Source organism: Hippocampus zosterae, chromosome 6 (genome assembly GCF_025434085.1).
Source record: "Hippocampus zosterae strain Florida chromosome 6, ASM2543408v3, whole genome shotgun sequence".
Classification (NCBI taxonomy): domain Eukaryota; kingdom Metazoa; phylum Chordata; class Actinopteri; order Syngnathiformes; family Syngnathidae; genus Hippocampus; species Hippocampus zosterae.
The window spans coordinates 25,534,631-25,606,719 of NC_067456.1; positions in this window are offsets into that span (position 1 = coordinate 25,534,631).

Genomic DNA, 72,089 nt, shown 5'->3' on the forward strand with positions numbered 1-72,089 from the left:
TACAAATTACAGAAGTGTGGCAGATGCGGATAATTCAGGAGCAAGTGGGGGCCCTAACATGTTTGACTCTGATCAAACAAACAAACGGTGAAAACATCAGAAGAGTATTTCCACCACACCTCCAACAAGCCTGCTTTGAAAGATGAGCAGAGTTTACTTGAAACAGAGATCCACCTGACCTCTTTAGATCTGAGTCTCAACATAAAAGAACAACTATGACTTGATTTGCTCTGATAAAAATTGAGTTTGATGATCGCGTCAGCCGATTACCAATCTCATGAGGGTTGCACGTGCCTGCACGCTTCTGTAGAAGAGTTTAACTGTCGCGCTGAGTGGCATAAACTGAACTAGAATGTGTATTAAGAGGCTTCTCAAGTAACAAGGGTTTTATGGTTGAATAGATATGAATTCTCACAGACACACAAAGACCTGACAGAACAGTGGAATCATAGGGGCTGGAGCTGGAAAAGTTTGGTGAGGGATGATTATGTTGAACGCAAACCTGACGTCCAAAAACATGATCCTTGCGTCCTTTGTCCCTGTGTCGTAGAGGTGCCCCAGAATGTAGTAGAGCCCCATGTTGACTGCATCCTCCGCTAACCCAATTGCCCAGTAGGCAAACCGCAGGGGGTCCGGTGATGTTCTTTAGGGGGTCCAGCACAAGGCATTCAAAGGACTTCATGATCACAGACGTTACAGTGGCAGGTCTATAGTCATTCAGTTACTGGTTTGTTGGGGACTGGAATGATGGTGGACAGAGCAGGATGGACCTTCACACAGCTCCGGGGATCTGTTGAAGATCTGTGTGAAGACTGGTCAGCGCAGACTTTTACGCAGGATGGAGACACTTTGTTGGGCCCCACCGCCTTCTTGATCTTCTGCTGCTTGAAGAGCCATCTTGCATTCTGTTCCTGGATCTGCAGGGCAGGGAATGAGGTCTGGAGTGTGTATAAGGCAGTTTCTGGTGGGGCTGGGCAGGTGTGGGAGGTGGAGGGGTCCTTTTCGAATATGCAGAAAAACATTTTTAGATCATCACCTTATTGTTCACTTCTTGGGGGGATGCTCTCCTTTAGTTTGTAGCTGGTTTCAGGCCATTCAGCTGCCGGGGGAGCCCTACAGTGCCACTTGTTGGTCCCTAAAGCGAATCATGACAGTACCCCTCCCTCAAGGGACGGATCCGAGACGTCCCAAAGTTGTCCAAAAGCTTGCCTGGCCGGGGAACAGGAACTAAAAGCGACGGCAATCCTTGCCTCGCCGCAAAACGGGAACAAACGCGATGGCGACCTTCGCCTCGCCGAAATGCAGGAACGATAAGCGACGGTGACCTTCACCTCGCCAGGGAACAGGAACAAAAGCAACAATCCTTTTGGCTGGGCGTGGCCTGACGTGGACGGAGCTCGACGTAACGGGGGATAAGGAACAGCCGGACGTGAACAAGGGCTCGGCCCGACGTGGGCGTGGGCGTGGACGTGGCACGGCTCGTCGTCGACGTGAATGTGACTCAACTCCAACGACACGTGACGAGCCTCGGCTCAACGTAGACGCGGACGGGGCTCGGCCCACCGTAGACGCGGCTTGACGAGACAAAACAGGACAGCCGCATCACCAGCGCTGCCTGAAAGAGGAAAGGGGTGTCGGCCGTAGACGCGCTCCGCCAGGCACATTGTGAAACAGGGACAAATCCGTTGTACCTGCGGGGTTCAGGTGGTCATGTGTGTTGCTGTTTGCTCTTGTTTTCTGTCATGTTTAGTTCATTGTTATGTTTTGATTGTCATGGTTTTTGTTTGATACTTTGGACTTTATGTGTGTTTTGGATTTAGTTTTCTTTGTTTTAAATACAATTCTTCAAATACACCCTGCAAATCCCTCCTGCCTGCTTTAGGGTCCACCACCACCTCGCAACGTGACCGGTTCGTAGAACACTGATAGATTTCATATATCCATTATTTTTTAAATGGTTGCAATGTTAACCTTAGTATTACAAAGTACTGTGATTTTAATGACTAATAAGTACATGCACCTATGTAAAATGAGAGAGAAAGCAATTGAGGGATTGCACAGACTATCTCAGATCACTTACAGCAATATATGTTACACGGCGTAAACCACAAAAATAGCATATTGTTGAGTTTCGTTTTATATTCTGCTATATCAATGGATTAGTGTTCCAAAGCCAAAAATCCACTTAATAGCTTTTATGATACAAAAAAAGAATAGGTGGACGGTAAAGCAGGTTATATAGTTTCAATATTGATTACCCTCAGTATTCTAAAATTACTTTCGGAGCTTTTAGGTTGTACTGTATACGGACAGCTAGATTATCACACAATGTGGTTATCTTCTGTTGCCATAGTCTTTAAGGTCTTACACCATTGTATAGAATTTGCACTCAAGCAAATGAAAAACAAATGCATTGTTGATTTTTGATTCCGATCACCATTTTCTAGTTTTCACAGTTCCCTCAAGGTCAGAATAGGCTTGTTTACAATACAGGGAGGAACCAAGTCTAAGATTTAACAAATGCTCTGGTTTAAAAAGAAACGCCAACATTTTAACACAAGGGCAAACTCAGAGTCAGCGTGAACAGCATATTCAACATTCTGGGACCTCCTTTCGTAAGCAGAGAGGCCTGCACGCTCACGTAAAAACGAGTTTATCTTGTTGGCAGCGCAAGTCTCGTTTTAGGATAATTTGGTCACAGAAATTAGACTGCGGTCAGTGGAAAAATGGGCACACCTTAATTTGTTGGTCTGAGAAAATTACTTGCTTTGCCTTTTGTTACGGGGAATGTTACAAATGTTCCCCTTAGGCGTCGCACGTGAGCAATTTCACACTTTTCTCACTCTCTCAGTGCACAGGGCGACATCGGCATGAACTACACTCACACATTACATTCCATTCTTGCTCTTTTGTTATTTAGACTGACTTGGTCTGCTTGTCTTCTTTACATTTGTGGGTGAACTGCTGCTTGTCCCATCCTATCCCATCTTACTTTCGTGAGAGGCCTGGTATGCCCTGTCCTGGTCACCAGTCAATCACAGAGCATTGTCCACTCAATCTGACACACTCGTACCACACCCAAGAAGGCATTCTCAAGAACTCAAGTATACACAACTATTTTGTTCGCCCTTCTTGTATGCGACATTAAAAAACTAGAATGTATTAGCATTTTGAAGTTTGTCTGGCTAACAAAAGTATAGCATAGTATAGGGGTGGGCAAACTTTTTGCCTCGGGGGCCGCATTGACTTTTAAAATTTGACAGAAGGGCCAGGTCAGCCTGTGTTCTGCAACTTCAAGTCAATGCGCCACCTGGCGGTGAAATGCCTGTCATTACAACTCCAAAATGAAATGAATGCAATCATTCACATCGAACCTCAATTGTCGACCAACCTTCGGGGGGCCGGATTAAAAAGCCCAATGGGCCGGACCTGGCCCGCGGGCCGTAGTTTGCCCACCTCTGGGATAGTATCGGGCAATTGCTGTGTCATTTTTACAGTCATAAATGTCGGCTTGCAACAGGATCTATCAGTATTTGCACAACATTTTTGATTGAGTTGCAATTTAATATGTGGTTCATGCAAAATGAATCACATTAATTGTGTGTCCCTAGGTGTGAGTGTGAGCGTGGATGGTTGTTCGTCTATGTGTGCCCTGCGATTGGCTGGCAACCGATTCAGGGTGTCCCCCGCCTACTGCCCGGAGACGGCTGGGATGGGCTCCAGCACCCCCCGCGACCCTAGTGAGGATCAAGCGGTACGGAAGATGAATGAATGAATGAATGAATATGTCAACCATTCATGGGTATAAAATATTCAACTGTACATTAGCTTACAGTGCATTATTGTGAGGGAGAATCGTATCTGATGAGACATCAAAGTGCTCCATTTGGATTCAATGATTCCTTCTATGCATATTTCAACGCACCTTTGAGTGAATTCTCCCTTTCTGCTTGATCGACAGCAGGTACTGTCACAGAAATAGCGAGCTGCCAGCATCAACATATCCACAAGCTGAGACACAATGAGCAGAATACTGCCTGAATACTCAAGAGGAAGAAGCAGAGACTTAGGTGGGTGGGTGGGTGGGTGGGGGTGTCCTTGAATATCCATTGAAACCCATTTCTGACATATTCCATGGCCTTGATGTCTGTACAGCATAAGCAGTGCTCTCTGGGCTTTGTTTACGGATCATGGCTTGTCTACTATGAAGCCCAGCACCAACCCTGAAGAGACGTGGGTCTAAGATGTTTTATCTCTTGTCAAGGCCTGCTTCAATTAAATTAATGGAATCCATTCAGCTCCCCTCTTTGCCTTTCCCTTTCAGGCCTGCCCACTGAGGATAATACATTAAAAAATCTTCGAATCTTAAGATGGCACATCATGGTATTAGTGCCAGTCAGCTTTTTTTCTTTTATATATTTAGTTATACTGCAGTTTTTAAAACAAATAGCTGTGGGTGTAACATTATGAGGCTAGATTTAATGAAATTCTAATGTACAAGTAAATTGGGCATAGGTTTTTGAACCAAAAAAAAAACATATCTATGTGTGTGTACATATATACATATATATATATATATAGTACATAGTGTATATATATATATATATATTCTAGTTTATATATATATATATATATATATATATATATATATATATATATATATAAGGGCGGCCCGGTAGTCCAGTGGTTAGCACGTCGGCTTCACAGTGCAGAGGTACCGGGTTCGATTCCAGCTCCGGCCTCCCTGTGTGGAGTTTGCATGTTCTCCCCGGGCCTGCGTGGGTCTTCTCCGGGTGCTCCGGTTTCCTCCCACATTCCAAAAATATGCATAGCAGGCTGATTGAACACTCTAAAATTGTCCCTCGGTGTGAGCGTGGATGGTTGTTCGTCTCTGTGTGCCCTGCGATTGGCTGGCAACCGATTCAGGGTGTCCCCCGCCTACTGCCCGAAGACAGCTGGGATAGGCTCCAGCACCCCCCGCGACCCTAGTGAGGATCAAGCGGTTAGGAAGATGAATGAATGAATGAATGAATGAATATATATATATATATATATATATATATATATATATATATATATATATGGCGACCCGGTAGTCCAGTGGTTAGCACGTCGACTTCACAGTGCGGAGGTACCGGGTTCAATTCCAGCTCTGGCCTCCCTGTGTGGAGTTTGCATGTTCTCCCCGGGCCTGCGTGGGTTTTCTCCAGGTTCTCCTGTTTCCTCCCACGTTCCAAAAACATGCATGGCAGGCTAATTGAACACATGAAATTGTCCCTAGGTGTGAGTGTGAGCGCGCTTGGTTGTTCGTCTCTGTGTGCCCTGCGATTGGCTGGCAACCGGTTCAGGGTGTCCACCGCCTATTGCCCGTAGACGGCTGGGATAGGCTCCAGCACCCCCCGCGACCCTAGTGAGGATTAAGCGGTTCGGAAAATGGATGGATGGATATATATATATATTAGAGCTGTCAGTTTAGTACCTTTTTATTGGCATTAATTTAAATGAATTATAACGGGATATAAAATTTTCTCACGAGATTAACGCCGCACAACTCACAAGCGGATGTTACGTTGCGCTATAAATACACCAGAAACGAAAAAACAAGCATGCTGCAGAGGTCCACGCCCATGTCTGTTTTGCCAGCCACGGCAGCGCGAGACACCGAAAACGGAGACTTAAAGAGTTTATGAATGGAAAGTTTACTTTTAAAAAGTTGCCATATTGCTCCACTGACAAGACCAAAGTTACCTGTTCTTCTCTCTCTCTCTGTATCATACAGGTATACGATGTATGCCACTGACGCGATTGTAACTAGTTTGGAACTATTTTGTGTGGAAGGTTACAGTGCTCTGTGTCCATATAAATAGAGCAAGTGGAGCTTCTCTGTGTTGTCTGCCAGTGGCAGTGCGCTGCATTGGTAGCGACCTAGCGAAAATAAAACGTCTCCAGTGTTGTCATCGAACCAAGTGTAGTCATCCGAAATGAGGTCTACACAAAACCGGAGAGAGATTTCCGCGCATGAAGGACCAACACAATCAACATAGCCTGTGTTAGGGGGAGTGAAACCCCTCTCTTTCAGAATGGTTTGCCCCAGCAACACGGGGGAAGTGAGTGCGCTTGTTTGTACGGCCGGCAGTTTTGAATACAGCGGCACATAACGAACACTGGTGTCCGGTGTCTCGTTATTCTTCACCAAACATACAGAAACAGTGTTCAAAGCAAACTTGAGAAAAACGAAGTATGCAACCATGGTTTAAATTCACTATAGGCTGAGTACTAGTTTACCTTAGAAGTGCACTTTATAATGTATATTGCTCTGTTTTGATTTAATTAAAAAAAATCTGTAAAAGCAGCTGTTGTGTGACAAAATATTTTTTTCACTGTTGTTGATGGACAGTAATATTTTGTGAGAAATTATGTGTGAATAAATGCTCCAAGTGAAAAATGTTCATGTAAAATTGATAATCGAAATTGTTATTTCAGTAAATATTTCATTTGTCACATAGAAAACTGATTCATGATTCCATGTTGATGAGAGCATTAAAATGTGGAAACATAGGACAAAAATGTAAAAGGAAATTCAGAAACAATATAAATAAATAAATAAATAAATGTGGGCCGGCCCTGTAGTCCAGTGGTTAGCGCGTCGGCTTCACAGTGCAGAGGTACCGGGTTCGATTCCAGCTCCGGCCTCCCTGTGTGGAGTTTGCATGTTCTCCCCAAGCCTGTGTGGGTTTTCTCCGGGTATTCTGGTTTCCTCCCACATTCCAAAAACATGCATGGCAGGCTGAGTGGGCGCTCTAAAGTGTCCCTCGGGGTGAGTGTGGGCGTGGATGGTTGTTCGTCTATGTGTGCCCTGCGATTGGCTGGCAACTGATTCAGGGTGTCCCCTGCCTAATGCCCGAAGACGGCTGGGATAGGCTCCAGGACCCCCCGCAACCCTAGTGAGGATCAAACGGTTCGGAAAATGGATGGATAAAAAAGCACATAACACCATCCAGTGTGGGTCCTTGGGCAAGTCACGCTAATGCCTACCTCATACAATGATGAGAGACAATGACATTCAGAGGCTCAGACGTCGCCCGGCCAAACAAGGTCTGCGTCAGGTGCTGGGGAACCAGAGCACCTTGATGAAAAATGGGCTACTGGAACAAAGCGGAGATGGACGAGATGCGATAACATGGCTCTGTTGGAATGCTACTACTCAAGCAACCCTAGTCAGAGGGGTTACATGCAGAGAATGTGGGCTGAATGGTTACTTCGAAACCCACAGTCACGGTTGACCACGAAACAACTATTAACTCAGTGTTGCAACATCCAACGGCAACTGCTGTCACAACTTGAGATTGACGAGGTACAACGCAGGTTCCATGGTGAAGGGCCCCAGGCTGCCAGATTACAGGAGGAGGTCATACCAGAGATAGGGAGGCAAGCCCCAATGAATGCAGATGATGAGATTGGGTGGCCAGCCCCAATGAATGAAATGCTGAGCGAGGCAGCAACTGACCTGAAAGCTAAGATCATGGCGAGAATGAAAGCCGGGCAACCTAGAAACCGATTACAACGGCTATGTGAAGTACCACCTGAAAGTATCATGGAAATGCGAATGCAGCACTGAGGGCGATCCCTACCGTAACGATCACGGAAACCAATGAGCGGATATACGCAGCATCAATGATCCTAGAGACTCTTGGCTTTCAGAGCAACCATGGAAGCCATGATATACGTTACCCACCATGGAAAAGACAGTTGGAGGCTAAGATCAAGGCGGCCCGGAAAGATGTGAGTCAATTGACTGAGGCCCAGAGAGGTGTGATGAAAAGGCCAATACCCGTGAGGTACATCCAGATGACCATACCTGAAGCACTCGAAACTGCCAAACAAAGGCTCCAAGCCTTGTCCAGCCGCCTAATTGTTGCTAATATAAGTGGACACATGGATCAATACATGAACGAAGCACAGAAGGGCATTGGTAGAGATACCAGAGGAGCCAAACAACAGCTCCTGGTTGACAGAACAGTCGCACAAGACTGCAGGTCCCGACGTACCAACCTGTGCACAGCCTGGATTGATTACAAGAAAGCCTATGACTCGCTGCCACATACATGGATCACTGAATGCTTGTAGTTGTATAAGGTGAACAGGACCCTAAGAGCCTTCATTGCAAACTCGATGAGGATGTGGAAAACCACACTTGAAGCCAATGGCAAGCCACTTACCAAAGTGTCCATCAAATGTGGCATATATCAAGGTGATGCACTCTCCCCACTGCTGTTCTGCATAGGACTGAACCCCCTCAGCCAAGTAATCACCAAGACAGGCTATGGATATCGCCTCAGAAATGAAGCTACAATCAGTACCCTCTTCTACATGGATGACATAAAGCTGTATGCTAAGAGCGAAAGGGACATAGACTCCCTGATCCACACAACCAGGATCGGTTGCAGCGACATCGGAATGCCATTCGGGCTTGAGAAATGTAGTCGGATGGTGACTAAGAGTGGAAAGGTAGTCCGCACTTAAGGGTTTCACTTCCTGAAGGAACAATAGCAGACATTGAGGACAGCTACACGTAGCTCGGTATACCACAAGTCAATGGCAACCTCGAACTGGCAACAAGGAGAGCGGGTACGGCCAAATACCTCCAGCGAGAGGTATTTGCAGGAATAATAAGGTGGCCAAAGGAAGAGATTCAGACCACAGAGGTTAAGACCCGAAAGCTCCTAACACACATGGAGGGTTCCATCCCAAATCCAGCACCCTGAGACTGTACTTAAGCCGAAAGGAAGGAGGCTGGGGACTAGTGATTGTGAGAGCCACTGTCCAGGATGAAACATCCAACTCCATGAATACATCAAGGAGAAGGCTCCAACGGATGTCGTACTCAGAGAATGTCTCAGACAATGGGGAACAGAAGATGAGGCGCTGGAAGAGGGACCATCATGGGAGGACAAGCCCCTACACGGGATGTACCACCGGACCATAACTGAAGTGGCCTATCTCAGGAAGTCCTATCAGTGGCTAGAGAGGGATGTCCTGAAGGACAGCACAGAGGCACTCATCCTGGCTGCTCAGAAGCAGGCCATGAGCACCAGAGCCATTGAGGCCCAGATATACCACACCAGACAAGACCCAAAGTGTAGGTTGTGCAAAGAGGCACCTGAGACGATCCAACACATAACTACAGGGTGTAAGATGCTGGTAGATAAAGCCTACATTGAACACCAAACATTGCTGTCAGCCCGCCTGCTGACCTCCTGCCCAGACCTGCCTCCCTGAACAAGATTGGTTCTTCACATACACGTACATTCTTAACTATGTCACAAAGGTTGGCATGGTGGTTGACTGGTTAGCATGTCTGCCGCACAGTGCAGAGGTTATGAGTCCGTATTGGGGTCCAGCTTCCTGTGTGGAGTTTGCATGTTCTCCCCGGGGCTGCGTGGGTTTTCTCCGGGTGCTCCGGTTTCCTCCCAAATTTGAAAAACAAGCATGGCAGGTTAATAGAACACTCTAAATCAGGGTTCACAGAACTACGGCCCGCGGGCCGGGTCCGGCCCGCCTCCACATTTGGTCCGGCCCCCCTGAACAATACCAGAGTCTTTTGATTTATTTTTCATCTATGTATATTTGTATTTTATCATAAAATAAAATAGTCCTTAGTTATGAACTATTTTCATGAGTAACTATTAGCTAGTAACAATTTCATAAACACATATAATGTGACATTTGTTCCATCCTTCTGTGGTCTGTACTGTTATGTTATTTTCATGGCGAAAAGGTGAGGTAAGAAAAAAAAATATTCGGAATACAGGGAATTTAACCCAAATTGGAGAAACAATGTTTTTTTTCAATGCAAAGATTGTCTGTCTCATCTGTCGGTGGCGGTATTCAAGGAATACAATCTGCGGAGAAACTATGAATCCTGTCACGACAACAAGTACGATTTTTTGCATGGGCAAATGAGAGCAGACAAACTGTTAACACTAAAAAGAGGAACATTTGCTCAGCAAAACACATTTGTACGCCAAGCTCAGCTGAACCAGCCATCTGTTCGTGCTAGCTTTCGGTTTGCTCAACTGATAGCAAGCAGCGGTAAGGAGAGTTTGTCAAGAAATGCATGAATGCTGTCACGGAGGTGGTGTGTCCCGAGAAGAAAGACGTCTTTAATACCGCGAGTGTATCAAAAAAAGTTAATTGATTTTGTGTGGGTTTCTGTGAAACAATACATTTTTACGTCTAGGTACTCTTGCAGTAACACTTTTGCTGTTACAAACTGACCCCGGCCCCCCATCAGAGAAGCGAAAAGTTATATGGCCCTCACAGGAAAAGGTTTGGGCACCACTGCTCTAAATTGTCCCTAAGTGTGAGTGTGAGCACGGATGGTTGTTCATCTCTGTGTGGCCTGTGATTGGCCTGGCAACCAGTTCAGGGTGTACACTGCCCAGTGATAGCACCGATAGGCTCCGGCACATCCACGGCCCCAGTGAGCATAAGCGGTTCGGATAATGAATTGATGGATGGACAGTATGTCACACAGCCACTTCACAGCTTTTAGTCAGTAGACAAGTTTTATTTTTTAAGTACAATAGGAGTTCTGTTCAAAGCTTTATATAAACAATTCCACACACTGGAATCAACTCATGTACCACACTGGAATGGGCTCACACACACACACACACTCACACCCACACACACAGACACACACACACACACACACGCACACACACGCACACACACACACACACGCACACACACGCACACACACACACACACACACACACACACACACGCTCGCACGCAAGCACTCACGCAGGTGCCCATGAGTGCCCTCGCACAGATATGCACGCACACCACGATGAGCAACAGTCGGAACGGGCCGAGAATGAATGAAAGCTCAAGATACAAACAAACAAATATTTTTTTCCCCACGCATTTCCCCCTCCCACCCTTTGGGACCGGTTCGCTGGCTCCCGGTTGATTCTGCTTGACGTATTGGGCACCCCTGCCTTAAAATCAGAGGTGCACAAAAAGGCACAAACATTTTTGAGTGCACAAAATTGCACTCATATGAAATGCTCTGATCCAAACAATTGATTTTTTAAAATATTCTTGAAATAAACATTTCAATTTCATTAATTTCTTCTTTTATTTATTTGACAGACACAGACAGATGGACGGACAAACACACAGATAGACAGATATATCGATTTATTTGCATTTTATTAATTAGTTCAATTGAATTACAACATACACTGTACAGGTTATCAAAAGTACATTTCAGTAGGGTGTATGAGGGGCGGGGGGAAGCAGTCATGTGTTTCAGAGCCTCAGCATTTTAATACTAAGCGTAAGAGCTAATCCTGAATTATGTCCCCAATGGCCCCTCATCAAAATGACGACATGTCACTGAGCAACCGAATTTAAATGCTGAAATACACTAAGCCATGCACACCAAACTCTACGCCCCACCCCCTCCCCCATAAACATCAGGCCTAGCAGTAAATTCAATTTTGTAGAGGGCTTAAGTGCTTTTTTCCCCGAAAGGCTCATAATAGCCCGCCCTCTACAAATCTTTATCAAAGCAGCTCTGGCTATACGTCTCATCATTGGCAGGCATATGTAACAGCCTTAGACATACAAAATAGAGTATTGGAGACAAAACCAACAGGAAGTCCACCATTATTAATTTATTTTCAGAGTGTGTTTCATTTTTCACATTTTAAAGGGGAGGTCAAGTCAATAATGTGCAATAATAATATGCCCCCACTTGTCTAAATATGATGTTCTGATTAACATTGTGTTTGTGGAATACAGTATGAATTAAACAGAAAAATCCACCCATTATGGCTGGAAATCGTGGGAGAAATATCTGAGTTGGAAAGATTCACATACATATTAAGGCTCCAAGTAGGGAAGTTTAAAACGAGATTTTTTCGCAAATATGTTTGTACGTCATTTGTTGTTTCCTATGTTAAAGGGCCGTCACAGCCATCCATGGATGTTGTTGTGGAAACTAAACACGGGTAGAAATGTACAAAGCCCTCTGTATTCATATGTTTAGATTTGTATGGTCCTATGTGTGGTTAAAACAATAAAGATGCAAGTTACAAAAACCAAAAAAAATCCACCCATTTTTAGCCATCTCAGGGAGGTGCCATTTTGCCTTGTACTGCCACTTGCTGTCAACTGAAAATGACAACACAGTGCATAAGGGCTTGGTTCGTGAAAGAACAGCCCCACCTCGGCCCCAAAAAGCACTCGAGGGCGTGTGTGGGTGGGGGGGGGGGCTGACGTGTGACTCCGACAGCCACTGGAATAGTCAATTGTATTCAACTTTAGTGTCACGTTTTTCATGAACATTTTTGTATTGTACACTTCACAAGGATGAGAAAAATGTAACTAGAAATTCATTTTACAAAAAAAATGCTGCAACGAAAAGGCTATGAATGTGAGGCATTTCTAATGCCTGAATAATCAATCGCTGACATATGTTTAATTTACAATATGTTAAATTGCTCCATGTACAGCACTTTGTATGCAGCGATGGCTGTTTGAAAGTGCTTTATAAATACTGTTGACTTGACTTGACTTGACAGTATATTGAATGCAAAATAGATCATCCATTGAAACACAACACATGAGGACTTAAGGCGGTAGTACATCAAGCAAAATTTTTGAGCCAGACAAAAGGCTAAAATTACTAATTGGTTTACTGATCAGTGGCACTTTGTTCGATTGATTTGCAATTAATTCTGGTTTGTGGTGCATAAAAGGCAGAGGCTGGCGCCAACCTTGAAGCTTGTGATACCTTATACTCACTTAGTGGGTGAAGGGGAAGAATATCAATACGTTGTTGTTAGTCTTGCACAGCACTTGCACTGATACTGTCTTAATTTGTTGCTGCATGGCAGCAATCATACATTTTCAGTTTTGATGACATATTGGAGAACTTATTCTTCTCACTGCAGGTGGATAGTATTTAACTTTGATCTGCCTCTGACATTAGTAGTAGCTCTACAATATTCACAGATGACTTTTTTTATACCCAATTGGGATGCATTATGCAGAGTTGAGAAGTGAGTATCAACAGTTCACCAATCATACAAAATAAGTGGTGTACAACCAGTCACTGTTGGTCGCTAATGTTATCCAGATGTGCCCAGATTATTTGGATTATAAAAGTATAGTATGTCTCTCAGAACCACAGACACTATTTTTTTTCTGTGTAAATGTCAAGAAAGAAAAAAGTCAGTTGCGTCACCCATTAACAAAATATTTTCTCATCACAAAAAAAAAAGAACTCAACAAACGTCATGTGGAGAATTTTTTATGTTAAATGTTTCAAACAATGGGTCGGTATGGTGGTCCGGTGGTTTGCGCATCAACCTCACAGTGCAGAGGGTTCGATCCCAGCTCCGGCCTTCCTGTGTGGAGTTTGCATGTTCTCCCCGTGCCTGTGTGGGTTTTCTCCGGGTATTCTGGTTTCCTCCCACATTACAAAAACATGCATAGTAGCGTGACTGAATGCTCTAAATTGTTCCTAGATGTGAGTTTGAGGGTGGATGGTTGTTTGTCTCCGCGTGCCCTGCAGATGGCTGGCAACCGGTTCAGGGTGTCCCCCCACTACTGCCCGAAGACAGCTGGGATAGGCTCCAGCACCCCCGCGACCCTTGTGAGGGTAAAGCGGATCAGAACATGGATGGATGGATGGATATATTGAATTGAATTGAATACAACTTTATTGTCAAATGTGTTGCACGTATGTGTAACATAAAGCACAGATGAAATTTCTTCCCTCTATATATATAGGTCACTACTTTCATTTCTGGTGAAACATAGTCTTTCAGTTAAATATTATTTTTTTCCAAATCAAAACTTTCTTCTGATGCATCGGACTACTCAACAGCTTTGCTGACTCCATGTCCTTGGTTTGCAAGGAGCACGCTTTCTCGGCCTTGTCGGGAATCATTGACAAGGAGAAAACCACAAGGCAACAACTACAGATTTGACGAATTCCCATTCATCCGCCAACTTGTGTTTCCCTCTGATCCTGACCCGTCTCACAAATGTGTGATCCCAACAAAACAAAGTTTGTTGTGCTCAGCTAAGTTAGATGCATTTTCCATGACTACTTTGTAATTCCTCCAGGCAGACTTCAGGGGTGTTCACACGGCACAATGAGTGGCCAACTCTTCTGTGGAGAAATTAGGAATTATTGCGAGGCCATGATAATATTCACGTTGAACCCCATGTGACAGGACATCAACATGGCCTTCAAGGGACTCCACAAGACCAACAGGTGGGTTGGAGGCCACCAGACCACCTTGATACCCCTGAACTTCGTGTCTTTGAGAGATATTTTGAAATACTTCAGAAATATTTTTCTCTGAGGCTCCGGATAAATCAAGTGATTTGGGACAAACTGCAAAATTCTCTTTCACCATCTTTTTGGAACATTGCCTCAGTCATGAGCCCTCCAAAAGCAATGACAATCCTCTGGCCTTCATGATCTTGATATAACGCCGCCCGAGCACCATAGAGCTAGTATCAATCTGCAGAATATGCGGACGTTAAGGGTCTGTAAAAGCCAAGACGGGGGCCGTTGTGAGTTTATTGATCTAATCAAATGCTTCTTTGCATCAACAATTTCAACTGTCTCCAAATTACTCCTTTGGATGGGCCTTGGTTTGTGTTCTGGTTGACAGTTGACAGAGTGCAGTTAGATAATGTGGGGCAGCTGTGGTGAAGGATGTTTCCTGAAATTCACGATCATCTCTACATTTTTGAGTGTGTACAGCTTCAGGTTTTGTTGGCTGCACCAGAGTGCCAGCTGCTCCACTTCGAGAAGAAGAATCTGTGCTTGGTGGTTGCGCCTTCTCGGCGGCACACGCGTACCAGCACTGATTTTTTATTTGGGAGGAATGCTGGCGCCATTTGACTGTCGTTGCTGGACATCCCCGTGGTGCTTATGTCTTGCGCTTACAATAGGCAGCATTTTCACAGCCCCGCTTTGTTCAGCTGAAAGGTTGGTGCAGATGGACAGTCTGCAGCTGGATGGATACATGGCTTGAGGCACCGACGATGAGAAGAAAGGAACGTCAGCGCAGACTGTCGATGGGTATGTGGAACTGGGAGTCGCGGCTTGGAATTGAAGCGGATTTACATGGGACAGGAGAAGAGAGCCAATTTCTTTTTTTCGTGAATGGATGCTACAGCTTCTTGTCGCTTTCAAGCTTAGCTTGCAGCAGATGTGTGCACATTTCAGCATGACGTCTTTGATCCATTGGTGAAAAGGACACTTTGATTTGGTTCTCTTTCATCTATAACTGCTTCAGACAACAAAGTGTATGCAGGAAAGTGGTTAAGATTGCACAATTGTCTTTGTCTAATGTGTTGTCTTGTATTATTTTGTCATTTTATGTTAACTTTTCTTTTGATGGCGCCACGGACACCCGCAGTGCTTCCTCTTGTTTTATGTTGTCTTGAAAGGGGAGAAATTTCATCTTTGCTGTATGTTGCATATGTAGCGTGTACTTGACTACTTGACTTAACTTCTTGTCAGTACACAGACTCATTGCTGTCTTTGATGAGGCCAATGACTGTGATGTCATCTGCAAACTTTGAGTTTGATGGCTAGCTGCGTTGAAGTGCAGTCGTTCGTGTAGAAAACAAATGTCTGGAGCTGCAAAAATATAAAAGCTCATATTTAGACATGCTGTATTACTTTCCCATGCCCGCAGTGTAGCTTGGCGTCCTTGTAACAATCATCACTTAAAATTAAAATACTCCCTGCTGGAGGCGCACAAACATTGGAATGCGCTAAGCTGAGAATCGGTTTAGGAGAAACGAAAGTTATGATATCACATCTTGTGTCTCGTTACCGCCCTTCTGATGATATAAAGAATGATGTGAATCTCTTCCTGCTTTGCGCTCGTGACATGCAGCCATTGTCTGTAATTCACTGATGCCTAGAATGTTTTGTTATTAAAAGCTTTGAAGAAATTTGAAAATCATCAATTCCAGCTTGTATTTGAAGAACCAACATTCTCCTCATCCGAAATTCAACGAACACGCGGGGGGAAAGGAGGTCGCTTCTCCCCCACAACAGTATGTAGGAGACAGGACTGTCTCAGAATTGTTTGTTATTCATTCCTTTGTTGTGTGTTCACAAATGCCCCCATTGAATTTATTTTGTGATTTCCTTGCTTGATTTTCTGTTTTGGTGCATTAGTTTCGCTTTTCTTCGTATCATTGTAGTAATCATTAATTTCCATTTTTCGGAGGCTGTCTTTGAACACCTCTTGAGTCGAACGAGAAGAGAGAGACCACGGAGTCGGACACAGATGTGTCTGTTTGTCGAGACTGTTAAAAGCATAACTAAAGTGTAGGTTTTAAAAAAACAAGTCAAGTCAAGTCAAGTCAAATAAGTCAACAGTATTTATAGTGCTGTACATGTAGCAATTTAACATGCACAATAAACAGTAAGACAAATCGGTAATAAAGGCGGTAGAAAGCACCAAACAGTAAAACCAAGAACAAATCTAAGTCATGCTGAGTCGAATGCCAAAGAATACAAGTGTGTTTTGAGGAGGGCTTTGAAGATGGGCAGCGAGGAGGCTTGCCGAATGTTCAGTGGGAGGTCATTCCAGAGAGAAGGACCAGCAACAGAAAAGGCTCGATCCCCTCTGAGCCTCAGTTTAGTTCTTGATACTTCTAATAATGTCTGGTCTACAGACCTGAGGCGCCAGGCAGGTGTGTTGGGGCAGATGAGCTCAGAGAGGTAAGGTGGCGCGAGATTATTCAGAGATTTGAAAACAATGTTAAGAATGTTTGTGTCATGTTTTTACTCCTACAGAAACCATATTTAAAACAACAAAAATTATTTCCTTACCACATCTTTTTCCATTTTCAAACTTGTTTTTACAAAGCTCCAGGGAGCCACTAGATAATAATAATTATAATAATGCATTTTATTTAAAAGCGCCTTTCATGCCACCCAAGGACACTGTACAGACAATAAGAAAATACAATGTAAAAATTGGTAAGCGAGATCTATGATGTGCTGCTGGGAAGATGTTTTTGTGATGATGCGAGCAGAGGCGTTTTGAACCAGCTGGATTTTATGGAGGGACTTTTGTGGTAGGCCGAAGAGGGAGAGCATTGCAGTAATCAAGGCGGGATGTGACAAGACTGTGGACAAGAATAGCAGTGGTGCGCGGGTGAGGGAAAGGCGAAGTCTGGTAATATTGCGGAGGTGGGAATAAGCTGTGCGGGTGATGGTGTTTATATGTGAGTGGAAGGTGAGGATGCTATCCAGGATGACACGCAGACTCATGACCTGGGGGAAGGGGGATACTAAGGAGTTGTCGATGTTGAGGGAGAAATTGTTTACTTTAGATAAAGTGGATTTGGTGCCAAGAAGGAGGATTTCTGTTTTATCAGCATTTAATTTAAGAAAGTTTGTTGTGAACCATGTTTTGAGTTCGGAGAGGCAAGAGGTGAGGGACTGGGTGGGAGTATGGAGTTTGGTTGGCAGGAGAGGTAGAGCTGGGTGTCATCAGCAAAGCAGTGAAAGTGGATATTAAATTTGCGGCGGATATGGCCAAGAGGTGGGAGGTAGATGATGAAGAGAAGGGGACCTAGGACAGATCCCTGTGGTACACCTGTGGTGACTGGGGAGGGCTTTGAGGTGAAGGATTTGAGCTGGACAAACTGAGTGCGGCCGGTGAGGTCGGAGTGGAACCAACCGAGGGGAGTGTGGGAGAGACCAATGGAGGAGAGTCTATTGAGGAGGATAGGGTGAGAGATTGTGTCAAAGGCGGCGCTCAAGTCTTAAGAGGATGAGGATGGAGACTAAACCGGAATCAGATTTTGTTCATGACAGAGAAGAGAGTTCTTGAATTTACTTTGTTGGAGAGGATGAGGCCGGAGTAGTAACTGGATTTGGTTTGTGCAATTTGGTCCTTGTATTGTTGGTCAGGCTCAATTCATAATCACTATTCTTAGGTGTCAGAGGGGCATGACAATAACTCCTCACCTTTTGCCTGTGCTGCTTCTCCCCTTGCTCACCACTCACTTTCATAGGCTCCTGCCGTATTTTCATTCTAAAAACAAACGATGGAATTGGTTGGCTGGTGTCTCAATGCAATCGACAAAATTTTCTCGACAAGAAGAGCAGGCAGTGGGGAGCCCGCTTGCCCCTCAGGGACATTTGCTGCCGCGTACACCTTAGATCCCTGGAATAAGTGGAGAATGGTGTGCCTGTCAATACTGTCTGTTGAGGATGTGGAAGACATCTACATTATCGGCCTTCTGATAACAGGTCTGCTGCTGTTTGGTGTTCGCAGTTTCCTGATCTATCGTAAAGTTCAACCGACGGGAGCGGCTTTATTGGAAGTGAAGAAGCTGCCTGTCTTTATTGACGGCTTAGCGCGGATGTCCAACACTCAGACCCAAGCGGTATCTGAGCTCAACCGCTGGATGCGGTTTTGGAGTGTCTTTGCAAGATGGAGAACAACTAGGAGGAGTTGGGATCCGCGCTCACAAAAGAAATCGCGGATTCGGCTGATCGGCACCATTGAAGAGACACAGACCACGGACTCAAGGCTGTCTGAAATTGTTGGCAGCCGTTCCCAAAACATCTGCTATCTCGACCTTTCCCCTGGAAGAACGTACGCATGGAAGCTCATGCCCTACCATCACCCCCTCCTTCTCGGCCATCACTGATAAGCCAGGACTGTCTCCATGAGAAGACCTGGACGTTGCAGCTGCGGCCTGACACGCGCACACAATCAGACAATCACACGGGCATATGTACCCCTGTCATCAACGCCTTCATTGTTCTTGGTTTTTCCCCGCGACGAGAACTGATCTGCTGAGTGCTGAAATGGACTGGCAGCTCGCCGGTCGGGCCGCGTCGCGAAACATCCATCCGCCCCCTGATACCAAGTCATGTCTTGTGACTTGTAACTGTCATATGCTTTTTTACGTGCTGAGTCTTTTTTTTCCTCGACTTAAATTATCCTCATAAGAGGATAGTTCAAGCATGTTTTTTCCCCTCTCCTTCCCTAGTGTTTTACTTTCTCAACTAAGATCTCAGGGCGCTGTACATGCGGTAAGTACCGACAGGCCCTTTGCACTGTATCCCATGTTCGTCATTATTTTTCATGCTTCATGTGCAGAGCGTGCCTGTTAAGTGAATTTTTTGTTGCACGAACGTGTAATGACAATAAAGGCCAATCCAATTACAGTGAAACTCCTCTAAAATGAAATCATGTTTGCAGCAGGGGGTTTCTCTTGTAGCAAATTTGATCTCAGATATAAGCACACAACACACTGACACACACAAATATATGTGTACACGCACACACAAACATATGTGCACTCTATTTTTATTCCAATAGTGCATAAGTATGAGCACACACTTATTTGACACTTCATATTGTCAGTGTAGAAAGAAAATTTAAGGGAATTTTGTCATTTCTTTCAAGGGAAAGAAATTGCAAAATTTACGATCAGCATTCACTTTCACTGACATCAATTTCTTGGATAATGTCTTATATGGCTTATATGGCTGCTTGACATCCAATGGTCCGTTTTGTAGCCATTTTAGCAATGCAACGACTATCCTCGTCTGAATCTAACAATAACAAATACTTCCTGGCATGCAATGAACTTTTAAGCCAGCTATGGGACGCTTCGTAGTCCTCGATGGCCAACGTTAGCTCTCGATGGCTAAAAACCTTACGCTAACTGGAGTGCTTCTCTCTCCTTAGTGCTCTAGTTCGCGTAAGGTTTTTAGCCTTCAAGAGCTAACTTTGGCCATCGAGGACTACGTAGCATCTCGTGGGTTTTTTTAGCATGATAACAAGTAAATCATTCATGGAAATGTTCGTTTATTTGAATGTCCGTCGAGCCATAGGCAATTTACTCTGAGCAGCTAATCTGATGCTACGGATCTAGCTTCAGTATCTACACACATAGACAGTGAGGTCCCTCTTGGCCAATCGGAGGCCTGGATGATGTTCGGTAAGCCAATGGCAGATCAGCTATGAGTATGTTGAGTCCAGGAAACTCACAGCTGTGACCGAGATAAACATTGTTCACTATGTAAACCAGTGTGGTGGTTGCTGTTGCCGTTTCCAAAGAAACCAGTTGAGGTCGCTGTTGGATAAGACTTCGTTGTAGTGAATGTCTTTGCGAGGCTGGAGCAGAGAAAATGATTTCGTATCACGCAACAAGGGGGGTTTCATCGTATGGGGGCAGGAGCGTGGGAATTGTGTTAATGCAAGATTTTTTTCACATAAGGGGGTATTTTCACCCATGTAGGTTTCGTTCAAGAGGAGTTTCACTGTAACAGCATGTTTATTTTTGTTTCTGTTCTTCAATTGAAGTCCTAACATTGCAAAAGTGTTTGTACAAAACTATACAAAACATATTTATGAAACTGTATCACACAGACAGTAATAACTATAATGCATTCGATTAATTGATGACAATGACTCAGAGAGTTTGATTCACACTTTTAGCATATTTATGATTGAAGTACATGACACCACCACACATCCACCACACATATCTGCAGAGTGTTTTTCAACTGCGTCAAACCTTAGACCTGGTTTATGCAGGTGTAAAGTTTTGTCTATTTCCAGCCACCAAATTTTCAGTGCACACGCTGAGCCTGAGGTACAAAATTGGCAGATTCTGGACAGTTTTTATTTGACTGTGAAAAATAAAATGAAAGGGACAAGTGCAATACAAAGTGTGCAATACAGAATGTGTGCTGACACCCCTGTAAGCGCAATATTCTATGAAGAGTTTAATTTACTGTTTGTATTTATTTAACAGAAGGATTGTTTCTCGTGTGTTTTTGAAATTTATTCTGTTTTTAGTTTGTGCTATTTCACATTTCACATTTTGTTCTGTGTCTTTATCTGCAACGTTTTTATTGAATGACAATAAATTTGAGTCTGAGTCTCAGTATGATTAGTTGTCTTGCAAGTGTAAACTATTAGGCAACGGGCTAAATAAAGCTTCCGTTTTTCAGTTCAATGGCCACATTTGTTTGATAAAATTCTAAAGAACATATTTTTCTCACATTCACAAATGTCTGACATTAGTGAGTACCATTCAGATAAATTTGACACTAGGGCATGTTCAGAAATACACTCCAAATAGTACATGCGAACAATTTGGAAACCACCCAAATACACACATGAGAGGGACAGCAGATCCACAAGTGCACAAAATACACAAAACACACAAAACACAATTTCCTAAATGGAAAAAATGTTTTTGTCCATCCATCCATCCATCCATTAACGAATCCACTTATCCTCACGAGGGTCGCAGGGGTTCTGGCACAGATCACAGCTGTCTTCGGACAGTAGGCACAGTATACCCTTAACTGGTTGCCAACCAATTGCAGGGCATACATACAACCATTCGTCACAGTCACATCTAGGGATAATTTAGAGCAGGGGTGGCCAACCAGTCAGAGACAAAGAGACAATTTTTTTGACTGAGTTACTGCAAAGAGTCACATAATACACTTCCTCGCGCACACGCGTGCACACACACACACACACACACACACACACTTTTTGGGCCAAAGATCGACTTTTGAAGCGACCAACTCACGAACGACCCGATCGCGCACGTGTGAGCATACACACACATGGACTCACACGCGCACACACACACACATACACACACGCGCGCTACGCACTCACGCGGGTGCCCACTAGTGCACTCGCGCATATATGCACGCACACCACAATGAGCAACAATCGGAACGGGCCGAAAATGAATGAAAGACAAACAAATAAACAAACAAACTAATAATAATAATAATACATTTCATTTATAAGTGCATTTCAAAACACTCAAGGACACTTTACAATAAAACCACAGATAAAATTATAAATAATAAAAGGAGAGATGATTTAAAATGAACATTCATTCATTCATTCATCTTCCGAGCCGCTTGATCCTCACTAGGGTCGCGGGGGGTGCTGGAGCCTATCCCAGCTGTCTCCGGGCAGTAGGCGGGAACATGCGATTTTAAATAGCATTTTTAATAGTTGACCGGCAACATCGCCGTCGCGAGAAGCACGAGCCGACCCAGCCAGGCTCGCCAACACGCCGAGTTCTGCGGATTGGCCGCCGTTTCTGCCGTTGTCTCTGCGTGGCCGGCGGGAGGACAACCAAAAGGAGGTGATGCCCCTGGAGCCATCGAGGTGGAATCCCCAATGAGGTCCGTGGGGGAAGGACTGAAGCGACGCCCGGGAAGCGGTGCAGCGCAGGCGGGGAGCCTGACCACCGGAAGTGTAGCCCAATAAGCCCCGCCACCGAGCACAGCAGCAGTTCCCCCACGGGCAGACGGAGAAGCGACAGGACGGTCCACAGCAGCGTAGCCCAGACACAGGCCCCGTCGACACCCACCAAGGGGCGCAGAGGGGTGGAGAAGGCTATGTCCGACAGCCGAACAGGCAGGACGCCGCGACAGCGCAACCGAGGACAACTGTGCAACGACCGACGGTCCAAAAGCAGAACGAATCGTGACAGGAGTGCAGGGACTCCCCTATGATGAGAGCAAACCGCAGAAACGACAGCAAACTGCCAGCAAAAAAAAAAAAAAAAAGCTCAAAAAAAGAATAATTGCGGGTGAGCAGCGGCAGCCAGACGCGGCAGCCAGACGCGCCAGCGTTCACTCAACCCAAGTGTGTGTTACCCATGTTAGATGCCATGTCAGACTTATTTTTTTTCCCAAATCTTTTTTTCCCCCACGCATTTCCTCCTCCCACCCCTTGCGGTTGACTTGGGACCAGTTCGCTGGCTCCCGGTCGATTCTGATCGACGTATTGGGCATCGCTGTCTTAAAATCAGAGGTAATTTGCTGACTAGCTTAGCACTTAGCGCTGTTGTTTGCGCATGAGCGGTGATGCAGTCATCTGATTGGTTGTTGTCAATCAAGTAACGGGATTGATGATAGGCTGACGGAGTACGTTCAGTGAAGTCAATCATGCTACCTGGCATGTTTTTGAAATGTGGGAGGAAACCGGGGATCCTGGAGATAACCCACGCAGGCACGGGGAACACATGCAAACTCTCAACAGGGAGGGCAAGTCCGGATTCATACCTATAACCATGGCAGTTTTATTTTATGTACCGTATTTTCACGACTGTAAGGCGCCATTAAAAGTCTTAAATTTTCTCCAAAATGGACAGGACGCCTTATGATGCGGAGCGTCTTGTGTATGCGCTGAGTTCCAAAACCTGACTGACAGCCGACACCCTGTTTATATAGAGAACTAGCTGCTTCGCCGCCCTCCGGGCGGCTCATCAGCTAGTTCCTGCGGAAGGCTGGTAAGGTGGGCCTTCGGCCCACAAAAGTGTTGTTGCTTGGTTCAACTTTTTGTTCATCTTCATTGCTTATCGCGAAAATAAAGAGATGTTTAGCTCTACTAAATAGAAAGAAGTCGGCCAATCAGTGAAGGGTGGGCATGTATATATACCTGTACATATATGGAGAGAGAGAGAAAAGGCAGACATGAGTGGGGACAGGCATGCAGCAAAGAAGTCCGCCAATGAGTGAAGGGTAGGCATGTAAGTGGACGCTAAAGGGACGCCCCTAGCAGGTACCAACACCTGTATAGAGTGTGGCTATGTGCATTATTGCAAAACAACTTCGGTTTTGGTTTCTAAGAACCCCCGAAAATAAATTCTAGAAAGAGACACGCCTACAAAGCTCAGTTCAAACTTCAAGCCATCGGTTATGCTTTTGGCATGCGTGCCCATCTTACAGCAGCGGTGAAAAATGAGACTGCGCCCAACAATACGGTGCGCCGAATGGTCGTGAAAATACGGTAGTCTTATCGCATGCTGCTGTAAAATCTGCCACTCCTAGTTGCAACCACCATATTTTTAACCCTCTCACTGGTAGTCGGTTCTCTGATGCCATTAATAACCTTGGCGTACTCTCATCTAACACAGAGGAACTCACCTCTTGGTTCAACTGATCATGCCGTGCCATTCTGGATTCGGTGGCGCCTTCTAAAACTGTGCTCCCAAAACCTAAACCTGAGCCTTGGTTTAACGACAAAACTCGCACAGCTCGGCAGGGGTTTCGCAAAGCTGAACGCAAGTGGAAAAAAGGACAAATTGCAGGTCTCTTATCAAATCTGTAAAGACTGCTGCCGTAACTACCAGATCACAGGAATAGAGACCAAAAGAGAATATCTGTCAGACCTTATTCAAGCTAACCGTCACAACCCATGCGTTCTATTTAAAACCATCGATTCTGTACTCAAACCCCCTGTGCCTACTTGCTTGGATTCCTCACCTGAGATGTGCAACAGATTCCTTCAGTTTGCATCACTTGGTAAGCATTGGCGGTAGCGCTCTTGATTGGTGCTCTCTGTCCTGTGGTGTTCCACAAGGCTCAATTCTGGGGCCTCTGCTCCCATTGGGTTCCATCTTAAGGAAACATGGTATTTCCTTCCACCGTTATGCAGATAACTGTCAGATCTATGTCCCACTGAGCAAAAAAGACACATTCTCTTTTAGGCCACTTTTATCCTGCCTGGATGAAATCAAAACCTGGATGGCACAAAATTTCTTGAATTTCAATGAAAAGAAGACAGAGCTGATGCTGTTTGGTCCCAGTGGCCGTGTACATCGCAGCCTGTAGACTTGGGCCCCCGTCTCCTTAAGTCAACAGTCTCAAACCTGGGTCTTAAACTGGACAGTGGATTTAAAGTAGACTGGCAAATTGGTGCCATTGTTAAATCTAGCTTCTTTCATCTTAGACAGCTGGCTAAAGTAAAACCTCTCCTTTCTCATGAGCACTTGAGACAGTAATTCATGCCTTCGTCACATCCCCGCTTGATTACTGCAATGCACTTTGCTTTGGAGTCAGCCAATCCTCCATTAAGCGTCTCCAGCTGGTCCAGAATTTGCTGCTCGCCTCTTGATTGGTACTCGAAAGATGGAGCACATAACTCTTACTCTGGCATCGCTTCACTAGCTCCCTATACATTTCAGAGTTCTTTTCAAGATCCTATTATTGGAGGACCAGTTACAGGCCAGCAATGTCACTGGTGTCTGGAGGGGCCTGAAAACCATCTCAGGCCATGACACCCCAAAGACAGTGGTCGAGAAGGACAAGGACTGGGCAGATGGACTGAACCATTTTTTCAACCGTTTCGACCAGTCGTCTGTCCCTTCCCCCAACCACAAACTGCAACCTCTCTCACTGAGGACTTCTTCTCCTCCCCCTCCTCTTTCGACCAGCTCTCATCAACCCAGTATGTCCGTCACAACAGAGCAGGTAAGGAACCAAATGAGGAAGATGAATGGGAGGAAGGCAGCAGGTCCGGACAAGATCAGTTCCCGGCTCCTCAGGACCTGCTCTGACCAGCTGTGTAACATTGTCCAGCACATCTTCAACCTGAGCCTGAAGCTGGGCAGAGCTCCACAGCTGTGGAAAACTTCGTGCCTGGTCCCAGTGCCCAAGACCCCCCACCCTAAGGAGCTGAACAGCTACAGACCGGTGGCGCTGACGTCTCACCTGATGAAGACGCTGGAGAGACTCATCCTCGCCCACCTTCGACCGCTGGTGAGCCCGTCACTGGACCCGCTGCAGTTTGCCTATCAGCCTGGCATCGGCGTGGAAGACGCCATTATCTACCTCCTCCACTCAGTGCTGTCACACTTGGAGAAGGCTGGGAGCACTGTGAGAATCATGTTCTTTGATTTCTCCAGTGCCTTCAACACCATCCAGCCCAATTTGCTGGGAGGCAAACTGCAGAACGCCGGAGTGGACCACCATCTCACAGCATGGATCATAGATTACCTCACAAATCGGCCGCAGTACATGAGATTGCAGAGCTGTGAGTCGGACCGGCTTCTGTGCAGCACTGGAGCGCCGCAGAGGACTGTTCTGGCTCCATTCCTGATCATCCTCTACACCTCGGACTTCAGACATGACACTCCAAACTGCCACCTTCAGAAGTTCTCCGATGACTCTGCGATTGTTGGCCTCATTACAGAAGGGGATGATCGGGAGTACAGGGGACTGACAAAGGACTTTGTGGACTGGTTGCCAGCAGAATCTCCTCCAGATCAACCCGAGGAAAACTAAGGAGTTGGTTGTGGATTTATGCAGGAAAAAGTCCTCACCAGCACCGATGAACATCCAGGGTATGGACATAGAGAGGGTGACCTCCTACAAGTACCTTGGTGTTCTTCTCAACGACAAACTGGACTGGTCCACAAACACGGACACCCTGATTAGGAAAGGACAGAGCCGACTCTTCCTACTCAGGAAACTGAGGTCTTTTGGGGTTCAGGGGTCACTCCTTAAGACGTTCTATAACTCGGTGGTGGCCTCGGCCATCTATTATGGCATTGTCTGCTGGTCAGGCAGCATCTCGGCCCGGGACAGAAAGAGACTGGAGCGACTGGTCAGGAAGGCCAGTTCTGTCCTGGGTTGCTCCCTTGACACTCTGGAGGAGGTGGGCAACAGAAGGATGCTAACTAAGCTAAAAGCTATGATGGCCAGTCCCTCCCACCCCCTCCAGCCCGCCCTGACAGCACTTGGTAGCTCCTTCAGCCAGAGACGGTGACGCCCGCGCTGCAAGAAGGAGAGATACCGACGCTCGTTCCTACCGACTGCTGACAGGCTGATGAATAAAAAATAACAATAATAATAATAATAATAATTAAATTATGTGAAGGTAAATTGTAAATAGTACTGCGATTTATCCATTTGTGTTCATATTGTATTTAATTGAAAGATTGTTGTTGTTGTTTTTTTCTTCTTTCTACATACATTCTTGCTGCTGGAGGCTGTAAATTTCCCCATTGTGGGACAAATAAAGGATATCTTATCTTATCTTATTATTTGTGTTCAAATCTTTAAATGACCTCGCGCCACCTTAACTCTCTGAGCTCATCCGCCCCTACGCACCTGCCCAGCGCTTCAGGTCTGCGGAACAGACATTATTAGAAGTACCAAGAACTAAACAGAGGCTCAGAGGGGATTAAGCCTTTTCCATTGCTGGTCCCTCTCTCTGGAATGACCTCCCACTGAACATTCGGCAAGCCCCCTCGCTGACCATCTTTAAAACTCACTTCAAAAGTCACTTGTATTCTTTGGCATTTGACTCAGCATGACTCAGATTTGATCTTAGTTTTACCATTTGGTGCTTTCTACCATCATTATTACTGATTTATTGTTTTACTGTTGCTCCATGTACAGCACTTTGTATGCAGCGATGGCTGTTTGAAAGTGTTCTATAAATACAGTTGACTTGAGTTCTAGATATTGTATACTTACAACCTAAAAAAAATATAGTTAGAGAGAGAGAGAGAGAGAGAGAGAGAGAGAGAGAGAGAGAGAGAGAGAGAGAGAGAGAGATTCAGGGAATAAGAGAAGTGGAGAAACTGTTGACCACAAATGCTTCCTGAATCCAGACTGTAAAGCCTTTTAGCACGACCTGCATCGTGATCTTGTTACAAAACATGCCACCACAACGTCAAGAGAAAGACTGCAGCCTCCCCTGGGGTGCCGCTCCTCTGACTCCAGAATGGCTGAGCGCAAAGTCTGTCTCAGACCTCCCTGCGTCTGATCAAACACCACTCCCTGCGCAGCATGGGCTGTTGTTCCAAAATAACAAGCATAACACTCTATTCTGTTATAATATTTTAAAGAAAGAAATGTTTGATACAACTGTTATGTTACACCTCATTAAAGATGGATATAATACGTAATTTGTGTTTACACTGTATATATGCAGTACACTTAAATGTAAAGAAGAGGCAATTTTCATTATTATTATGATTATTCCCATGATTATTATTGTTTATTTATTTATTTTTAATTATTGGTTCGCACGTCGACTTCACAGTACAGAGGTCAGTGGCCGTGCATTTCAACCTTAGGCCTTCAGTGACGTCACATACATTAACACAATCCAGTATAGGCTCGTCAAGCAGCACTTAATTTCAGGAGCATTTAGAACCATGAAGTATGCATTCACAATTAAGAGCAGGAAACTAAATTTATAGATATTGTCAAAAATAAAAAGATGATTTGAAAACACTCAATAAAACGCCACCCAAATTACTCTGTGTGATCTTAAACAAGTCTGTCCAATAAATTGTGCAATGTCGCAGTTTCATATAAGACACCAACTAAACAATAACAAAACAAACTATTCTTTGAAAATAAAGTCAACAGATCATTTGCATTTTGACACTTGGTCTATACAACAGCAAATAACTGACGATGTTGAGCAGCTGAGATTGAACGAACTTTAGTGTACGAAGGTGACTATAGTGCGCCATTATAAATTGCAGGTGAGCAGTTTTATTTGATACATTTTTGTATCTTTGACATTTTATTTCGTACCATTAATTTAATACTAACAAAATAAAATGACAAGAAGAAATGTAAAATAAAATTCATTTACTCACCAATGTAGTGCCTGTTCACTGAGCTGCACGTCTACGCGAGTGTCCCAAACCTTTTTAAACGGACTGTAGTTTGTAAGTGCCCAGCGGTGCTCTGATGTTTGCTTTCTGCCTTGGTAAAACAACTTAAATGGGTAAATCCAGTGTGGCTCCAAACACCAAATCAGTCCGTTTCAAGCAATCGGCATTCCCAGCAGTACAAGTTGCAGCGTTTCTCAGAGGCTGTGCGCCACGGGTACCGTTCATAATTACTCGTCTGAAAATGACGGACAAACCCTTTTCCTTGCTGGGACAGGCTAGCTAGCGCAGGAGTTGGGCGACCTCTTCGCACAATGTCCAGCTTTTCGTGGAAGGTCCATCTTAAAAATTGTTTGGAAAGTAGTTCTGCAACCAGATCAAGGTCTTCTTCTTCGGCCATCTACGGTTAAAATGCAGTGATAGCTCCCTTTAGCAGGCGCTAATCCAATCACCGAACGCGCACGTCCAGTCTCGTTGTAAGGCATTCTAGCTGGCCCCTGGTGCGCAGACATCAAGGTCATAGTATCCGCATAACTGAATCGTGGCAACTCTTACCTGGGGGTGGTCAAAGTCGGGTTTTTGTTGTCTAGTGTGGCTTTATCTGCCTTGCAAACTGTTCGTTCACCTGCCTGCTAAAAACATCTCATTCGTAGTGACTGTTCCGATGGAGTGGTACAGTCTTTGGGTGAAAGCAGATGACAGGTGATGCTGCAAAACTATGATTAGAGAAGCCCTTTCTAATTTGACCACAAAAAAACAAAACTTATTTCAATCCTCTGTAAACCTGCTGTCCTCCTTGTATAAAATTTTGACATAAAGTAGATGTACTCAAGTCAATGTTAAAATTCTTTCGACATTGCTAAACACATTCCATCAATAGATTGGTCGAAAGAGATTTGTCTTTTTTCAAAGTACACCTACGATCACAAAATATTGTTGTACATGTATTTGTTATCCTTTGTTAAATAGTAGTAGGCATAGGTTAACAACTGCAATTTAAGGAGCATAAACAGTAGACAAAATGTCCCACATCATCACAAAGTGCTGTCCAGCAACTGAAAAACATTTTTGTAAGCATACAATTTTCATAAAACGACGTGATCTGATCTGCGGAGCGCACAGGGACTGTGCAGCTGGTCGGACAGGCGCATCGATTCGGCCCAAATTTTTGATCATTAAGTCTTCATAAAATGTGAACTCCATCACGATGAGAGTCCAGGATGGCCCATGCCGTGTACACCGGGTCACCATCGACGACCCGCGGAGGAGGGGGTGGAGTGGGAGAAGGAGCCAAGGGACTGGTTGTCACCGGTTAGAGCGGGGAGACGTGGAACACTGGGTTAACCTTCATGGTGGCCGGCAACCGGAGCTTGACCGTGACGGTCTCCAACGGCGACGGCAACTTGGACAGAGGAACAAAATGGGCAGCCTTAGAGAATCGGTCCACGATTGTGAGAACGACGGACCGCCCATGGGATGGAGGAAAGCCCGTGACAAAGTCCAGGGCGATGTGGGACCAAGGTCGAGGAGGGATGGGTAATGGTTGGAGCAATCCCGCCGGCGGCCGATGTGAGGTCTTGCCCCAGGCGCAGGAGGAGCAGGCATTGATGTAGTCCACCAAATCCTTCCGAAGCTCCGGCCATCAAAACCACTGGGTGATGAGATTCACAGTCCAGTTCACCCCAGGATGGCAAGCCACCTTGGACCCGTGCCCCCACTGCAACACCTCCGAACGCAGTGGTGGGGGCACAAACAGGTTCCCCGCGGGACATTCAGCCGGGACTTGGACACCATCCAGAGCTTCCTGTATCCTCTGCACAATCTCCCATCTCAACGCCCCCACGATGCACTGGGCTGGGAGAATGGTCTCCGGCGTCCGGTCCCTTTCCGCGGGGTCGTGGAGACGGGAAAGGGCATCGGACTTGGTGTTCTTGGACCCCGGAGAGTATGTGAGGATGAAATTAAATCGGGTCAATAGTAGGGCCCACCGGGCCTGACGGGAGTTTAGTCTTTTGGCGGAGCGGAGATATTCCAGGTTTTTATGGTCCGTGTATACAGTGAATGGCTCCTTAGCCCCCTCAAGCCAGTGGCACCATTCCTGAAAGGCTGCGACCACAGCCAGCAGTTCGCGATTGCCCACGTCATAGTTCGACTCGGCTGCACTGAGTCGACGAGAGAAAAAGGCGCAGGGGTGAAGCTTCTGGTCGACCGGGGAACGCTGGGACAGCACCGCCCCCACTCCCGAATCTGAGGCGTCCACTTCTACAACGAAAGGGAGGTCAGGGTTAGGATGTTGCAGCACGGGCGGATTAGTGAATGCCGCTTTTAAACTTGCGAATGCTGAGTCCGCATCTGAGTCCCATCTGAAGGGGACTTTGATGGATGTCAGTCGGGTCAATGGGAGTGCCTTTTGGCTATAGCTGCGAATGAATCGCTGATAGAAATTTGCAAACCCCAAGAAGCGCTGTAACTCCTTCCGGTTAGCCGGTGTTGGCCAATTCGTCACTGCCTTCGTCTTGTTGGGGTCGGATCTCAGCTTGCCCTGCTCAATAATAAATCCCAGGAAAGAGATGACAGGTACATGAAACTCACATTTCTCTGCCTTGACGAAGAGCCTATTTTCCAACAAACGCTGTAAAACCAGTCTGACGTGTTGCTTATGCTCTTGTAACGACCGGGCGATAATTAAAATATCGTCAAGATAGACGAAACAGAAGATGTTAAGCATGTCCCTTAACACGTCGTTGATCAGGCTTTGGAATACGGCGGGAGCATTAGTCAGCCCGAAGGGCATGACTAAATATTCGAAATTACCTAATGGGGTCTTAAAAGTAGTCTTCCATTCGTCTCCTTCCCGAATGCGGACCAAATGGTAAGCACTGCGTAAATCTAACTTTGAAAAAATAGTGGCTGATTGCAAAGGAGCGAAGGTGGAGTCCAACAACGGCAGCGGATACTTATTTTTTATGGTGATGTCATTTAGCCCACGATAATCCACACACGGTCACAGCGAATTGTCTTTCTTCCCCACAAAGAAGAATCCCGCACCTAACGGTGATCGCGACGGTCTAATTAGACCTGTAGTGAGCGAGCTATTTATGTACTCCGTTAATGCCTCTCGTTCTGGTTGAGACACCTGATATAGCCGTGAATTCGGCAACGGAGCGCCCACTTGCAGGTCTATGGCGCAGTCGTATGGACGGTGCGGGGGCAACGAGCGTGCGCGATCCTTACTAAATACCTGTCGTAAGTCATGATAGCAATTTGGCACTCCGTCAAGGCAGATTGTTTCAGGGGAGTCGTCACCGGCACGTTCACGCTCCTACGGCTGATTGCAAACAATGCTCGTTACAGTACTGGCTCCAACTCTATTGCCGGGTGCTCCCAAGAAATAACGGTGTTGTGAGTCTTGAGCCAGGGCATCCCGAGAATAACCGGAGCGGCTCGTGACCGCATTAAATAAAACCGTCGATGCTCGACATGGTTTCCGGATACTTGGAGTTTTAGTGGTTCTGTTCTTTGTGTTACAACCGCCAGGAGGCGCCCATCGAGATCATGAACCCGCTTCTTCTCGGCCAACTCCTCGATAAAACAACCTAAGTCAGAGAGGAGGTCGGTATCAATCAAACAATTTATCAGCCCCCGAGTCTATCAGGGCCCTAACCCGTCGCGACCGGGACGCCCCATAGTTCTCCTCTTCGAGTTCCAGTCTCTTGGGGTGCCCCTGGCCGGGAGTCGACTCGCCGAGGCTCGGGAGGCTCTGCGTGGGGTCGTGACTCACAGTACTCGGTGAACGAAGATGGCTGAGGTTCCGGACGGCTGGGAGCAGCATGAGGTCCTTGTAGGCCGCTGTCAGACCGAGCCCGATCGTTGAACCGGCGCCTTCTCCCCTCCGATCCAGAGCTTTCGCCACCCAGCTGCATCGGCTCCTCCTCGGTGGCAACATTCCGGGATCGGGGGTGATCTCCGGACCAAATGGTAAGCACTGCATAAATCTAACTTTGAAAAAATAGTGGCTGATTGCAAAGGAGCAAAGGCGGAGTCCAACAACGGCAGCGGATACTTATTTTTTATGTGATGGCCCTGCTGCCCGAAGCGTCCCACGGTATTCCCCGCGGTACGTGGCATGCCGGAACGGCCCGGTAGTCCACTGGTTAGCTCTTCGACTTCACAGTGCAGAGGTACCAGGTTCAATTCCGGCTCCGGCCTCCCTGTGTGAAGTTTGCATGTTCTTCCTGGGCCTGCGTGGGTTTTCTCCGGGTATTCCGGTTTCCTCCCACATTCCAAAAACATGCATGGCAGGCTGATTGAACACTTTAAATTGTCCCTAGGTATGAGTGTGGACGTGCGTGGTTGTTCGTTTCTGTGTGCCCTGCGATTGGCTGGCAACCAATTCAATTGTCCAACAAATTGTCAAACAAACCAATTGTCCCCCGCCGACTGCCCGAAGTCAGCTGGGATAGGCTACAGCACCCCCTGCGACCCTAGTGAGGATAGAGCGGTTCGAAAGAATGAATGAATTTGTGGGCGCCTTTCTAAGAACTCAAGGACACCTTACAACAAGCAGTTAAAATCACAAATCCATTGTTAAAAACAGCATCAAATAAAATAAGATAAAATAAAACAAAATAAAGATAAAGTATTTATAGGCCAGATGTGTTTTGAGGCTGGATTTGAAACGTGTTAATGAGTCTGTATTACGAAGGTCAGCGGAGAGTGTGTTCCAGAGCTGGGGAGCAAAGCGACTGAAGGCTCTGTTTCCCATAGTGATGAGGTGGGCGGTGGTGGGGGGGGGGGGGCAGTGAGGAGGAGAGAGGAGGAAGAACGAAGAGAGCGGACTGGTGTAGGAATATGGATAAGGTCAGATAGGTATGGAGGGGCAAGGCTATGGATGGCTTTGAATGTAAGGAGCAGGATTTTATATCGAATGTAGTGTACAATGTGGAGCCAGTGGAGATGTTGGAGGACAAGTGTAATATGGTTTATGGATGGTGTGAGCATGATAATGCGAGCAGCTGAAGCTTATGGCGGGTTTTTTGAGGGAGACCGAGCAGAAGGGAGTTACAATAATCAAGTCGGATGTAACTAGGGTGTAAACAAGTATAGCAGTGGAGTGAGGGGTGAGAGAAGAGCGGAGCCGGTGAATGTTTCTAAGATGATAATATGCAGAACGAGTGATGTGGTTGATATGTGAGGTGAAGGAGAGGGTGCTATCAAGGATGACACCCAGACTATTGACCTGAGGGGAGGGGGATACGGCGGAGCTGTCAAAGGGAATGGAGAAATTGTTTATTTTGTTTAGGGTGGATTTGGTGCCAACTAGGAGGAGTTCAGTTTTATTGCTGTTCAGTTTGAGGAAGTTTGAGATGAACTATGACTTTAATTCCTGCAGACAGTTGGTTAGGGAGGATGGTGGAAGTATGGTAATTGGTTTGGTAGGAATGTAGAGCTGGTGTCATCCGCGTAGCAGTGAAAGTGAGTGTGATGTTTCCTGAAGATAAGCCGGATAAACTAGGTGCGGTCAAAAAGATAGGAGCGGAACCAGGAGAGGGGATTGCTGGTGATACAAATGGAAGAGAGTCTGTCGAGGAGGATGGAGTGAGAGATGGTTCAAAGGCTGCACTGAGGTCAAGTAGGAGGAGGATGGCGAGTGAGCTGGAGTCAGCAGAGAGAAGAAGGTCATTGGATATTTTGAGGAGGGCAGTTTCAGTAATATGGAGGGGACGGAAACCTGATTTAAGTTGTTCGTAGAGGTTATTGGAGGAGAAATGGGTGTGAAGTTGAGCGGCCACTGTTTTGTCTAGAAGTTTGGAAATGAAGGGGACGTTTGATATGGGATGGAAGTTGTTCAGGTCGGAGGGACCAGAGCCAGGTTTCTTAAGTATGGGAGTGACAGCAGCAGTTTTGAGATGGGAGGGTACATTGCCGGTAGAGAGGGAAGTTTGAATAATGTTTGTGATGAAAGGGGAGCTAGAGAGGGGATAGAGGCTTTGACTAGAACAGTCGGGAGAGGGTTAAGTTGACAAGTGGAGGTTTCGGACTTCTGAATTAAGATGGAGATTTGGTGGACAGATGGGGAGGTGAATGCAGAGAACAGGTGGGTAGAAGCAGGGGAGAGTGTTTTGGGGTTACCTTCATTGGAACTGATTAAACCAGAGTAGTAGATGGATTTGGCTTTGGAAATTGAGTCCTTGTAATGGAGTGTGACGGGGGTCACAGCTATGATGGTCTCGAGCTCCACGTCGCTGCCGCTTCAAGAATACCAGACACTAGGATATGGCTTTTCCAAGTAGGGCTCTTTCACAAGACGATGACTCACACAAGACTGGACGAAGGGTTCTCGACTCAGGGCATCAGCCACCGTGTTCTTGGGTCCTGGAACGTACTTCAGGTCAAAGTCATATTCAACTTCACATGACTTCAAGCATCCAATGCAGGTTTCGCCCTTCGTCTGGCTTTACCACTAGTCTTCTGACCCGAAAGGAGCTTAAACAGGGGTTTGGCCTTGACGGAGCAGTCCTCAATGAAGTGCTGGTAATACAGCACCATCCCTAAGAAAGACCTAATCTTCTTCTGCGAGGGAGTGAGGCCATCACTATCCATCAAGTCAGACACCTGCACCTTGTTTATAGCCTCCACCTTTCCGGGGTCCGTCTGTACCCCTGACTCGGAGATGACATGGCCGAGGAACTTCACAGATCTCAGAAGAAAGTGACACTTCTTCGGCGCTAACCTGAGATTATGGTTCCTCAAACGGGAGAAGACCATTTCCAATCGCTCAAGCGCAATCTGCTCTGTTGGACCAAAGACCATGAGATCGTCAAGATAGCACAAAAGGCTCGTGAAGTTCTTGTCACCAAAAATGGAAAGCATCATCCGCATGAATGTAGCCGGGCTGTTCGATAAACCCTGTGGCATCCGGTTATATTCGTGCAGCCCAAAAGGAGACGAAAAAGCAGTGTACTTCTTGTGATCCTCAAACAGGGGCACGTTATAGAATCCTGAGGTGAGATCCATGGTGGAAAAGAAGACATTTCCCCCAAGTGCGGCAAGAGCATCAGCCTGATGGGGTAGTGGGTGGGCATCCCGCTGTGTCCTCGCATTAAGCCACCTGAAATCCGTGCAGATGCGCAAATCCCCATTCTTCTTCCACACTAGAACCAAAGGAGACGCATACTCGCTAGTGGAATTCCGAATGATGCCCTTTTCTTCCATCTCATTGAGAGTCATCCTAAGCTTCTCATATTGACTCGGTGGCACTCTCCGGTAAGGCAGGCGGAATGGCCTCTCATCCACCAGGTGTATCTTGTGCACAAAGTCAGAGGCCTCCCCACAGTCCATTTTGTCCCGTGAAAAGACTGATTCATACCTCTCAATGATACGGAAAAGTCTGTCCCTCCACATGTCAGACACAGCACACGCATCCAGGTCCAGATCGTGTAGCCCAAGCTTGTCCAATGCAATCTTAATGTCTTCTTTGGACCTTGGCCTCGCGGCATGCATAACAGATTGGGAGAAAATTTGGACGTTGTCAGGCTCAGATAAGTCTTCAGCAGCAATGCAAGGAAACACATCTGCTAACTTCGCGTTTCTCTTCAATACCACTTGTTCACTAGAGGGGTTTATGACTCTCACTGGGAGCCATCCATCGCCCCACATCGGTGCAATAACCCTGCCAACCAGAATCTTCCTGGATCTGCACCTTGATTGAGTTGGCTCAACTATGACTGTGCTGCCAACCGACATCAGTGCGGAGGCGGGGAGCTTAGCCCAAACAAGATGTTCACTCCTTGGTTGTAACATCACACACTGCCGTAACTTCAGTGTGCCAACTTTGTCAGGTACAGTTACACCCCTCCATCTCTCTGTGTTAAAAAGGAGTGAGAAAAAGTGGTGAGAGCCATCGTCAATGATGCTGCCGGGCTCTGACATGAGCCGCCAGTAGCCTCCAGTCTTCCTCATCAGATGGAGAATTTTCTTAATGGCATTACTGCCCAGAATTACATCATCGGTCTGTCCAGGCACCACAAACATAGGCACAGCTAACTTGCAATCATACACCACCATTTCCACATCGCATATAGCCGAAGGCGTCACCCGATGACCTCCACATCCAACAATGACAACGTCGTCTGCAGGGTAACGTTTCATGTCCGGATCGCACACCAACAATCGTGCCATAGCCGACTCACTCAATGTGCATCCAGTGGAGCCGCTGTCAATCATCGCAGCCAGGGAAACACCAGCTATTGTGGCAGTGGTGTAAAACAAACTATCCGACTTCAGAACCTTGTGAGTGCCTTGAAAGACAAACGTCTATTCTGTGGGGGCACTGGAAGTGAGTGACTCCAATACTGATTCGAAATCGTCTGTCAAACTATTGGGAGGGTTGCTAACTTCATCCACATCGCACTCCCTTGGATGTGGACACATTAGTTTCCCGACAGTGGCGACTGCGAGGGTCGTGCCTGCGTGGGGCAGTTGCCTCTGGAATGATCGGGTGAGTAGCACAAAAAGCAAAGTCTCTTTTCATGGCAGTGAACGAGCGCAGAATGGTCGGGGTTAGCGCAGACAGCACATGGGAGATTATTCAAACCTTCAACCATAGGGAGCCTTGGCCTACGTCTACCAGCGGCAGAAGTAGAGGAAGGATTAGCTCCCTGCAGCAAAACTCTCTCCAGCATGGAAATGACACACTCAAGAGCCGCAGAGTCGGGCGCCCTGGCTGGGTGGGCTATCCGACCGTCATCTTTGCTCGCTGTGTTCGGCAGCATCTCAACTTTGTTCACATAAACATGTTCAGCGGGCTTCCTGCTCACCACAGCTGATGCAGAGGTCCTTGAACTCATCTCTGTCTGGTACTCATCCAGTATAGCCTGGACCTCAACTGCCGAACACTTGTCTATTGTTTTCGACCTGAATGTCATGGAAAGATCCTTGGATGGGCAATTCTTGATAAACATCCGTATTACATCCATAGAAGAACAGTCCAAATCTCTGCCCTGTTCTCTGAGACGGTCAGCGGCAATCTCAGCTGCATTGTTAATCCTCAACCAATAGTCATATGCGTCCTCATCATTCTCAGGGAGCGTAGTGTAAAAATCCGCTAGAGGGAGAGGTGAACATGGGACAGTCGCAAAATGTTTACGAAGAAGGCCATAGATGGCATCTGGGTTCTGGGAAACATCAACTGCACCGTTTCTTGTGCTAACTTTAACAACATCTTTAGCTCTACCCCTGAGGTTCATGAGGATTTTGTCTGCCCGATGCTCAGGGGCTACATTTGCTCTCCTCATGTAATTCCTCATTAGGTCTTCCCACTCATGCACATTAACTGTATCAGTGTTATCCCCCTTGAAAGCTGGAGGTTCCCGAACTTTCCTGTGCGGTACGAGCAGAACTTGTGATGAGTCAAGGCTTCGTGCGGATGTGTCAACGGCCGTGTTATGTAAGACTGAGTTGTTATGCGTGGCGACGTTATGTGTAGGACTGAGTTGTGCAACAATGCTATCTGCCAGCTGCTGGCCAACATGTCTTATTATGTCACTCATCTGACCAACTATGTCAGGTGACGGGGGAAAGGGATCTGTCATCGCGAAATCAGTAGCCTGTGCGCTTGTCGTAGGAACACTGCACTTGGTCTGGGAAGGAACTCTGTCCCCACTAACTGAAGTGGCCTCAGCTGGAACCCGCCCATTCCCCTCTGCACGAGCTACACCACTCTGCACAGGGCTACTAAACTGCAACGCGGTCGGGATCCCTCTACCTCTACCAACACGCTTATTCAAAGGCGTGCTAAATGTTACTTGCAAGGAGCTCATCTTGAGACTTCACAAAAAACAGAGTAAGAGAAAAAAAAATTGCAGTAAAGTACACCAATTGTAAAACAGCAGTTGAGACGAGAACACACTAATTGCAGAACATGAGCACACACTGTCCACCTAGTGATATGAAGAAGCGCCACAGCGTCATGGTCCCGGTCCGAAGTGGAGAGTCAACTTGTGATCGACGGGTCATGGCACCAATGTGACGGGGGTCAGAGCTATGATGGTCTCGAGCTCCACGTCGCTGCCGCTTCAAGAATACCAGACACTAGGATATGGCTTTTCCTTTTTTTATTGTCTGCAACACAGTATGGCAAGATAGGTGAAGTCACGGGGCTTTTCAGTCTAGAAAATAACCTGTGACTTCCCTGGTAGCGCTCCTGAATTAAACATCATCCACAAGAAGCTAAATGCACAACAAATCAAAATATACAACATAGGTGATCGTATATTAACCATTTACAAAGACAAAGAAAAAAGCACTTTCACTGGTATCTACGTGATGCCACTGAACGCATCACACGCAGCAGAACGGCTGCACAATGCACAGTAATGGCGGCCGCGACGAACCGCACGGGTAAACGCCAGCCACACTAATAGTCAAATGAAAAACAACACGAAAAACTATATACAGTACAATCAAAAGGAAAGAAGCATTACCTGCAACACAGTATGGCAAGATAGGTGAAGTCACGGAGCTTTTCAGTCTAGAAAATAACTGCGCAACAAAAAAAAACACCTGTTAACCAATGGATAAAAACTTTCATTCAACAAAACTTAAATGAAATGTCGACACAAAAAGCAATGTGGACTCGGAACAAATCCGGGAACTAATTAAATACACAGCGCCGTAGAAAAAGGGAAAACAAAGTGAAATATTGCAATTAAACTAGAAATGAATCCGGACCGTCAATGAAACCTGACTTACCCTGTGACTTCCCTGGTAGCTCTGCCTGAACTACGGCGGGAAGCTGGTGCCATACCGTGCGCTGTTGCGTCACTTCCGTCATAATTTAATAAACGCAATATATCACTCCGTTACAGGAGGAAGCGGGTAATGTACATTTCTTTATGAATAGTGAGTCCAGTTTTTCTATATAATCTTTCAAGTTGACGGCCTTTTGATTTAAATTGTCTGAGGGTAGGAGTACACCAGGGTGCTCTTTGGTTGAAGTCAGATAGTTCGGGTTTTGAGTGGGGCCAGGGTATTGAGAATGTTATGGAGGTTTGAACTGTCGTGTGTCAAAAATTCATCTGTTGTAGTCAGACAATCAGTACTGGGGAGGCTGTTGATTAGTGACTCCTCTCGAGAGAACCCAGGCTGTGTGTGGAGGCAAGTCAGACTATATCCAGTCAGAACTTCTCTGCCTCACACACCAGCTCGAGGTCCTTCCCTGCCAGAGAGGTGACATTCCATGTCCCAAGAGCTAGCTTCTGCAGCCGAGGATCAGACCGCCAGGGTCCCCGCCTTTGGCTGCCGCCCAGCTCACATTGCACCCGACCCCTTTGGCCCGACCCATGGGTGGTGAGCCCATGAGAAGGGGACCCACGTTGCCTCTTCGGGCTGAGCCCAGCCGGGCCCCATGGGTGTAGGCCCGGCGACCAGGTGCTTGCCAACGAGCCCCACCTCCAGGCCTGGCTCCAGAGAGGGGCCCCGGTGACCCGCGTCCGAGCAAGGGAAACTGAGTGCCATTTATTTTCATCATCATAAGGGATTTGTGAACCGTGCTTTGTCTGGTCCCTCACCTAGGACCTGTTTGCCATGGGTGACCCTGCCAGGGGCATAAAGCCCCAGACAATTTAGCTCCTAGGATCATTGGGACACACAGACCCCTGAACCATGGTAAGGTGACGGCTCACGGAGGGGAGTCTCCATTCACATATGGTGAAACAGCCCTAATTTCCATTAATGTAGTTTGTGTTCTTGTTAATATCTTTTTTAATAATAATAATCTTTTTTGAACTGACACAGTGGTTGTCTGAACGTTTAGGTTTGTTTGTAGGTGAATGACAGCATAGACATCTTTAACATCAACAGATGCAATGTCAACACCTTTAGAGATAATGAGATCCAGAATGTGATCTTGAGTATGTGTTGGAGTTTTTACATCTTGTGAGAGAAAAAAAGTATAATGTATAGTATGTCGTTCTTCTGTATTTTTCTCCACATTGTTGTCAACATGAATGTTTGAGTTTCCAGTTAAGACGAGGTCGTCAAAGTCAGTCCAGATTCCTGACAGCATTTCTTCAAATTTTTCCATAAATTTACCTTTTGCCTTGAAGGTCTATAAATGATTACAACAACAATCTCTTGCTGACCTTTTACCAATGGTGTTACAGCAGGGCCTTCAAAGCCTTCTCTGCAGGCGAAAACACAATCAGAAACACACACATACATTTACACATTAAATGAAGTGGAAATAATTTATTTCCGATGGGCTCTTGTCTTCATTTCATTGCTTATGTCCTTGCTGTGCAGCTTCCAGTTCGCTTTGGGTTATTTTTATTTATTTTTTTGTCCTATCAGATTTCAGCTTTGATGTGTTGCCATGGGGCGGCATGGTGGTGGACTGGTTCGCACATGGGTGGCCAACACGCGGCCCGCGAGCCGCATGCGGCTCTTTGGCTGCTTCACTGCGGCTCCGGGGCTTTCACATCACCAGCATCTTTTGAATGGCAGCGCCCCCTCGGCGGTGGTACTGCCATTCAAACAACGGCGCTAAGTACAGCAGAATTTACGATGTCAGCCGATCATCAACCCAGCTACGTGATTGGCAGACAGGGCAACCAGTCAGATGACAATTGAATTTTGACATTTACGTCACTGCTCATACGCAAACAACAGTGCTAAGCGATGAGCTAGTCAGTTTAATGTTTTTCTTTGCTCTGTAAATTTGGTGAGCAGATATTGTCTGGATTATACAATGCATCTTGATCTAGTCTGCAGACTATACTGAGATCACTCTTTAATCAGATATCCAATCCTGCCATTTAATTTCAAGATTGCTCCTGAGTGATTGATGGCAATTTTTAGCTTGCTGTTTGATATCAAACATGGTGAACCAAATTGAGAGTACTAAAGCTTTTCAAAGTGACCCAGTGTTTGGTCCAGGTTGTTTTCATTCAATCAAGGGAGACCCACAGCCTCTTTGAGAATACAGCTATTGAGGGCAATTGCAGACCCAGATATAAAATGCAGGTGCATCCCTTGGATCGTCTTTGAACGCATCTTAAGAGTTTGGGAAACAAGGTCATTCAAGTAGCTCATCATCTCTATCCTCTAGTGTCTGAGCAGGTCAAACATAACAAAGGATGAATAATTTCGTTTCCTATGAAAACAGTTCAAGATAAATTTTTGGCTGGCCAATTTTGTGGTCGCTTTCTGTCACTGCAGCTCCTTTAGTAATGAATTATTCTGCAACTATGCTGATCCAATTTGAAGGCAACTGAAATTTTTTGGGGGAAAAAAAATCAGCATAAATATAAAAAATATTTATAAATGCTTGTTTCATCCTGTCAATTGTGACAGCTTCATACAAACTCAATTCCAATTAATTCGGGACATTATGTTAAAGGGTCACCAACATGAAATTCTCCTTTTGTTTTTTCATAAATATGCATTCCCCAAAGTTGTGGGGAAAACGACCCATGTTTCCCTTGCTTAGGGCTGTTTGTATCGACATTGTTCAAATAGCACACATTATCTGTGGTCTGATGAGTCCACATTTTCAAATTGTTCACGAAAATTGTGGACATGTGTCGTCGCTTTGTAGTAAAACAATGTGGGTACTAGTTTGACCAGCCTTCAATCCAGGCCTGTCTCTCATTGAAAATGTGTGGCGCATTAACAAGCATAAAATATGAAAAAACCCTTCTCTTGAACAGTTTAAAGGTACATCAGGTAATAATGGGAAATAATTCAACAGCGAAAGCTTCAACAATTAGTGTCTTGGTTTCCAAACGTTTCTTGAATGTTAAAAAATAAAGTGAAATCCTTTTATAAACTAAACTACAATAAAGTTGGAACATTGAGTCAAACATGAACAAAAACCGAATATAGTAATTTCCAAATCATGTTCAACCTATATTTAATTAAATACACTTCAAAGCCAATATATTGAATGCTCCAACTGATAATCTATTGTTTTTTTGTTTTGTTGTTGCAAAAAAATCATTAATTTAGAATTTTATGGCTGTTATACAAAGCTGGGACAAGGGTCATGCTTACCACTGTGTTACATCTTTAAGTTCAAGTTCAAGGCAACTTTATTGTCAAATGTGCTCTATGTGCAACATACAGCACAGATGACATTTATTTCCTCTCAACCACAGGAGAGAGAGGAGCCGCTGCAGGTGCCTGCACCGCCATCAAAATAAAATTTTGTATACAGTACATATTTGCCACCTGGTGATGACCTAGAAACTATTTGACGATGTCCTCGGCCCCAATAAAAAGACCTGAATTGACAAATGTTCACTGTTGGCTACAAAGAGCACCTCTTCATGTGTAAATGTACCCATTGCCTGATGAATAGTGGCGGTGGGCAGTGGGGAATTGAGGGATAAGGCATGTTCAGTTGTAAATGTGACCCTTACCTCAGGATCAAAAAACAAAGAGTCACACTGTAGGGATAGATGAAAGGATTCTTCCAGTTATTCATACACAAAACAAGAACATAAATACAATGTGATGTCAAATAAATAAATGGAAAAGGCTTCGTGGAGGAAAAATGTCCATCCACACTGCGTCGTTTGTTTAAAAAAAATGTTGACACCGAACTGCAGAGGTGCATTTTTCAGCACATTTACTAGCATTCTGTGGAGGTTAGTCAAATGCTGTCCAATCAGCACAAATTAAATATCTTGCCAATGTGTAGATGACAACACTATTGTGAGCAAGAGGGCTGTTGAAAATGCAAAGCTCTTGGAGGATACCTTGCTCGACCAGCGAGCAGGTCAAGCAGCCCTTCTTCATTATTATTTCTCATACCCCCTCGAACAACAGTCCCATTCTGAGCCGAGCGAAGCCAGACACTCACTCACTCACTCACTCACTGGTAATTGTAAATATGTTAGGATTTTGTTTTGTTACATAATTCTATCATTTTTATGATTATTAAAAATAAAATTTTTTAACTCAAAATAAAAAGCATTGTTGATCTTTGTGAAGTGATCAAGCAACAGGTTTCCTTCAAGTGACTCAGCTGTCGTGCACCAGTAATGGCCTAATTTACATAACAACAGCATCTGTTCTTATGTGAGGATAGATTCATTCATCTTCCGAACCGCTTCATCAAGAATTACAGTAGCTAAATGTGTTTAGGTCGCAATGACCTTCTTCGGGTTCCCACAGATGATCAGAGTGAACCTGAAATTGGTATTCTAGTTATAACACTAGCATGAGCAAACAAACGAGAAAAGACCACTCGTGCCTTGGATGTAAAGTTTGAACTTTTGGTTGGCATATGACTGTCTTGTGGTGTTATAACCACACGTTTTGGATTTCAGAGACTTGCATGACGTAGGAGCTGCTGTTGCCGCAAAATGCGCTGGCTTTTCCTGCCCTCACGGGGGGAAAGGACTCCGACACCAGAGCCATGAAGCCAGTCCAGTGCATGGAGTGCCTAGAGCAGGGGTGCCCATTAGGTAGATCCTGATCTACCGGTAGAGTAGATCTGAAGAGTGTCGAGGAGAAAAAAACCCAAACAACCATCTGTGTGTCTTTGTACATGTTCGTAACATATTTTTTTGTGTTCATGTACGCTGCACCCTAATCATCAAATATTAAAAAAATAAAATCAAGCAGGTAAATCTTGAATTTACGGTGGCGCCTGATTACGTCACTGGAAGTTGTTAGCACTCAGAAGTCTGCAATTGCAGCTTGTGATCAGAGCTGTTGCGCTCCATCTTTTATCGACATTATTCTCATTCAGTTTGCTTCGTGTACAATTCACCGAGAGCACAGGCAAAGAATAGGAATCTAGGAGGGTCCAGGGAAGCACTTTAAAATGGTACTTGTGAGCTACGATAGTTAACAGGCTGCAGAAGTGAGTCGCATGCCTCAGTTTCAGGGTGTTTCTCATCATGGCATGTGTGTTTGTGTGTGTGTGTGTGTGTGTGTGCGTGTGCGTGTGCGTGTGTGTGTGCTTGGGGATATAAATTTGAAATTGAATGTAATTTAATCATTTTAAGTTTGGAAGGTGTTTTGTTTGAATCTTCCATGGTATTCAGTGAGTTATTCAAATCAAGATGTTTTCAATTGAATCATAAAACATAATTCATTATATATTTATGACACATTATTGTGTCATATTGTGCCTGGTGGCCGGGCTTACACCCATGGGGCCCGGCCGGGCACAGCCCGAAGAGGCAACGTGGGTCCCCCTTCCCATGGGCTCACCACCCATGAGAGGGGCCAAAGGGGTCGGGTGCAATGTGAGCTGGGCGGCAGCCAAAGGCAGGGACCCTGGCGGTCCGATCCTCGGCTGCAGAAGCTAGCTCTTGGGAATGGAATGTCACCTCTCTGGCAGGGAAGGAGCCCGAGCTGGTGTGTGAGGCAGAGAATCTCCGACTGGATATAGTCGGACTTTCCTCCACACAGAGCCTGGGTTCTGGTACCAGTTCTCTCGAGAGGGTTGGACTCTCTTCCACTCTGGAGTTGCTCACGGTGAGAGGCGCAGAGCAGGTGTGGGCATACTCATTGCCCCCTGGCTCAGTGCCTGTACATTGGGGTTCACACCGGTAGACGAGAGGGTTGCCTCCCTCCGCCTTCGGGTGGGTGGACGGGTCCTGACTGTTGTTTGTGCATATGCACCAAACAGCAGCTCAGCATACCCACCCTTTTTGGAGTCCTTGGAGGGTGTGCTGGAGAGTACTCCTGCTGGGGACTCCATTGTTCTGCTGGGGGACTTCAATGCTCACGTGGGCAATGGCAGTGATACCTGGAGGTGATTGGGAGGAACGGCCCCCCCGATCAAAACCCGAGTGGTGTTTTGTTATTGGACTTCTGTGCTCGTCACGGATTGTCCATAACGAACACCTTGTTCAAACATAAGGGTGTCCATATGTGCACTTGGCACCAGGACACCCTAGGCCGCAGTTCGATGATCGACTTTGTAGTTGTATCATCGGATTTGCGGCCGCATGTTCTGGACACTCGGGTGAAGAGAGGGGCGGAGCTGTCAACTGATCACCACCTGGTGGTGAGTAGGCTCCGATGGTGGGGGAAGATGCCGGTCCGTCCTGGCAGACCCAAACGTATTGTGAGGGTTTGTTGGGAGCGTCTGGCGGAATCCCCTGTTAGAAGGAGTTTCAACTCCCACCTCCGACAGAGCTTTTCCCATGTTCCGGCGGAGACGGGGGACATTGAGTCCGAGTGGACCATGTTCCGTGCCTCTATTGTTGAGGCGGCCAATCTGAGTTGTGGCCGTAAGGTGGTTGGTGCCTGTCGTGGCGGTAATCCCCGTACTCGCTGGTGGACACCAGCAGTAAGGGATGCCGTCAAGCTGAAGAAGGAGTCCTATCGAGCCTTTATGGCCTGCGGGACCCCAGAGGCAGCTGACGGGTATCGACTGACCAAGCGGACCGCGGCTTCGGTGGTCGCCGAGGCAAAAACCCGAGCGTGGGAAGAGTTCGGTGAGGCCATGGAAGCCGACTTCCAGACGGCTTCGAGGAAATTCTGGTCCACCATCCGACGTCTCAGGAGGGGGAAGCAGTGCACCACTAACACTGTGTACAGTGGGGATGGGGCGCTGCTGACTTCGACTCGGGACGTTGTGAACCGGTGGGCAGAGTACTTCGAAGACCTCCTCAACTCCACCAACACGCCTTCCTTGGAGGAAGCAGAGCCTGGGGACTCTGAGGTGGGCTCTCCTATCTCTGTGGTTTAAGTCACCGATGTGGTTAAAAAGCTCCTCGGTGGCAAGGCCCCAGGGGTGGATGAGATCCGCCCGGAGTTCCTCAAGGCTCTGGATGTTGTGGGGCTGTCCTGGTTGACACACCTCTGCAAAATTGCGTGGTCAACAGGGAGAGTGCCTCTGGATTGGCAGACCGGGGTGGTAGTCCCTCTTTTTAAAAAGGGGGACCGGAGGGTGTGTTCCAACTACAGAGGGATCACACTTCTCAGCCTCCCTGGTAAGGTCTATTCAGGGGTGCTGGAGAGGAGGGTCCGTCAGGAAGTCGAGCCTCAGATTGAGGAGGAGCAGTGTGGTTTTCGTCCCGGCCGTGGAACAGTGGACCAGCTCTACATCCTTAGCAGGGTCCTTGAGGGTATGTGGGAATTCGCCCAACCAGTCTACATGTGTTTTGTGGACTTGGGGAAGGCGTTTGACCGTGTCCCTCGGGGAGTTCTGTGGGGGGTGCTTCGTGGGTATGGGGTACCGAACCCCCTGATACGGGCTGTTCGGTCACTATACCACCGATGTCAGAGTTTGGTTCGCATTGCCGGCAGTAAGTCGGATTCGTTTCCAGTGGGGGTAGGACTCCGCCAAGGCTGCCCTTTGTCGCCGATTCTGTTCATAACCTTTATGGACAGAATTTCTAGGCGCAGCCGAAGCGTTGAGGGGGTCCGTTTTGGGGGCCTCAGTATTACATCCCTGCTTTTTGCAGATGATGTGGTACTGTTGGCTCCTTCAAACGGGGCTCTCCAACTCTCACTGGAGCGTTTCGCAGCCGAGTGTGAAGCGGTTGGGATGAAAATCAGAACCTCCAAATCTGAAACCATGGTCCTCAGTCGGAAAAGGGTGGAGTGCCCCCTCCGGGTCGGGGAGGAGATCTTACCCCAAGTGGAGGAGTTCAAGTATCTTGGGGTCTTGTTCACGAGTGGGGTAGGAGGGAGCGGGAGATCGACAGGCGGATCGGTGCAGCGTCTGCTGTGATGCGGACGTTGTATCGGTCTGTCGTGGTGAAGAAGGAGCTGAGCCAAAGGGCGAAGCTCTCAATTTACCGGTCGATCTATGTCCCAACCCTCACCTATGGTCACGAGCTATGGGTCGTGACCGAAAGAACGAGATCCCGGATACAAGCGGCTGAAATGAGTTTTCTCCGCAGGGTGTCCGGGCTCTCCCTTAGAGATAAGGTGAGAAGCTCAGTCATCCGGGAGGGGCTCAGAGTCGAGCCGCTTCTCCTCCACATCGAGAGGAGCCAGATGAGGTGGCTTGGGCATCTGATTCGGATGCCTCCTGAGCGCCTCCCCGGTGAGGTGTTCCGGTCATGTCCCACAGGGGGGAGACCCCGAGGAAGACCCAGGACACGCTGGAGAGACTATGTCACCCAGCTTGCCTGGGAACGACTCGGGATCCCCCGGGGAGAGCTGGAAGAAGTAGCTAGGGAGAGGGAAGTCTGGGCTTCCCTGCTAAAGCTGTTGCCCCCGCGACCCGGCCCCGGATAAGCGGTAGATGATGGATGGATGGATGGATGGATGTCCGATGTTGTTCCCGGGATCTGTTGCAACCACTCATCTAGTTTGGGGGTCACTGCCCCGAGTGCTCCGACCACCACAGGCACGACTGTCACCTTTACCTTCCAGGCTCTCTCCAGCTCCTCTCTGAGCCCTTGGTATTTCACGAGTTTCTCATGTTCCTTCTTCCTGATGTTTCCATCACTTGGGACCGCTACATCCACTACAACGGCTTTCCTCTGCCCTTTATCTATGATCACGATATCTGGTTGGTTCGCCATTACCATCTTGTCAGTCTGGATCTGGAAGTCCCACAGGATCTTCGCTCTGTCATTCTCCACCACCTTCTGAGGTGTTTCCCATTTTGACCTTGGGGTTTCCAGTCCATACTCCGCACAGATGTTTCGGTAGACTATGCCAGCCACCTGGTTATGGCGTTCCATGTAAGCTTTCCCTGCCAGCATCTTACACCCTGCAGTTATGTGTTGGATCGTCTCAGGTGCCTCTTTGCACAACCTACACCTTGGATCTTGTCTGGTGTGGTATATCTGGGCCTCGATGGCTCTGGTGCTCAAGGCCTGCTCCTGAGCAGCCAGGATGAGTGCCTCTATCTAATCTAATCTATGTCCCTTTCGCTCTTAGTATACAGCTTTATGTCATCCATGTAGAGGAGGTGACTGATTGTAGCTCCATTTCTGAGGCGGTATCCATAGCCTGTCTTGGTGATTACTTGGCTTCGGGGGTTCAGTCCTATGCAGAACTATATATATATATATATATATATATATATATATATATATATATATATATATATATATATATATATATATATATGCGGCTCGGAAGATGAATGAATGAATGAATATATATATATATATATATATATATATATAGGAAACGAGCCTCAAAGATCTTCCAAATACTTGCTAAATGTGACATTCTTGTAATACATTACCCGTTGTTATCAAAGAAACCTCATTTGGTGGTTGAGTTTATATATATATATATATATATATATATATATATATTTCAGATGGAAGAAGATGGTCTAATCTTTCTTTTCGTAGGTTCCATGTTATATATACACAAAGGACCCCGTTTAAGGGTGACAATGCATGTACTGCCCCAGAGACAAGTACAGTGTAGTTAGGAATCCCAGTTATGGAAGTACAAAGGCGCTTATAAATAAAATGTATTATTATTATTTTTTATATTATATAATACATGCTGATTTATATAGCGCTTTCACAACAGCGGCAGCTGTAACAAAGCACTTAACAAAACAGTTAACATAAAGTAAAATAATAAAAACAACACATAACATAAAACACGGACAGTCATGCAGTTCTAACCACTTTTCCATCACACGCTTTGTTGTTTGAAGCAGTTTGAGATGAAAGAGGAGAGAATCAAAGTGTCCTTTAACCAGTGGATCAGAGACTCAAAATGTGCACACGTCGGCTACAAGCTAAGTTTCAAAGTCAACAAGAAGCTGTAGCATCCATTGACAAAAAAAGAGATTGGTTTACTTCTCCTGTAAGTAAGTGGAAAGTATAATATTGTCAGTAATATACGACAGTTATCATTTCGAATACACCCACTATAATAATAATGATAATACATTTTATTTATAAGCGCCTTTCAAGACACCCAAGGACGCTTTACAATAGAAAGTAAATATCTGAAGCTATCAATTTACGTCTATTATTATCGGGCTAAATCCTGTTGGCCCTCTACCCAGAATGTTGCTGATATCAAATATTCACACTGTTGTAACTTTTGTCTCTTTTTTGGAAATTTTGTTGTACCTCTGCACTGTGAAGCCGACATGCTAACCACTGGACTACCGGGCTGCCAAAAGAACCACATATTTGGCATTTTAACTTTGACTTCATGGACACTTTGAGGGCCGGTCAGAGACTGTGGGCGGGTGGGATGAGGCCTGTCAATGAGATATGCATTACATGATAGTTATATATTAAATAGTGTTAAATCGCTTTGAAAAGATTGAAGTCATATCAAATATGTTCTGACCGCTATGTTTTGACCCACGTTTCTTCAGAGTCCCCCCCCCGACCCCATTTTTAAAAACACTTCATGAACATCTGTGCCATATTTGAACAAAAGATTGCCACGCTTCAGCAACCAGAGTATTTAAGTGACAGCGCTATGCAACCTGCAACTTAATGGCATCCTGGCAAACAAAAACCTTGTCCGGTCAGCACTTTGCTCACTTTCACTGTCTTCCATCACGTTTCCTTATGGCTGTTCAAACAGCTTGTATAAACAACTCAGTTTGCTCCACAAGCTGATTGTATGACGGGGAATGAGCTTTTTCAGGTTGTAATGCTTTATGGAGAATACTATTTAATACAGCACATGGAGTCAGATGGGTATATGGAGGATTACAAGAACACAAAGGGAAGGAGGGAACTCTCACATCAGCAGTCCCCGACCTTTTTTACAACACGGACTGGCTTCACCTGTCCACATATTTTGATGGACCAGCATGAAAAGAAATGAAAGGTTATGAAATGAATGATAGGCCAGGAAAGACAACTTTATTTATATATTTCATACACAAGCTAGCTCAATGTAGTTTCTTTACATGGTTGAAAAACATTTAAAATCATTTCAAAAACTAGGAACAAAAGACACATTAAAAAAATAAATATGAACAAATGAAAACAACAACAACAAATCTGATTTTTCAAACAACACACACCTGTTGGACATTTCCTTCAATAAGTCATGACATTTAAGTTCAAGTTTTTTTTCTGATGGGTTGCATATTTTGCAGCCATCTGGTTAACCCTGCGTCCCGCGTCCTGGACGCACAATTTTCCCGTGGGACACACAGTTCCAAATAATGTGCCTTTTTTTTGGATGCAAGGAAATTTCTCAGTCAAAACAAAAACAAACCTACGAAACACACACAAGCACACACACACACACACACACGCGCGCGCGAGCATGCATGTAAACAACACTTAGACACCGATTAAAGATCAAAGAGGAACCCACTGATAAGACAGAAAGAAGATGCACAGCCAATCAACATGGCTTTGCATCTTGCCAGCCCCCCCCCTCACAACACATGTACTGTATATGTTGGTCTATCTGACTCACTGTTGTTTTGCTGACTTTCGCTGCTCCTCGCAGACCGTTTGCGAACTTCAAAAAATAATAATAATAATAATAATAATTTTTTTATGAATATGTTTGAAAGTCTGAATCAGCAATAAAGGAACCACGAAATAGCGAGGGATCACTGTATAGGCTAATCACTATGAAAAATGTTATGATTGCTTTGTGTTGAGAGGGAAGAAATTTCATCTGTGCTGTTTGTTTTACATACAGTACATTTGACAATAAGGTTTATCCAATACAGTTCAATCCAATGAAATAGTCTTGGTTATTCAATAATTTACTTGTTGTAGCATGGTAACTTTAGGAATAAAACATTTGTCATAACGTGAAGTAATGCTAATGTTAACTGTTGGTAGAACTAATGATGACGTGTTAGATTCTTTCGTCAAATTGATAGTAGATTACGCATGCATTGTTTTGGGAAGAGGATGTCAAGCCACATCAATACTTACCTGTATTAATGATTGCAGTGTGAGATTGGAAAAAATACTCTGATTTTGTGGAATGTTGTAATTATGATGAGTCCAACATATTTTGATCCATTTATTTAGTTGAATAAACCTGGAGTACACAGCTACTGATAGAATGTTCATTGTTAATGCATAGTTTTCAAACATTTACCCTTGAAACATTGTACTTTTGATTTTCAGAATTGTTGATTATGAATATCAGTCAAAATAGAAAAATGGGTTCCCATGATGAACGTTTACGGAACCCAACATTAGTTGCCGTGGTTTCCCATTGGGTAATCCGACGGAACTGAAAAACGGTTGCAGAAATCCTCAAGCCTGCTACTGAATTATTTAAATGTTTGCAGCATTTATTTATAATTGTGTGTATATGTTGTTTGTGTTATTATCATGTGATATGAATTGAATGAGTACACCATTTCAGAATTCAAAATTTGGGACTCTCAAAATGCATAATGGGACTCGTACTTTTCTCATTAGCGAGTCCCTCGGACTCGCTGGTGGTAAACTTGTAAAATTATCACTGATTTTGCACAGGATATTGCGTAAATATCTTTCGACCCCATTGTTGTGCATACACAACATTGATAAGTGAGGAGCCAGAAAAGCGCAGGTCTTTTTTCTTCCATTTTGTCAACATGAATGTAAAAACTCAAAAGTTGTAGTCAGTACAGATAACTCACAGCAGTTCAGGAAACTCCTCCAGTAATTTTCCATTGTGGCTTAAAGGTTGTTGTACAATACAATACAACTTCATTTATGTAGCGCATTTCGCAACAGTGGCAGCTGTAACAAAGCACTTTACACATGACATGAAATAATAATATTACTACAACAAAAGAAAGTAAAAACACTCAAGTAAAACCCAAATTAATGATACTAACACACGTGGACACCAGAAAACACGAGAACAATGTCAGTCTTATTTTAATAATAATAATCCATCCATTTTCTGAACTGCTTTATCCTCACGAAGGTCATGGGCATGCTGGAAAATTTCCCAGCAGTCTTCGAGCAGTCGGCGGGGTACAGCCTGAACTGTTTATCAGCCAATTGCAGGGCGCACACAGACCAACACTTTCAAGTGTTCCATTTACCTGCCGTGCATGTTTTTGGAATGTGGGAAGAAACCGGTGTACCTCGAGAAAATCTACCCAGGCACAGGGCGAACATGCAAACTCCACAGGAGAAGGCCAGGGCCGGAATTGAACCACGGAAGCTCTGCATTGTGAGGGGGACGTGCAAACCAATCGACCACCATGCTGGAATCATAATAATAATTTCGACAAAAACAATAGGGATCTTACAACTGTCACTGCTTCGACACTCATCATAATAATAATACAAAAACAAAAAAGCAATAGGGACATTGTAGCAGTCGCTGCTTGGACGCTAACTAGCCTTGACTTGACAACTCTGGTCATGGTACAAAGTCTCTGAAGACCAAGGCCATCGTGAAGAGAAATCTGACCTGCACAAGATGAGCATTTGGGTGATTCTCTGAGGCTTTTAATGCTGCCAATCTTGTGATATTTAATTTTACTTGACAGTACACTCTAAACTACAACAAGAATATGACTGAAGTCTTTTAAATTTTTTAATTCTTAAATTAAAGAAGAATTTGCAATTCCAAATATTGCCACGGTGTCTTAACATGTCCGACATGCTTCAACCAAAATAACCCAGTGAGAGAAGAAGAATTATACAGTGAATATAAATAGTCACTCGAGCCTCGTTCAAATGTCATGTCTTCGTGATTTTAAAAAATTGAACAAAACATAAAAAATATTTTCAAAACTTTTAATACAATTTATGGCTGGTTTGTTGTATTGAGAACAATACAAGGAGTAGAATCAAATCCATAACTCAGTGGGCCTCTTGGAATAGTTGTTTTTCGATAAGAAATTTCCTCTCCTCTCCTTTCCGAGCAAATTGACATGTAAAGTTTTTGGAGGATAGGATCATTCGAATTCTACGAATGTTTCGGAAATGTGCCTTGGTGCAACCTTTAATCCATGTGTAAATTTCCCCAGGGTGGGACGAATAAAGGATATCTTATCTTATCTTATGTTTAACAAAGGTTACTCCTTGCCAAACTTTATGAAAGGATGTTACACAAAATTATTTCTAGCAGCCATTTAAAACAAGAGGGCATCGACATAGTACAGAAAGAAAAAAGAAGGAACACCAGAGAATTGATGTCAATATTTATTTAGAAAACAGAACCTCCAAACACAAACGCCATGTGGGTGACAAATCTGTGGCAAAAAGACAGACTATCATTTTACAAAAAAACATAAGAGCACATGGTTCCAAGGTTTTAATGCAAATGAGAGAATTTTGATTGTGTGATTCAGAAAAAATATAATTATTATATTATATATGTTATAATCATCCTTCCATAATTTGTTAGAGATGGGAAATTCCAAAATCAATTAAAATTATCTTCAGCAGATCCCTCACAAAAACATAAATTTGTATCTATCTATCTATCTATCTATCTATCTATCTATCTATCTATCTATCTATCTATCTATCTATCTATCTATCTATCTATCTATCTATCTATCTATCTAGATCTTTCTATCTACCCATAAAAATCATTTCTACAATAATCTATCCATTTAGATAGATAGATAGACTGGTCGACTGGTTAGCACAGCCACTTCACAGTGCAGAGGTCGTGGGTTCAAATCTGTGATTTGGACTTCCTGTTTGGAGTTTGTGTGTTCTCCCTGCACCTATGTGGGTTTTCTCCAGGTACTCCGGTTTTCCCCCAGATTCCAAAAACATGCAAGGCAGGTTAATGGAACACTCTAAATTGTGTGATTGATTGTTTGTTTTGATTGGTGTGATTGTGAGCGCGATTGGTTTTTTTCTGTGTGTGCCCTTCGATTGGCTGGCAACCAGTGAGAGAGAGAGAGAGAGAGAGAGAGAGAGAGAGAGAGAGAGAAAGAGAGAGAGAGAGAGAGAGAGAGAGAGAGAGAGAGAGAGAGAGAGAGAGAGAGAGAGAGAGGGAGAGAGAGAGAGAGAAAGAGAGAGGAGGTGGCAGGAGGAGAGAGAGAGAGGGAAAAAAGTACAGAGGGAGAGGGAGAAAAGTGATTGAGAATGACAGAGAGAGAGAGGACAAAGAGGGAGAGAGAGAGAGACAGAGAGACAGAAAGAGAAGGAGAAGGAGGGCCAAAGAGAGAAAGAGGCAGAGACAGATCAGAAAGAGGGAGAGAGAGAAAAAAGAGAGTGTGAATGACAGAGAGAGGGAGAGAGAGACAGTGAGAGAGAAAGAGAGGGAGAGAGAGAGAGAGAGAGAGAGAGAGAGAGAGAGACCAAAAAAACTGATATTTAGTTATCATTAGTTTTTTACTCAAAGCATCGGCCTAATATACATGTACATCGCAGGAATATTCTGATTTATCCTTGTGGTATGAAGATACCCTCTGCTACTGGAACATCAGAACAATGTTAACCTGTTCTCTGCCTTTGATCTCTCTTAACTTGCACATCTTCCAACCCTCAGCAACAGATGTTGCTGGGCTGCGAAATGGCCTACAAAGCAAACTGCCTTACTTTAATCCTGTGTGTCGCCAGCATTAAAAATTGGATTGAGACAGACAAGATTAGATTATGTCGGCCGGATTTGACCAAATGTAAAACCGTCACTCAAGCTTTACATAATCTCTTTTCACTCCCAGTGAGTATCAGCTCTCCCAGCAGATGCCAGCTTGAATTTATGTGCATGTTTCGTTTCATAATATTCTTTTTGAATATTGTTAGTGTTTAAGGTTTTCTTTTCAGGCTAACTAGGTTTCATATTAAATTCACAGAATTTTTTTATTTTTGCCTTAACAGTGCATCTTCATTGGCTAAATCTGTCTGTTTTTATGATGATTTATATGTTTTACAGCATAATAATGTTTTTTTGTGCTATAATTCTGTAAAAGCTCATGCACTGCCCATAACCAAGTGAAACTATGCCTTTAGGAAACCGTTTTCTTTGCCTCTTGATGGCTGTCAGTATCACTTTTATTCTCAAGTGAACATCCACAGGATCTGTGAGGAAATATAAAATTAATAACATACAGTATTTTAAAGGTCAAGTGTGAAGATATTTCTGAAACTCCATCCATCCATCCATTTTCCTATCCCCCCCCCCCCTATTTCCTGAGATAGGGGGGGTCCTATCTCAGCTGTCTTGAGGCAGTAGGAGGGGGACACCCTGAACCGGTTGCCAGCCAATCGCAGGGCACAGAGAGACAAACAACCATCCGCGCTCACACTCACACCTAAGGACAATTTAGAGTCTTTAATCAGCCTGCCATGCATGTTTTTTGAATGTGGGAGGAATCCAGAGGACCCGATAAAATGCAAACTCCACACAGGAAGGCCGGAGCTGGAATTGATGCCGTTTTGTACTGTATTCTGCCATGATCGCAGGTCTTCGGGCACATTTTTATTTCTACCGCCCAATAAGGCCTGCATCTGTTGGCAAGGAACAATGTATATTCATGGTGAAAGAATATACATTGTTTAAGGTTACACTGGTACTGTAAACTGTTCATTTCCATCATAGCATAATTCTGAGTATCAACCAATGAGGGCTTTATGATCATGGCAAATCTACGGCTGAAAACAGAATTATGATTCCACCCCAAATCCTCAGCCATCTGATAGCTGGTGGATTGGGGTTACGTTTGAGGAGCTTTTCTTACGGCTTGCTATGAGCAGGGGATAAATACATCCACACTTTCTCTCAGGCTGCTAATCCATCAGTAGCTCAGCCGTTTAGCAGGAGCACAGGACCTGGAAATCTGAAAAGCCAGCATGCTGTGAGTCCACACTGGGTTTTCAGGAAGAGGGGGGGGGGGGGGGTAATAGTTGAACAGCTGCTTTTGGAACAGGACTCCTCGTTTGCATATAGAGTCACACACACACACACACACACCACACACCACACACACACACACACACACACACACACACACACACAAACGTACGCACGCACACACGCACGCACACACATGCACACACACACACATTACTCCCCATATGGCATGGGCCCAGATGACAAAACTTCAATAAGGGTCACAGTTGGTACCTACTGATCTGCCTCGTCTGTACAGTCCCCAAAGGATAAATACCACATCGTTTGTGTTATCGTGCATGTAAGAGTACTTTTTTTCCCATTTTTTTCTGTCTCCCGCAGGATGTGGCATTACATTTTTCTAAAGAAAAGAATTATGATCACTTTTAGAGCATAATAATAATAATAAAATAACTCTAATTATTGTAATTTCTACAGAAACAATCGAGACCTCGCAGTGGTCACTGCATGGTCCTTAACAATACAGAAATATAAATAAAATAATGAAAGTGATAGGCCTGTTTCTCTGGTACCTCACTTCTCTAAAATTTTAGAAATAACGATTCAATGATAGATTCGATCAATTAACAGAAAAAACATGAATTACTCTCCATCAGACAATATGGATTTATAACAAACTGGTCAACTTGACTCGCTTTGACAGAGCTCATCAAAAGCATTACTGTACTCCTAAGACCGGGGGTCGGCAACACGTGGCTCCAGAGCCGCATGCGGCTCTTTAGCGGCATCTAGTGTCTCCCTGGAGCTTTATAAAAAATGTTTGAAAATGGGAAAATATTTTGATAGTAGGCTAATATAGCTCAGATAGATATAGATACATCTTGCAGCTCCGAAAAACGAGAGCTGTAGTGTTGGTTTTTTAAAAACGTACATTTTATTTCTGCTTTTAACAGTCTCGACAAACTAAGACACGTCTGCGTCCGACTCCGTGCCTTCTCTCTTCTCGTTCGACTCGAGAGCCGTTCAAAGAAAGCCTCCGAAAAACGGAAATTAATGATCACTTTAATGACACAAAGAAAAGCAAAATAATAATGACCAAAACAAAAAAATCAAGCAAGTAAATCCCAAAATAAATTATATGGGGGTGGTTGTGAACACACAACAAAGGAATGAATAACATAAACAATTGTGAGACAGTCCAGTCTCCTACATACATGCAGCATGTGTTTCCTTCATTGTAAGTTTTATAGAAGGCTTTTATTTTTTTGCGGCTCCAGACATATTTGTTTGTTTTGTTTTTTGTCCTACATGGCTCTTTCAACATTTTGGGTTGGCGACCCCTGCCTTAGATAAAAAGAAAATTACAGTAGGCTATTAATCTGCAAAATAAGATAAGATAAGATAAGATATCCTTTATTCGTCCCACACTGGGGAAATTTACAGCCTCCAGCAGCAAGAATGTATGTAGAATGAAGAAAGAAGAAAGAGAAAAAAAAAACAAACAACAAACATCTTTCAATTAAATGCAATATGAACACAAAATGGATAAATCGCAGTACTATTTACAATTTTCCTTCACATCATTTAATTATTATTATTATTATGATTGTTATTTTTTATTCATCAGCCTGACAGCAGTCGGTAGGAACGAGCGTCGGTATCTCTCCTTCTTGCAGCGCGGGTGTAACAGTCTCTGGCTGAAGGAGCTACCAAGTGCTGTCAGGGCGGGCTGGAGGGGGTGGGAGGGACTGGCCATCATAGCTTTTAGCTTAGTTAGCATCCTTCTGTTGACCACCTCCTCCAGAGTGTCAAGGGAGCAACCCAAAAATGTATTTGGTTATATAAATCATGACAGATTGGTCAGTAAACTGGAACAGTCAGGGATAAGGGGTGTGGCCTTGAATTGGTTTAGGAATTATCAACAAAAAGGCAGCAATTTGTGAAGCTAGGTGAATATAATTCAAATGCTTGGAAAATTTTGCGATGTCCTTCAGTGGTCAGTGTTGGTGCCAAAATGATTCCTCCTGTATGTTTATGATTTATGTAAATTGTCCCAACTATTCAAGTTTGTGCTGTTTGCAGATGACACAATCATTCTAGTTTCTGTTGAGAAGATTGTGTTCGCCTCAGAATTAAGAAAGGTAAAAATACGGTTTGATGAAAACAAGTTAGCAATAAATTTAAGGATGGCCAAATTCATGGTATTTGGAAATGTTTAAAACAAGGGATCAAACCAATAGATGATAATGGATCAATAGAGGGCATGAATGTAGAGAATACATATAATTACATTGCTTGGGGTAGCCAACAAAATTTTCTGGACACCAAACATACGAAATATACAATCCAAGATTTCAAGAAGCAAAACAAAAATATTCAGTCAACCTGCAATCCAGAGATGAGCACTTGACATTTATCGGTATGTCCTCAACACCGGCGGCCCGGTAGTCCAGTGGTTAGCACGTTGGCTTCACAGTGCAGAGGTGTCGGGTTCAATTCCAGCTCTCTGAGTTTGCATGTTCTCCCCGGGCCTGCGTGGGTCTTCCCCGGGTGCTCCGGTTTGCTCCCACATTCCAAAAACATGCGTGGCAGGCTGATTGAACACTCTAAATTGTCCCTAGGTGTGAGTGTGAGCGTGGATGGTTGTTCGTCTCTGTATGCCCTGTGATTGGCTGGCAACCGATTCAGGGTGTCCCCCGCCTACTGCCCGGAGACAGCTGGGATAGGCTCCAGCACTCTCCGCGACCCTAGTGAGGATCAAACGATTCGGAAGATGAATGAATGTCCTCAACACCCTTTGTCATCATCCTTATTCATATAATAATCGTCCTCCGTCCCTGTCCTTTTAAAGCGCTTCCATCTTTACATTTCATCAGTCCCCCCGCCCACTACCTGAAAAAAAAGACTGAGAAAGTTGAGCAATGCTTATTGAACACCTATTTGAGAAATACCACAGGTGAACAGCCTGCTGTAAATTCCGGGATACAGACCGCACCTGATTAAGAGCCGCATGCTCAAATTTATGAAGAAAAATCTATTTTGTAATTATATGTGCCACACCATATTATAATATATATACGGCGCGACAGACTATCACACACCAACCTGCTTCACCAAATGGAAGTAAAGGCCACAGTGAATCAGAGGTGATCGAAACAGTAATCAGAGCCATCTGCCCAGGACTCAAACTGCAAGACTAAAGACTGATGTCACACTCTCTCAGTTAAAAACAATGTTGAAAGGACATTACAGAGAAGACGACACATTTGACTTGTATCAAAAACTGATAAACATTTCCCAGGACCCAAAAGAGTCCCCACAGGACTTTCTCTTCAAGGCAATCGAGCTTAAAGATCGGCTTGTGTATGCATCCAGAAGAGAAACAGCCGAACACTACAACGAAGATCTGGTCAAAAGGAGGTTTTGAAGGTCAGCTGAGTACAGGACGACTGAACGACAATCTTAAATTGCCGATTAAACCGCTTACCGACAGCTCTGATGTGGCTGACGAATTACTGATTGAGAGACTGAATGAATCAGCAAGCCTTGAAGCAGAGCGGGTGACCAAGCAAAATAGAAACACCGCCAAGGTCCCAAGAATCAACGAGATGCGAAGCACAGAGGGGCCACACGGTGGAACGCAGACCGCATCCCTGAGTACCGCCGTAGCCAAGGAGAAACTTAAGACTGCTCCAGCTCCTCCTGAAGTCCATGCCCTGGTAGCAGAACTAAAAACTGAAGTTGCGGCGATAAAGCAGATGGTGCTTGCCTCCTTGAACACCAAGAAGTTCCAGCTTTAAGACTGATTGAACACCATTTGAGTGAGAAGGAAGAAAAGAGGTGGTCATCGCACATTGGTAGTCTCTCAAATAAGCAAGGGTGAAAACTGATTAAACTAATCGGTAGACATAGAATGATGAGGTGCATTTTTGATGATGTACCAATTACGGCGTTGTGGGATACCGGCGCACAAGCGACAGTGATAAATGACAAATGGAGAAAAAAAACCCCACACCTACCTCACACCAAAATTCGAGGGTTAAATGAAGTCTTGGGACCAGAACCTCTAAATGGGCTGGTTGCTTACCAGACAAGAATACCATTTATTGGGTAGGTTCCGGTTGAGTTTCAACTTACTGGTGTAGAAGACTTAAGCCCAAGTCTATTAGTGCCCGTACTCATCTCAAGCGACTGCAATGTAGCTCAGTACCAAGAACTAAACTGAGGCTCAGAGGGGATCGAGCCTTTTCTGTTGCTGGTCCATCTCTCTGGAATGACCTCCCACTGAACATTCGGCAAGCCTCCTCGCTGCCCATCTTTAAAGCCCTCCTCAAAACTCACTTGTATTCTTTGGCGTTTGACTCAGCATGACTTAGATTTGCTATTGGTTTTACTGCTTGGTGCTTTCTACCGCCTTATTACTTATTACTTATTACTGATTCGTCTTACTGTTTATTGTATATGTTAAATCGCTCCATGTACAGCACTTTGTATGCAGCGATGGCTGTTTGAAAGTGCTCTATAAATACTGTTGACTTGACTTGACTTGACTTGATTAATTTCCAACTGAAACAGGGTTCAACCAAAAGTGATTGTGCAGCCAACATTGTGAGCAGTGCTTTTGACATGGATGTGGTGTGCGCAAAGACCTTGATTCATTTGTTGCGCAGCCACCAAACGGTAAATGAAAAGATTCAGGTGAAAACAGGAAGGGGTAAAATTGTCCTAGGTCCAAGGGAATTAAGATATGATTCCTCTCTGTTAGTCGGATTTTAAAGAAACAATGTAGAATGCTGTTGAAGGTATTTCCTGCCTACTGTGATTACAATCACCTTTTGTACCCCCTCACCTTCACCACTTTTAGGACTCCTCCAGAGGACATGTCAACATCAAAAGAGCAACTGATATCTCTAGTTTCTGTGTTGCAGCTATTGAAGGACTGCACCTTACTATGAGAACTATTGATCCCAGTCTCTTTCCTGAGCATCTGTTTGCACGCTTAAAACAATATATGTAGTGTTAAATTTTATCTTCTTCCTACTTGGTTGATTAACGGCCCCCTAAGTGCATTCTGTTGTTCCCCCGGACCTTGGGTCGGTCACTGATTGCTGTTAAGCCCCCCTGGGAAGACCTCTTATCTCAGGATGTATGCAGAGCGGGGGTTCTGGAACTTGCCATCACACCAAATGGTGGGTGGTGGTGGTTTGGTCTCACCTCACCACTTCCAACTTCCAGCCACACCGGGGTCAGATGACAAGTTACTTTATTTGTTTCTGGGATTTGCATGAGAGGCGTACCTCCCCGCCTCTCATTAGAAGACAATCACTTCCGGGTTGTCTTGAGTGACAACCCGGTTGAGTCTTGAGTGAACGCTAGCGCGTCTGGCTGCCGCTGCTCACCCGCAATTATTCTTTTTAGCGTTTGTTTTACAGTTTACACTCGTCATGGGAGAAACCCTCATCCTCTGTCGCAATTCGTTGTGGTTTTGGACCGTCGGTCGTCGTACGGTTGTCCTCGGTCGCGCTGTCGCGGCATTCTGCCTGTTCGGCTCTCGGACGGGGCTCCTTGCCTTCTCCGCCCCTCTGCGCCCCGTGGCGGGTGTCGACGGGGCCTGTGGGCTGTGCTGCCGTGGACCGTCCTGTTGCTCCACCGTCTGCCCGTGGGGGAACTGCTGTGTTGCTCAGTGGCGGGGCTTCTTGGGCTCCGCTTCCGGTGGTCATGCTCCCCGCCTGCGATGCACCGTTTCCCGGGCGTCGCTCCTCGTCCTTTCCGGAGGTGCATCCGCCGTGGATCTCGTCGTGGCTTCCACCTCGATGGCTCTAGGGGCATCACCTCCTTCGGTCGTTCTCCCGCCAGCCACGCTGAGACAACGGCAGAAACGGCAGCCGATCCGCGGACCACGGCGTGTTGGCCGGCCTGGCTGGGTCGGCTGGTGCTCCTTGCGGCTGCGATGTTGCCGCCGTCAACTATTTTGAGTCGCTAAATTTAGTTTCAATTTATCTCTCCTTTTATTATTTATAATTTTATCTGTGGTTCTATTGTTCTTGTTTTGATTGTAAAGTGTCCTTACTGCATGCGCAGGTGGAACAGGCCTTGACATAGTCCTGTGCATCTTTGCGTAGCTCCGGCCACCAAAACCGCTGCGACACGAGGTCCAAGGTCCGGTTCACCCCTGGATGGCATGCCACCTTAGAAGAGTGCCCCCACTGTAACACCTCCACGCGCAGAGGTGGGGGTACAAACAGTCTCCCTGCCGGACAACCAGCCGGGACTTGAACTCCGTTCTGGGCCTCCTTGACCCTTCGATGGCCCATCTCAGTGCCCATCGCAGTGCCCCCACAATACAATGGTCCGGAACAATGCTTTGGGGTTCGTTGTTCCTCTCCGCAGGGTCATGGATACGGGAGAGTGCATCTGGTCTAATGTTCTTTGAGCTCGGGCAGTAGGTGAGCGTGAAGTTGAAGCGAGTGAGGAGAAGCACCCACCGTGCTTGGCGGGAGTTTAGTCTCTTGGCTGACCGGATGTAGGCAAGGTTCTTGTGATCAGTGTACACCGTGAATGGCTCTTCAGTCCCTTCGAGTCAATGTCGCCATTCTTGCAGTGCCAATACGACGGCTAGCAGTTCACGGTTTCCCACGTCGTAGTTGGCTTCTGCTGGGCTGAGGCGACGAGAGAAAAAGGCGCAGGGGTGGAGTCTTTGGTTGACTGGGGATCGCTGCGATAAGACTGCCCCCACGCCGGATTCCGACGCGTCCACCTCTACGACAAACGGATAGGAGGGGTTAGGATGCTGCAATACTGGAGGGTTCATGAAGGCTTTCTTTAATTCGGCGAACGCATGTTCAGCATCAGTGTCCCACCTAAAGGGGATCTTGACAGAGGTTAACCGGGTCAAAGGCAGGGCTCTCTGGCTGTAGTTGCGAATAAAGCGGCTTTAAAAATTAGCAAAACCCAGGAAACGTTGCAACTGCTTTCTATTGGTGGGCGTGGGCCAGTCTACTACGGCCTTAACTTTGGCTTCGTCAGCTCTCAGCTGACCCTTCTCGATAATAAAACCCAGAAATGAGATGGACTCGACGTGAAACTCGCACTTCTCTGCTTTTACGAATAACCGGTTTTCTAGTAGACGCTGCAAAATGTTGATGTTTTGCAAGAGTCCGGGAAAAAATTAAGATGTCATCTAAATAAACAAAACAAAACAGGTTCAGAAAATCTCTTAATACGTCGTTAATGAGACACTGAAATACCGCGGGCGCGTTGGTTAGCCCAAACGGCATGACTAGGTATTCGAAGTGCCCTAATGGGGTCTTAAATGCTGTCTTCCATTCGTCCCCCTCACGAATACGGACCAGATGGTAAGCGCTTCGTAAATCGAGTTTGGAGAATATAGTGGCAGATTGGAGGGGGGCGAACGCCGAATCTAATAACGGAAGTGGGTATTTGTTCTTGATGGTGATTTCGTTCAGGCCCCGATAATCAACACACGGGCGTAACGTCTTGTCTTTCTTTTCGATAAAGAAGAATCTGGCCACCAATGGGGATTTAGACGGCCAAATGAGCCCAGCCGAGAGTGAGCTATCGATGTATTCTCTCAGCGCCTCTTGTTCCGGCTGAGAGACCTGATATAAACGAGAATTCGGGAGTGGGGCGTTCTCTACCAGGTCGATGGCGCAGTCGTAAGGCCGGTGAGGCGGCAAGGACTGGGCACGGTCTTTACTAAACACTTGGCGCATGTCATGGTAAATAAGCGGAACCTTATCCAAACAAATAACTTCTGGTGGCTCGTTACGGGTCGGCCCTCTCTTTTCTGCCGCCGAGCGCAAACAGTGAGTATAGCAAAATGCGCTCCAACTCTCGATTGCTGGACGTTCCCAGGAAATGACAGGGTTATGTTCGCGCAGCCACGGCAACCCCAACGCTAACGGTACGGATCGAGACCGCATGAGATAGAATCTACGGTATTCGATGTGATTGCCCGATAATTTTAGTTTCACCGGCGCGGTGATTTCTTTCACTTCCGCCAGGAGTCGCCCGTCAAGATCGTGAACCCGCTTTGTCTCTCTTAGGACCTCAACATGCCAACCCAACCCAGTTCCTTAGCAAAGCTGGGGTCTAAAAAACAATTGTCCGCCCAGAGTCCACCAAGGCCCGAACAGAAATGACCCGTAACGGACCGTAAAGAGTACCGTCCAACTCGAGTCTTGGTGGATGTCCCGGCCGGACCTCCTCCCGTCTCGATTCCCGTGAAGCCGTACCGGGCACAAACTCACAGTTTTCGGGGCGCCTGGACGGGTGGCCCGGTGTCGAGGAACAGTTGGAAACCCGGTGTCCAGGTTGTCACCACTTCATGTGAGAGGAGAGGTTTTATTTTGGCCAGCTGTCTAAGGTGAAAGAAGTGTCCAGGTTGTCCGCAGTAGAAGCAGGCCCGATCCCGAATCCGACGCTCTCTCTCCGCTGGTCCCAGGCGTCCGCCACCCAGCTGCATGGGCTCCTCCTCTGCGTCGGCTGGATCGGAACACGAATGACGCTCGGGTCCGGGTGGTCGCCAGGATTCGTGCTCTGCCAGCCGACGACCCGTACGTCGGGGTGGAAAACGGGTAGTTCCTCGCTCTTCCATACATTCCCTCTCACACTCCCGCATGCGGTTGTCCACAATGAGGGCCAAATCGATGAGCTCCTCCAAGTTGTTGCTATCGTCGCGGGTTGCCAGTTCGTCCTTTAACGCAGCACTTAACTTAACCCGCGGCGAAACAAACCACACGGCGCGGTCCCCGTAACCGCTACGGGCGGCCAAAATGCGAAATGAGATGGAGTATTCGGCAACGGATTGTCGTCCTTGCCGAATAGCTAATAGCCGACCTTCGGCCTCCCTTACCATAACCGGATGTTGAAATACGCGACGGAACTCGGCGACAAACTCTGGGTAGTAAGACCGAAGCCCGGGTTGAGCATTGCTGATCTTTACTGCCCAAGACGCCGCCTGACCAGTCAACAGGCTCAGAATGAATGCCACCTACGTGCTATCTTTCTCGTATGTAGCTGGTTGCTGGTCGAATATCAGAGAGCACTGGTGTAAGAATTGCTTGCAGAGCGCCTGCTCTCCCCCGTAACGAGGGGGGTGGGGAAGAGTGGGCTCCGTGAGCTCCTGTCTTTGCTGGCCCACTAGTTGCCCCTGGCAGGTCAAGGCGGTCATGATCTTGTTAATGTCTACAGGATCCATTTGCTGGGAGTATTCTGTTAGGGACTCGGATAAACCGAGTTTGGGAGGGGGATCCAAAAAACGTAGACAGAAACAAGGTCTCCGATGTAAAGACAATTTAATGTCTTAATCACACCGAAAATAAAGCGAGAACATAAAGCGCTGGTCCACAATGAGGACCAGGAGATAAATCCAAACGAATAACAAAAGGTGCTTGCACAAAAGGGCAAGAAAGGAAAGTAAAGCCCGCAAACTATGAACGAAAAACGATGTAACACTTAGTACATGCACAAAAGCCAGATCATCAAAATAAAACAGTACTTACATAAAACTTGGTACCGAGAACTATACACGAAATCACGACGAGGTCAAAAGCCACTAAGTCAAGTAACAGTGAGGATAGCAATGCCAATAAACAATACTCCCACAACAAGTGTAGGATATTGGAGTCCTTAAATAGTGCCTCTATTGATTAACGATTGCCATCAGGTGTGCTAGGAAGACCGCTCATGCCACCTGCTGGCCAGACCGCAAAACCGAAACGTGACAGTACCCCCCCCCCCCCCCTCAACAGACGCCTCCTGGCGGACCACCCGGCTTAGACGGGTGCGCAGCGTGGAAAGCCCGGAGCAGGGACGGGTCTAAGATCCAGGAGCCGGGGATCCACTGTCGATCCTCCGGGCCTGTTCATCGCCTGTAGCCTTTATTTGGATTACCAACATTCTCCTCGTCCGAAATTCAACAAATACGCGGAAGAGGAGGCCGGTCTGACCCTAACAGAAGCCACCACCATTCGCTGTCGCACACGTATACAGGTGGATGAAGGCACTGCTATGTTGTCTTGCATATACAAGAAGTACTGTTCAAGGCAAAGAGAGGCAACACAACCACTGTCCCAGTACCAATCATTAATACCAGTAGTCATAAAATAACTCTGGATCCACGTGTTGTTTTGGGACATGTTGAAGGGATCAAAACAATATACCCAGCAGCTCTACAGCCTTTGAACCTACCAAAAACGGATAAAAATGCTGCAGACTTTAAAAGCTCGTCAACTCCCCGCAGTTACACAAGTGAGAAATGGGATCCTCCAGTACTGTTGGAACACTTAACGCATGAGCTGCAAAATGCAGTGATGGAAATACTCAGGGAGAGTGTAACGCATTCGCCCAGGATGAAAATGATGTCGGCAGCATCACGACCCTCCACATGAATCATTCCCCAGACCAAAAAACTTACATGAGCTTGGCCTAACCACTACACCAGGAAGTGAAAGCAAAAGGACTTAATCAACAGGAGATTGTCATGATTCGGTTTAGGGACCAACAGGTGGCACTGTAGGGCTCCCCTGGCAGCTGCACACCTGTTAGTCATAAATAATTAGGGCTTTAAAAGGACTCCCAGCCTGAACACTAAGTGTCGGGTCATTGTTGTTTCTCGCTACTGTCATGTGTGTTGCTGGTTGATCTTGTTTTCTGTAATGTTTAGTTCATTATGTTTACTAAACATAATCCATGAGGCCTCATGAGGCGTGTCGACACAATGACACACTGTGGTGATACTGTACTGATACTGTGTCGCTGACCACTGCTACCTGCTGGACCTTCAAAATCCCTGCAGCCAACCCACTTGACCGACTGAACAAACTGATTTGATGATGACGTGTATACAATGCACTACCTCACTCTACCCAATGACTGGGACTGAATGAGTTAAAAGCTCAGTGTAGCCACAAGCGCCATTGTTTATGTTGTTGTTTATGCTGTTTATATTGTCTATACTGTTCAGATTACACGTCTTTTTTATACAGTGTAGCTGCTATCCTTTCTTAGCTGCGTGTGTTTAATGCACAGCATATTTACATGCATGTATGCACTGAGGATTGAGAGGAAGAAATTTCATCTATGCTGCATGTCATACATAAAGCATATTTGACAATAAAGATGACATTGACCCTTGACAATATCATTCACATCCATGCATTCATATTGTATTATTCAATGTGTTTCAATAATGTGAAATTCATGTGAATGAGGATCCTTGTGGGCTTTGTCTTCTCAAATTTTGATTTAGAAAAATAAGATGCTCCAGTGTTTTAAATTGTCTGTTGCGTTTAATGCATGCCATTTCCCCAGTTGTGGAGAAGACACACACACAATGGAATAAGACATGTCAAAAATCCGAGAGGCACTTGGTGAGACAAGGAGATTTTAATGAATACCTTATTCTCCAAAAGGAGATCAAAATGGCTCTACGCGGCGGACAATTTGTATTTGTCCGGAAGCTGCTCCATAATATGCACGTACTGTAGCAACGTCACTCAAGTGAAGCGCGTCTCAGCACTCAGCAGTCGATAGTCTGCTGCTCTCAGCTGTGCGCGCGAGCACGTACTTGCGGCGCTGACCCAACCCACGCCACATATTAAGCTTTGAACTACAACAACAGCTAAACTAGCCTAGCCGATGTAATGATGGTCAGCAGATAAGGTTTACGTTTTATGTGACTTTTAATAGCAACGTGGCAGAGTCATCAAACATGCGGTGTGCTCACTCGCAGTCACTTTCTGGAACCCCCCCTTAGAGGCAGGACCTCTCAATCAACTGGAGTATGACGTACAGTACAAACGTTCATAAAACACTTCTCATATAATAATAGCCTATTATATGACAGCCGGCATGACGCTAGAAGTCAGACGGACACATTTTTTCTGATAATCAGTGTGTTTTCCGTATTGCCCAAACATATATTTTTATTCGAGCGAGGGTGGGGTCTAGCTTGTTTCGGCAATCGGCATCGTGTTGCCAGACGCACTTCCTTAGGATACACTGTGTGGGCTTTTGCTGCACTGAGTCGACGCCCCCTGGACGAAGTGCCGCAGCTTGGACTGTGCCTAGCAGCCGATGCAGTCTAAACTGCACCGGTGCAGTTCACGTGTCAATTAGCAGCCTGGACTGTGTCAACGCAGCCAATGTGTCAATTAGCAGCCTGGACTGTGTCAACGCAGCCGATGCAGTCTAAACTGTGCCGGTGCAGTTCATGTGTCAATCACGTGGCGTAATGAAGCGGCATATGCACCGACACGTGGTTTGCTCTGTGAGCCCGGCGCAGGCATCAACGCATCGGTGTCGCTGGACCCATCACTAATGTTTAGATTTAGTCATGGTTTTTGTTTGATACTTTGGACTTTGTGTGTTTTGGATTTAGTTTTCTTTGTTATACATACAATACAATTCTTCAAATACACCGCGCTCCTCCCTCCTGCCTGCTTTTTGGGGTCCACCTCCACCTTGCTACGTGACAGAATGACCCGACCACCTGGACCCCGCAGTTACTACGGATTGGTCCCTATTCCACCATGTGCCTGGCGGAGCGCGTCTGCGGCCGACACCCTTTCCCCTTTCAGGCAGCGCTGGTGATGCGGCTGTCCTGTTTTCGTCTCGTCAATCCGCGTCTACGATGGGCCGAGCCCCATCCGCGTCTACGTTGAGCCAAGGCTCGTCACGTGTTTGTTGGAGCTGAGTCACATTCACGTCGACGACGAGCCGTGCCAAGTCCACGCCCACGTCAGGCCGAGCCCCTGTTCACGTCCGGCTGTTCCATGTGCCCCGTTACGTCGAGCTCCGTCCACGTCAGGCCACGCCCGGCCAAAGGACTGCCGCCACTTTTGTTCCTGTTCCCTGGCGAGGCGAAGGTCGCCGTCGCTTTTGTTCCTGTTCTGCGGCGAGGCAAGGGTTGCCGTCGCTTTTAGTTCCTGTTCCCCGGCGAGGCAAGCTTTTGGACAACTTTGGGACGTCTGGGATCTGTCTATTGAGTTTAGATCAAGAGAATCACTGTCATGATTCGTTTAAGGGACCAACAGGTGGCACTGTAGGGCTCCCCTGGCAGCTGCACACCTGTTGGTCATAACTAATTAGGGCTTTAAAAGGACTCCCAGCCCGAACACTCAGTGTCGGGTCTGGCTACTGTCATGTGCATTGCTGGTTGCTCTTGTTTTCTGTCATGTTTAGTTCATTGTTATGTTTTAGATTTAGTCATGGTTTTTGTTTGATACTTTGGACTTTGTGTGTTTTGGATTTAGTTTTCTTTGTTTTATATACAATTCTTCAAATTCTTCTTTTTGGGGTCCACCGCCACCTTGCTATGTGACAGGGATGGGTCACAAAATCAAAGTCACCATATTCCTCATCGATAGTGTGTGTAAGAAAGAAATCGGGGGAGCTCAGACTTTGTGTAGACTATCATGAGCTTAATCGCAAATCGGTACCAGATAGACACCCTATTCCTATGATACATGCTAGATAGTCTTACTGGTAGTTCGTGGTTTACTGTGCTTGATCAAGGGAAAGCATATCACCAAGGGTTTTTGGATGAAGAAAGTCAGCCACTCACAGCGTTCATTACGCCCGGGGTTTGTACCAGTGGGTACGGATCCCATTTGGCCTGAGTTCTGCCCCGGCTGAATTTCAGAGAAGCATGGAAGAGTGTTTGTGGGGTCTGCGGGATGACATTTGCCATGTAAGACATGGACATGTAAGAGAGTCCTTCAAGTAGGCAGCCATGTTCTTGTAAGAAATGTTGAAAAAGGAGGCCCAGGTAAAATCCGCTCATATTGGGAAGATGGTATTTATGTCAGAAAACGTCAAAAGGGGGAAGACGGTCCTGTGTTTGAGCTGGAGCCAGAAAATGGCAAGGGCAGGACAAGGATTTTACACAGGAATTTGTTATTGCCTTGTGACTTTCTCCCCTTGACACCCGATTGAGACAAGACTACAACTGAGACAAGAACAAAAAGACACTCTCGTGAAAACCGGAGAGAGAATCTGCAGGAGATGCATCAGGTGGGAGATGAGGAAGATTCGGATGAGGATTTATACAATGCTGTCATCTCATGGTCTGTACCGGAGCAACACAGCTCACCCTTCCTGGACCTCACTGCTGCAGAGTTTGTCCCCCAGTTTGTCAGAGATGGACAGAATGAGCCTCTCGAGTAAGCAGTTGATGAAGGGATGGAATTAGACCCTTTTCCAACAGTGAGGGAGGTTGGTGACGCTGTAGATGCAGGGCATATAGCCAGTGGTCAGATTCTTGCTTGGCTCTCGACGAAGGCGGACGCTTTTGCTTTCTGTTCCTGTCCCCCCGACCCCCACCCCCACCCTTCCCTGCTCGCCACTCAGTCCATGTGCTGTATTTGTCTGACTTTTCCTAGCCTCCTGTCGTATTTTCATCCTAAAAACAAACATGGAATTGGTTGGCTGGTCTCTCGATGCCATAGACAAAATTTTCTCGATGAGAAGAGCAGGCAGTGGGGAGCCTACTTCCCCCTCGGGGACTTTTGCTGTTGGGTACACCCTAGATCCTTGGAGGAAGCGGAGAATGGTGTGCCTGTCAACACTGTCCGTTGAGGATGTGGATGACATCTACATTATGGGTCTTCCGATGAACAGGTATGCTGCTGTTTGGTGTTAGCAGTTTCCTGATCTATCGCAAAATTCAACCGACGGGAGCGGCTCTATTGGAAGGGAAGAGGCTGCCGGACTAAGGATGGCATAGTGTGGATGTCCAACACTCAGACTCAGACTGTGCTCAACCACAAACTGTTGCGGTCTTAGAGCGTATCTGCAAGATGGTCAAGAACTTGGAGAAACTGGAATCAATGCTTAAATATTGACTGAAATCACGGATTTGGCTGATCGACACCACTCAAGAGACATAAGCCACGGACTCAAGGCTGTCTTAAATTCTTGGGCAGCCTGCTACCAAAACAACATCTGCTATCTCGACCTTTCCCTGATGAAAGTATGCACGGAAGCTAGTCCCCCACCATCACTCCCTCCTTCATACATTCCCTTGTTTCACCGTCTTCATTGTTTATGTCTTGTGACCTGTTGTAACTGTCCTATGCTTGTGCAGGAGTTTTTTGCCTAACTCAAATTATCTAAGTGAAATTATCCTTTCACTTAATACAGTGCACACACACGCACACACACACACACACACACACACACGCACACAAAAAGTGTTACCTGTTCAACTGTCAATACCATGCTGTTCTGTCCGCAAGCTGTTCCATATTGTTATGTCGAGACGACACTTTTTAAGTGGGGAGAGTGTTTGTTATTCACTTGATTGTCTGTTTTGTTGCTTTATTTTTGCTTTTCTGTGTGTCTTTGAACTACCGTAATCGTTAATATACTTTTTTTTTTTAGGCGGTCTTCGAACGCCTCTCAAGTCGAACGAGAGTTGAGAAGGCGCATGTCCGACATTGACGTGTCTGTATTCGCTTCCGTGTGAAACGAATTATGAATATTCTAAAAAAACACCACGACAGCTCTGTTTGTTTGGAGCTGCAACAATCGCCATTCTGACTGATAGCTGATCCTCTTTGTATCAGGCGGAAATGGAATCAGTGTGTGAGGCCCTAATATTAACTGAAAAGAAAGAGGCATGTGAAAATTGCGACGGATAGGCTCTCAGTAACTCCAACGACTACAGAAAGTGCACCCTGCAAATCTGACAGAGAATATTGAGGAAGCAGAAATCATGCAACGTCGAAATGTCGAGTTACTTCCACTTGGTGTCCTTGTCATTGCAGAATCAAAGAGAATGAATGGACTGATGCTCTGGTGAAACACCAAGAGGTTTAGTAGCACGATGCCACGGAAAGGCGACAATCAGAAGGCTTAATTGAAGTCAGCTGATCGTACACCCAATATTATGAAAAGTCTATGGTGACAGA